Consider the following 71310-nt stretch of genomic DNA (forward strand, 5'->3'; position numbering starts at 1 on the left):
GTATCACAATGCTGATAAAGCAGAGAGCAGAGTGCAGCCCCGGGTACGCCCGAAACTTCCTGAGTCAAGGACTGGTCAGAGGAATGTCCATATAAGGAAGAGACGTGGAAGGACAAGACGTCGTCCTGCCCCGAAATCGCTTTACTTTCCTTCAATGAATTGGGTATGATCAACAACATGAGGAAACAATAAGTGGGTGACTATTTCTACCGCCGCTCCGGAGGACGCCGTGACACAATAGAAGACTAAAAGTGACAAAAAGTGACATCACGTGTCTTGTACTATAAGATCCACTTCCCTCCTGAATAGTACACTGCCTCTCCATGCTGCACAGACTTATTTTGGACGCAAAAAGCGTAAAAAGTTGTGATTCTTTAAGAAGTAAAAACAAAGTACAAGACGAGGAATCTGCAAGTTCTGTGCTCTGTGTGGGAGACCCATAAAATGGTCAATGAGGTCTCTCCCGCTTGGATGGGCCACCAGGTTCTCATAAGTTAGACCTGGACGACAGAGCTGTAATACCTCACACATCCTGTGGTCAGTTGTGGCGCTGTTTATGAAAGAAAGCAGAAATCAGGACTAAAGTAAAAACCAGAAAACTAAAATAAAGGGCGCAGGGGAGAATCTGCAGAGCATTCACCTCCAACTCACCAGGGTTTCATGGTAGCCCCAGGGGTGAGATTGGTTTATATTATATCATTGTGGGGCGACATGTTTGTCACCGGGTTACAAGTGCCCCATGTACCCTGTTATTACCCTCATTCCAAATTCAGGGCTGGCAATGTCCCCTTTGAAGTCTATGTAGAAGGGGCAGAAAAGCGATGCCCACATCTCCTACACCAATCTGTACAGAGATGGTGGGGCGCGTTAGCTCTGGTTTCTCTATCACACTCTGTCCTCTTCTACACGATTGTCTGGGGTTTAAAGGGGCAACATGTGAATAGCAGGGTCACCCATCACTATCATAGAGCCTACCCTAGACCACCAGGGATACAACTATTATTAATGTCATCACTACCCAGACCACCAGGGATACAACTATTAATGTCATCACTACCCTAGACCACCAGGTATACAACTATTATTAATGTCATCACTACTTAGATCACCAGTAGTACAACCATTAACACTATTACTATTCTGGCCCACCAGAGATACAACTATTAATGTCATCACTACCCTAGACCACCAGGGATACAACCATTATCCATCTCAATAAGCTAGACCACTAGGAATATAACCATAAGCTCTTTCATTAACCAAGTCCAAAAGGTATGTTATCACTAACCCCTTCACTGCCCTAGACCATCAGGGATGTTACTATTAAGACTCTAACTACAAAAGATATTACCATTTACCCCTTTCTTGCCCTACATTGTTTTTCGGCATTACCCCTTTGACTACTTTGTCAGGACTCTTCAATCTGCTTGTAGGACTAAATCATGACCCTAGACCACCAGGGAAACAATTATTTACCCCCTCACTACTCTAGACCACCAGGGATGCAATCTTTAACCCCTTCACCACCTTAGACCACCAGGGATACAATCATTAACCCTTTTCACTACTCTAGACCACCAGGGATACACTCATCAACCCCCTCACTACTCTAGACCACCAGGGATGCAATCTTTAACGCCTTCACTACCTTAGACCACCAGGGATGCAATCATTAACCCTCTTCACTACACTAGACCACCAGGGAAACAATCATTATCTCACTTCACTGCCCGAAACCATCAGGGATACAATCGTTAGCCCCATTAACTACCTTGGACCACCGGTGACACTATCATTAACCCTCTTCACTACCCTAGGCCACCAGGGATACAACCATTAAACTTTTTACTAATTTAGATCACCAGAAATGTAGGCACAGACTCCTTCAATACCCTAGACCACAAAGGAGGCTACTATTAACCCCTAACGACCCCAAACCACTATAGGGAATGACTTCAAATTTTAACCCGCTATTAAATTTACTTCGGGTGAAAACAATAGAAGAAACATAACATGGTCCTGATAAAGTGACATCTCTGCAAACTTCTGATTTCCCCAACTATAAAAAAGAGGAAACGAAAGAACAAATGTAACGATGCCCAGCAAGCGGCAACCGGAAACTGAGCATTGCCTGCACCAGCAGTTTTATTTTATTTTTAACCCCTTAAGGACAGGGCTAAATCCGTCCTCCAGGAAGCAGCGTCTCTTCTGACTACATTCCAAGGGCCGTGAGCTTTCACTTTTCTGCTGACCTGGAGACGACTTTTAATTTTTTTAAAAAAAATTTACGTTATTATCCATTGGAATATTATTTTAATAAAAAAAAATGGATAAATTATTTTGTAGCCCAAAAAAGCGAATAAAAACTACAACTCCAAGAGACAAAATAAAATCGTTGCGGATCTTAGTCTCTGACGACGAACATCAAAAATAATCGCTTTGTCTTAAAGACCCAAAAGAGTCCGGTCCTTAAGGGGTTAAGGTCATGTGACGAGGAGGATTTGACTCTGGGATTTGAAGTCTCCGGAAAGTCTCGCATTGATATCGCTATAAAGCCTTTCATTCAGTCGCAACCTATATCACAAAGCAAATACAGATGTTATCAGTAAGAGCATCAGAGGACACGGCAGGAGCGCTTCATCTCCAGATTTCCCATCTGTCCGGCTTCCTTTCGCCCCTTCCCAGCCCTGGACTCTAAGAAAAGTCATCAGTTCATTGGGCACCCCTGCAAAACCACAGCTCACCCCATTCTGGGCCCTTTAAAGGGGCCCCTTCACTACCTCCCCCAAGTCCAGCCCTTTGCATCCTTTAGTAGTTGCCCCATCACTGATTCCAACGCAGTTGGAATTTTTTCTCTAGCCCCCACCGTTCCTGAGCAATCTTTGCAGTTAGTTTCATCACCCAGTATGTTCAGCAGGCTCTCTACTGTCTGGTGGGCGGATCCCAGACTATCTGTGCCACTCTAGCTCCACCCATTTAACTGTAGAGAACCTTACAAGCATATCGGGTGCTGAAACTTACATCAATGATTGCTCAGGATTGGAGGGGACTACAGAAAAAATTCCAACTGTGCCAGAATCAGTGGAGGGGCGCGTATTGAAAGAAGCAAAGAGTTGGGATTGGTGGAGGTGGTGAAAGGTTCTCTTTAAGAGGGCACATCTGACAATGTAACTGATGTTATCTCCTGTGATATCACTACCCACTCTGATCCCTTGGGGAGGAACATCAGGCAATGTCACTGACCATTGTAAGGTGAACACCTCTATGACATCATCACCCAGGTGACATCACAGCATGCACTGGTGTCCTACATGGTGACTATGGTGTCAGCACTGGTGACACCCCCAGAGCACTAATTTTGGCCTCCCTGATATCCATTCTACATCATCACACACTATAATACCTTAAAGGGTGACTCCATTATGGCCTACTAGCTTTTGGGTGCAATAGTAATAGAGTCAACATTTTCTTGTACCCTCCATGTGTGACATCATCGACTTTCATAGGGGCTCATTCACCGCCCATTATGACATCATCACTCTGTTACACCACCACATTCACTGATGCCCCACCTGTCCTCTCCATGATGTCACAAGCAGTTCTGATGACATCACGCCCACAACATCATTATACACCCTACAATAGCATTGCAGTGAAGGATTTAGGACACATATAGCACATATACTTTTGTGAGCACCCTTTTGAGGGGGCGCTAATTTTATTTTTACCCCCATTTACATGTAGGTTTATTTTTGGAGGCCTCACATTCATCCACTAAGTATCTGCAGAGAAGAAGGATGTGAATGGGACGAGGATGTGGATTATTTCACAAGATGGTTATACTACAGGAGGTCTCAGAATATACCGCCACCAGGTGCACACCACATTGACACGGTGGGTTACATACATGTCATCCTGTCACCACATCACGCTTCTGCCCTAAGCAATAGGTAGTAATGATGTGACTATTTGTGTATTGTGTCGTACACAGTGACCAAAACAGAAGTCACAAGGTGTGAATACCCATGAAGGGCCCCAAAATCCCCATCTAGGGGCCTCCACCACCCCAGGGCTAGCCACAGCGGGGACTACAAACAAGCGTCTGCTACACTTTCATGGACAGTGTATAGTATGGAGTGTATGGTGGTATTATTTAGGGAATAAAGCAACCTGACATGGACACAATATGGCGGTATTATATGGGGATATTATTGGGGTACAATGTGGTGATATCGATTGGGCACTATTACTTGAGCAGTTTGTTGTGCTATTGCATGGGCACTATAGAGCGTTATTATTTGTCCAATGTAAGGTATTATTATCTCTGAGCGCTCTTTCGTGGCATTACGTGTGCACCATACAAGATAGTGGGATAATCTGGGTATTATATGGTAATATTATTTGGGACTATATGGTCGTCAGTATTATCTCTGAGCACTGTTTAGTGTTATAATAGTGTATATGGTAACTTTGTTGACCTGTTATTTTGGAACTATATTGGGATATTTTTGTGCACTATATTGGAGTATTAATTGAACACTATATTGAGATATATTTATTCCCCATATTGGATTAAAATATTTTGGAATAATATATTCTATATATTTATGCAGTATATTCGAGTGGAGTATTTGGGCATTATATTGGAATATTATTTATGCACTATATTGAAGGATTGTTTGTGCACTATATTGGAGTATTATTTGTGCACTATATTGGAGTATTATTTGTAAAATATATTGTGGAATTATTTGTGCACTATATTGGAGTATTATTTGTAAAATATATTGTGGAATTATTTGTGCACTATATTGAAGAATTATTTGGGCACTATATTATGGTAATATTTCTATAGTACATTCTGGTATTATTTATGCACATTATTGGAGTATTATTTGTAAAATATATTGGGATATTCATTGTGCACTATATTGGAGTATTATTTGTAAAATATAGTGGGATATTATTTGAGCACTATATTGAAGAATTATTTGGGCACTATATTGTGATATTATTTGTGCACTATATTGGAGTATTATTTGTAAAATATATTGGGATATTCATTGTGCTCTATATTGGAGTATTATTTGTAAATTATATTGTGATATTATTTGTGCACTATATTGAAGAATTATTTGGGCACTATATTACGGTAATATTTCTATAGTACATGGTGGTATTATTTATGCACTATATTGGAGTATTATTTGTAAAATATATTGTGATATTATTTGTGCACTATATTGAAGAGTTATTTGGGCACTATAATGTGATATTATTTATGCACTATATTGGAGTATTATTTGTAAAATATACTGTTATATTATTTGTGCACTATATTGGAGTATTATTTGTAAAAATATATTGGGATATTCATTGTGCACTATATTGGAGTATTATTTGTAAAATATATTGTGATATTATTTGTGCACTATATTGGAGTATTATTTGTAAAATGTATTGTGGAATTATTTGTGCACTATATTGGAGTATTATTTGTAAAATATATTGTGATATTATTTGTGCACTATGTTGGAGTATTATGTAAAATATATTGTGGAATTATTTGTGCACTATGTTGAAGAAATATTTGGGCACTATATTGCGGTAATATTTCTATAGTACATTGTGGTATTATTTATGCACTATATGGCAGGTTTTTTTTTAGTAAACACTATTCTGCCATGTGTAATCTTTCCATCCTCCTTTTTCCTGTAGTCTGTTTATTCACCTCTTTTCGTCACGCGGCCACTATGGGGCTTGTTATCCCGCTTCCCCCTCTGCCTGGCTTCCTGTTGCACCTTTTCCATTGTCCTTTGATCTGTGTTATGATGATGATGATGATGATGAACTCTTCGCCAGTGATGGAGACTGTGGCCGCTCAGCTCTGCTATGTGTAACGCTCGCTGGAGCATGAAATACGGTACATTTTGCAGATCACTAAGCAGCAGCAAGAACGAAGTTAATGAAATGAGTCTATAGATCACCAATGTGGGAATTATATCTGCCTGGTCCCGACCTCATACTGGAAATTGCCCAGGAATCCAGTAATTCCCAGTAATATTCAGAAGAAGCCATCAATGATTCATAGACCATGGTGATAAAGTATATTGTATTCTGCTGTGTCGGGCCTCGTGGTGTCCAAAGCCACAGGGCCGCGCCATGTACAAGAGGGTGTGTGGCGGTATATGGAGGCCTCATGGTCGTGGTATATGTGTGCCATGGTGCGTCCAATCCCCAAAATCTAGTGAAAAATGTAGGACTCTGTATAAAATAAGAAGTGCACGGAGGGAGAACTGGTATAGCTCAAATCTACGCCCGCGCCGAGCTAATGTCTCAATTTCGTACTGGGGGCCAAGTGCTTCAAGTTACACCACTATGGGACAAGACTGACCCCGGGCCCCGTAGTGATAGTACATCTGCACATCTGCAAGATCTCCAGCATGCGCTGTCTCTTACAAAAACAAACCAATGCACCCGGCCACAGGGGGGCGCAATGCTGGCTGTACCTCCTTTCATATAGCCCATGTGGGCCGGCCGCACCCTGTCTATACACGTCTCTGCAGATGTCCATGTACATTCATTACTGAATGGTCCTTTTATATCTTATATCCCAGCGCCCAGATACATCCCATGTGACCGCCGCATATATTTTTATCCCTGGAATGGCTGCAATGCCAAAAAATAAAATGGGGTCATGCGAGGTGCAGAGACATTCGCTGCTCTCCAAGGTCTCCGTGACATGTATTTACTATGGCAGCTGGATCTGCAGCGCCTGAGCCCCCGGGGCGGCAAATGCGAGGTGGCGAAAGAGAACAATGGGAAATTAAAAGGGCCATTATTACGGGGTGACCTGGGCGCGCAGGACACATGACGGGCGTTCTCCAGCGGTAATCACGTCTACGTTATGTCTAATGTGGATTTTATTACTATATTGATTCTTGTGGTTCTACGCAGCGGCCAGCCCATCCTGTCCTCCCGTATACGCAGCGGGAATTATTGGATACTGACGTGAAGTCAACCACTGGCAGATCGATGGGTTGTTATTATTATATCCTACCAACCAGCTGCAAAGCTACAACTCCCAGCATGCTCTGGTGACATTTCCAATCTCCACCAAAACTTATAAGTCGCAGATAGCAGGAAACGGATCAGAGAGTCGCAAGCGGCCCCGAGCGCTTACCGCAAGGCAGAATGGACTTTGCAGCACAAGGTGTTGGAAAACACTTGCAGGCTAAGGACCAGGCCAAAAGAATAATACACCAGGAGATTACGGGAATAGCCAGAACAAGAGTAGAGGAATATCAAAGTCCAGAAGGTCATAGATAAAGCCAAGTCAGTAAGAGATGGGCTAACCAGGAGAGCAAGAAGAAAAACAGTAGCCCAGGAGATCTGTAGATAAACAGGGACTAGGAGAGAACCAAGAGCCTGTATACAAAGGCAATCACAGGCAACAAGCAATGTCAGTGTCAGGTGACAATACCTATAACAGGCAGAGACAGACTTTAGCTCCATGTATAAGAACACGTGCGGGGCTCACAGAAGCAAATCAATGCCTGGGGCATGCACATAGACTAATCGAAAACCAGGAGAGTACAGGAACAGACGAAATTAAAACAGGGAAAACCAATGATCAAGGCCGTGGCTGAGTCCAGGAAGTGTCAGATACAGTCAAATCAAGAAGAGGGTTAGCCAGGAGAGCAGCAGGATTCACACCTGTACTCATTGCCCGTTTGGGGATTTTGTCCCCCATTCCACTTAAAAAATGTGGAGCAAAACTTTTCTCCCTGCACGTTTCGGACGGAAATCGGAAAACCAAGCGTAGGACTAAGTTCAGAGAACACAGAGACTGGAAAACTAATGTAATCACAGGCAACAAGCAATGTCAGTGTCAGGTGACAATACCTATAACAGGCAGAGACAGACTTTAGCTCCATGTATAAGAACACGTGCGGGGCTCACAGAAGCAAATCAATGCCTGGGGTATGCACATAGACCAGGAGAGTACAGGAACAGATGAAATTAAAACAGGGAAAACCAATGGTCAAGGCCGTGGCTGAGTCCAGGAAGTGTCAGATACAGTTAAATCAAGAAGCCAGGAGAGCAGCAGGACTCACAGGATTCACACCTGTACTCATTGCCCGTTTGGGGATTTTGTCCCCCATTCCACTTAAAAAATGTGGAGCAAAACTTTTCTCCCTGCATGTTTCGGACGGAAATCGGAAAACCAAGCGTAGGACTAAGTTCAGAGAACACAGAGACTGGAAAACTAATGTAATCACAGGCAACAAGCAATGTCAGTGTCAGGTGACAATAACCCACCTCAGCCCTAGATTGGAAGCTGAAGTACATCACTGGTTAACTCTACATCTAGACCCTTTGATTGGCTGAGCACACCCAGCCAAAGTTTGACTGTCAGTCATGGCAACCTTAAAGCAACAACCATTTGGTAGAATGACAACCCCTGGGTGGAGAAGTAGGAGAACAGATGTACGGTGCTGTACACAATAAAGGGGGCCCCTAGATTCTGCTAAGAGGTCGGGGCTCAGGAAGTCAGATGATGACTGACCAATACTTATGCCCATTCCACTAATACCTATTTGCCTACACAGTGAGGAGACTTTCCTCGGCTGTGACTAATCCTCTGTTTATGGAGACGCAGCAATTCTTGAACTTTCCAAGCCAGGTGCTGCCCCGATCTTCCACAACGCGGGGTTAATATTAGAACAATGTATTCTGCTCGGGGTTTCCGCTTTTGTTAAAAGGCTCCAATTCCTTTATCAATTTCCCAAATGGTTTTATTTTCACTGTTTCCCCTCATCTGTTTCCTGAGCCTCGTGCACATGATACTGGTATGTGCCCCTGACCGCAGAGGAAAGACAACGCAACACGGGGAATTGGCTTTGCTCGACACACATGGAAATACTCGAAACAGATTACACCAAGAAAGATTCAGGATAGAGTTCAAAGTACAAAGAGGGTCTCTCACCTTGGAGGACCCAACGTGTCCGTGCATTACATAGGCTTCAATGAGACCTGTGCAATACCTCAGCTGTCCTGTGGTGGTGCTGTAGGAAAATGGAACAGGTTCTAATCCATTGTAGATAACGGCTGATCGCAGCAACAGGATACACTGTGACAATGTATCTCTAATAAGAATTGTTGTTGGAAGAGGAGATCCCCTTTAATAATTCTAGGGGTTATCTGGGGAGTAATAAAGCTTTACTGGTATGAGGGGTTGTCCAGGTAGTGTAATCTGAGGTACGTCCTCTAGGGATTTATTCCACCTGGACCTGGGTGTTTGGCCTGGTTTCGACCCCGGGTCATGTGATTGGAATCAGCTACCCACCCCCAAATCACTCCGCCTCCTTTCTCGTCTCCCATTGTCACATGTACTTTCGTGTGTTATGAGTTAGTTAGGAAGGGCTAGTAGTGGTGGGATAGCTGGCAAAACAGGGAGGGGGCGTGAGTGAAAAAGGGAGGGGGAACAAGTGAGAGAGGTAGAGGAGAGAAGTACAAGGCGTCATGGTAGTTGTAGGAAAACAGAACAGGAAGCTACACCGAGTAAACAAATGCAGAGGATACCAGGAGCTCTCAGAAAACCCCGAAATCACTCAAGGTATTTGGGTGCACTTATTAACCCATTAATAGATAGACCTTTATTGAAAAATAAATTTTTTCCCCAGGAAACCCCTTTAAACTTTATAACTAATATACACCTAGGTGTGTGGAGGGCAGCAAGGGAGGCCGGAGCTCTGGTTCCTCTTCTCCCCCGCAGCCGCTCCGACTTTCAACGTTGTTACCGACTCCCTTGTAGTCAGGCCACGGGCCCGTTGAGTAGGGTGGAATGGGTCACTTGTCCGGAGTAGAAAGAGTGTCAGCCGGGGAGACAGAGGAATCGGAGTTCTGGCCTCCCTTGGGGGACAAGGCCCATATTAATAGGAATCCTTAGCACTACTAAGCTTTATTACTCCCTTTAATATGAAGCGGCTGTGACCCTTATTCTTCCTTGGATACTGCGTTGCGTTGCTATTTTTGTCTCCTCCAGCCCAAGATCCAATCACATTGGGCGCCGCAGGGAGACGTCACCGACATGACAGCAGACAACAGATACGACCCTGACTACGGGGCATTACTTTAGCATATCTGAGGAGCTGGAGGACGGCTCCTCCAGATTTGCTGCCCCCGAGACATGTGGCCTACTTTCTGACATTTCCTACTGAATATATAAGGCAGGATTTCTAGTCTGATCATGTCTGTCAGACAGGTAGTCACTGGCGGGAACATACTGTAGCTGGAGAGTCACTGCAATTGGGAAATGTACCAGCAATGCCTCTATTATAGGAAATGTAGGTACTCCCAGGTAATGGAGGCGTTACCTAATAATCGGTGACTATGACTAGTAATCCCTCCCCGGCTGCTGCCCTTGTGACCCAGCACATTAATACCTCTGTGTATCAGGGCAGGGCGGTGTTTAGGGCCACCAGGGGTGTGGGCAGGGGCAGGGTGACCTTCACGTCCCTAAATTATACAATGTATTTATAGACAAGGCCATTCTTAGGTTAGATGGCGCCCTGTGTGATATGTCCTATTAACACTCTCACCTCCATGGTGTATAGGGAGCAGTCTGTGTAACGGGGGGGTACAGGGAGCAGTCTGTGTAACAGAGGAGTATAGGGAGCAGTCTGTGTAACAGGGGGTATAGGGAGCAGTCTGTGTAACAAGGGGTATAGGGAGCAGTCTGTGTAACGGGGTATAGGGAGCAGTCTGTGTAACAGGGGGGTATAGGGAGCAGTCTGTGTAACAGAGGAGTATAGGGAGCAGTCTGTGTAACAGGGGGTATAGGGAGCAGTCTGTGTAACAAGGGGTATAGGGAGCAGTCTGTGTAACGGGGTATAGAGAGCAGTCTGTGTAACAAGGGGTATAGGGAGCAGTCTGTGTAACGGGGTATAGGGAGCAGTCTGTGTAACAGAGGGGGTATAGGGAGCAGTCTGTGTAACAGGGGGTATAGGGAGCAGTCTGTGTAACAGGGGGTATAGGGAGCAGTCTGTGTAACAGAGGAGTATAGGGAGCAGTCTGTGTAACAGGGGGTATAGGGAGCAGTCTGTGTAACAGAGGGGGTATAGGGAGCAGTCTGTGTAACAGGGGGTATAGGGAGCAGTCTGTGTAACAGGGGGTATAGGGAGCAGTCTGTGTAATAGAGGGGGTATAGGAAGCAGTCTGTGTAACAGAGGGGGTATAGGGAGCAGTCTGTGTAACAGAGGGGGTATAGGGAGCAGTCTTTGTAACAGGTATAGGGAGCAGTCTGTGTAACAGGAGGTATAGGGAGCAGTCTGTGTAACAGGGGGCATAGAGAGCAGTCTGTGTAACAGAGGGGGTATAGGGAGCAGTCTGTGTAACAGAGGAGTATAGGGAGCAGTCTGTGTAATGGGGGATACAGGGAGCAGTCTGTGTAACAGAGGAGTATAGGGAGCAGTCTGTGTAATAGAGGGGGTATAGGGAGCAGTCTGTGTAATAGAGGGGGTATAGGGAGCAGTCTGTGTAATAGAGGGGGTATAGGGAGCAGTCTGTGTAACAGAGGAGTATAGGGAGCAGTCTGTGTAATAGAGGGGGGTTTAGGGAGCAGTCTGTGTAACAGAGGGGATATAGGGAGCAGTCTGTGTAACAGAGGGGATATAAGGAGCAGTCTGTGTAATAGAGGGGATATAGGGAGCAGTCTGTGTAATAGAGGGGGGTATAGGGAGCAGTCTGTGTAATAGAGGGGGTATAGGGAGCAGTCTGTGTAATAGAGGGGATATAGGGAGCAGTCTGTGTAACAGAGGAGTATAGGGAGCAGTCTGTGTAACAGAGGAGTATAGGGAGCAGTCTGTGTAACGGGGTATAGGGAGCAGTCTGTGTAACAGAGGGGGTATAGGGAGCAGTCTGTGTAACCCAGGGGGTAGAGGGAGCAGTCTGTGTAACAGAGGAGTATAGGGAGCAGTCTGTGTAATAGAGGGGATATAGGGCGCAGTCTGTGTAATAGAGGGGGTATAGGGAGCAGTCTGTGTAATAGAGGGGGTATAGGGAGCAGTCTGTGTAATAGAGGGGGTATAGGGAGCATTCTGTGTAGTAGAGGGGGGTATAGGGAGCATTCTGTGTAAGAGAGGGGGGTATAGAGAGCAGTCTGTGTAACAAGGGGTATAGGGAGCAGTCTGTATAACAGAGGGAGTATACGGAGCAGTCTGTGTAACAGGGGGTATAGGGAGCAGTCTGTGTAATAGAGGGGGGTATAGAGAGCAGTCTGTGTTATAGAGGGGGGTTTAGGGAGCAGTCTGTGTAATAGAGGGGGTATAGGGAGCAGTATGTGTAACAGAGGGGGTATAGGGAGCAGTCTGTGTAACAGGGGGTATAGGGAGCAGTCTGTGTAACAGAGGGGGTATAGGGAGCAGTCTGTGTAACAGGGGGTATAGGGAGCAGTCTGTGTAATAGATGGGGCTATAGAGAGCAGTCTGTGTAACAGGGGGTATAGGGAGCAGTCTGTGTAACAGAGGGGGCATACAGAGCAGTCTTTGTATCAGAGGGGGTATAGGGAGCAGTCTGTGTAACAGATGGGGCATACAGAGCAGTCTGTGTAACAGAGGGGTATAGGGAGCAGTCTGTGTAACAGAGGGGGTATAGGGAGCAGTCTTTGTAACAGGTATAGGGAGCAGTCTGTGTAACAGGAGGTATAGGGAGCAGTCTGTGTAACAGGGGGCATAGAGAGCAGTCTGTGTAACAGAGGGGGTATAGGGAGCAGTCTGTGTAACAGAGGAGTATAGGGAGCAGTCTGTGTAATGGGGGATACAGGGAGCAGTCTGTGTAATAGAGGGGGTATAGGGAGCAGTCTGTGTAATAGAGGGGGTATAGGGAGCAGTCTGTGTAATAGAGGGGGGTTTAGGGAGCAGTCTGTGTAACAGAGGGGATATAGGGAGCAGTCTGTGTAACAGAGGGGATATAAGGAGCAGTCTGTGTAATAGAGGGGGTATAGGGAGCAGTCTGTGTAACAGAGGGGATATAGGGAGCAGTCTGTGTAATAGAGGGGGGTATAGGGAGCAGTCTGTGTAATAGAGGGGGTATAGGGAGCAGTCTGTGTAATAGAGGGGATATAGGGAGCAGTCTGTGTAACAGAGGAGTATAGGGAGCAGTCTGTGTAACAGAGGAGTATAGGGAGCAGTCTGTGTAACGGGGTATAGGGAGCAGTCTGTGTAACAAAGGGGGTATCGGGAGCAGTCTGTGTAACCCAGGGGGTAGAGGGAGCAGTCTGTGTAACAGAGGAGTATAGGGAGCAGTCTGTGTAATAGAGGGGATATAGGGCGCAGTCTGTGTAATAGAGGGGGTATAGGGAGCAGTCTGTGTAATAGAGGGGGTATAGGGAGCAGTCTGTGTAATAGAGGGGGTATAGGGAGCATTCTGTGTAATAGAGGGGGGTATAGGGAGCATTCTGTGTAAGAGAGGGGGGTATAGAGAGCAGTCTGTGTAACAAGGGGTATAGGGAGCAGTCTGTATAACAGAGGGAGTATACGGAGCAGTCTGTGTAACAGGGGGTATAGGGAGCAGTCTGTGTAATAGAGGGGGGTATAGAGAGCAGTCTGTGTTATAGAGGGGGGTTTAGGGAGCAGTCTGTGTAATAGAGGGGGTATAGGGAGCAGTATGTGTAACAGAGGGGGTATAGGGAGCAGTCTGTGTAACAGGGGGTATAGGGAGCAGTCTGTGTAACAGAGGGGGTATAGGGAGCAGTCTGTGTAACAGGGGGTATAGGGAGCAGTCTGTGTAATAGATGGGGCTATAGAGAGCAGTCTGTGTAACAGGGGGTATAGGGAGCAGTCTGTGTAACAGAGGGGGCATACAGAGCAGTCTTTGTATCAGAGGGGGTATAGGGAGCAGTCTGTGTAACAGATGGGGCATACAGAGCAGTCTGTGTAACAGAGGCGGTATAGAGAGCAGTCTGTGTAACAGGGGGTATAGGGAGCAGTCTGTGTAACAGAGGGGTATAGGGAGAAGTCTGTGTAACAGAGGGCATAGGGAGCAGTCTGTGTAACAGAGGGGTATAGGGAGAAGTCTGTGTAACAGAGGGTATAGGGAGCAGTCTGTGTAACAGGGGGTATAGGGAGCAGTCTGTGTAACAGAGGGGATATAAGGAGAAGTCTGTGTAACTGGCGGTATAGGGAGCAGTCTGTGTAACAGAGGGGATATAAGGAGAAGTCTGTGTAACTGGCGGTATAGGGAGCAGTCTGTGTAACAGAGGGTATAGGGAGCAGTCTGTGTAACAGGGGGTATAGGGAGCAGTCTGTGTAACAGAGGGTATAGGGAGCAGTCTGTGTAACAGGGGGTATAGGGAGCAGTCTGTGTAACAGGGGGTATAGGGAGCAGTCTGTGTAACAGGGGGTATAGGGAGCAGTCTGTGTAACAGAGGGGTATAGGGAGAAGTCTGTGTAACAGAGGGTATAGGGAGCAGTCTGTGTAACAGAGGGTATAGGGAGCAGTCTGTGTAACAGAGGGGTATAGGGAGAAGTCTGTGTAACAGAGGGTATAGGGAGAAGTCTGTGTAACAGAGGGTATAGGGAGCAGTCTGTGTAACAGGGGGTATAGGGAGAAGTCTGTGTAACAGCGGGTATAGGGAGCAGTCTGTGTAACAAAAGGGGTGTAGGGAGTAGTCTATGTTAATGAAGGGACTATGGGTAACTGATAGAAGGGCAGAAGTCTGTGAGTGAGATGGGGCAGGGAGCAGTCTGCGAAACCTTTTTTTACATTTTTTTGAAAATGTTCCAGAAAATGTTCCTAGTAATCTCAGCGCCAGACTACTGACAGCAGTACAGCGGCCTCGCATTCTATTCCTCACTCAGAGCAGAAGAATAAGGCAATAAAGTCTGTTGTATCTGCTGTTTGCGCAATATCTCCTGCTGTAAGTGGTAGTGCCAGGCTGGCAGGAACCTCGACTCCCATATGTAGCAGAGCTGACCTGGCGGTAGCACTCACATGGCAACTACACCCACATGATGATGTAGCAGAGCTGAGCAGGCTGTAGTGCTCAGGTATCAGACTACTCCTATATGATGTAGCAGAGCTGACCAGGCTGTAGTGCTCAGGTATCAGACTACTCCTATATGATGTAGCAGAGCTGAGCAGGCTGTAGTGCTCAGGTATCAGACTACTCCTATATGATGTAGCAGAGCTGAGCAGGCTGTAGTGCTCAGGTATCAGACTACTCCTATATGATGATGTAGCAGAGCTGAGCAGGCTGTAGTGCTCAGGTATCAGACTACTCCTATATGATGTAGCAGAGCTGACCAGGTTGTAGTGCTCAGGTATCAGACTACTCCTATATGATGTAGCAGAGCTGAGCAGGCTGTAGTGCTCAGGTATCAGACTACTCCTATATGATGTAGCAGAGCTGAGCAGGCTGTAGTGCTCAGGTATCAGACTACTCCTATATGATGTAGCAGAGCTGAGCAGGCTGTAGTGCTCAGGTATCAGACTACTCCTATATGATGTAGCAGAGCTGAGCAGGCTGTAGTGCTCAGGTATCAGACTACTCCTATATGATGTAGCAGAGCTGACCAGGCTGTAGTGCTCAGGTATCAGACTACTCCTATATGATGTAGCAGAGCTGAGCAGGCTGTAGTGCTCAGGTATCAGACTACTCCTATATGATGTAGCAGAGCTGAGCAGGCTGTAGTGCTCAGGTATCAGACTACTCCTATATGATGTAGCAGAGCTGAGCAGGCTGTAGTGCTCAGGTATCAGACTACTCCTATATGATGTAGCAGAGCTGACCAGGCTGTAGTGCTCAGGTATCAGACTACTCCTATATGATGTAGCAGAGCTGAGCAGGCTGTAGTGCTCAGGTATCAGACTACTCCTATATGATGTAGCAGAGCTGACCAGGCTGTAGTGCTCAGGTATCAGACTACTCCTATATGATGTAGCAGAGCTGACCAGGCTGTAGTGCTCACGTATCAGACTACTCCTATATGATGTAGCAGAGCTGACCAGGCTGTAGTGCTCAGGTATCAGACTACTCCTATATGTAGCAGAGCTGAGCAGGCTGTAGTGCTCAGGTATCAGACTACTCCTATATGTAGCAGAGCTGACCAGGCTGTAGTGCTCAGGTATCAGACCACTCCTATATGATGTAGCAGAGCTGACCAGGCTGTAGTGCTCAGGTATCAGACTACTCCTATATGTAGCAGAGCTGACCAGGCTGTAGTGCTCAGGTATCAGACCACTCCTATATGATGTAGCAGAGCTGAGCAGGCTGTAGTGCTCAGGTATCAGACTACTCCTATATGATGTAGCAGAGCTGAGCAGGCTGTAGTGCTCAGGTATCAGACTACTCCTATATGATGTAGCAGAGCTGACTAGGCTGTAGTGCTCAGGTATCAGACTACTCCCATATGTAGCAGAGCTGACTAGGCTGTAGTGCTCAGGTATCAGACTACTCCTATATGATGTAGCAGAGCTGACTAGGCTGTAGTGCTCAGGTATCAGACTACTCCTATATGATGATGTAGCAGAGCTAAGCAGGCTGTAGTGCTCAGGTATCAGACTACTCCTATATGATGTAGCAGAGCTGACCAGGCTGTAGTGCTCAGGTATCAGACTACTCCTATATGATGTAGCAGAGCTGAGCAGGCTGTAGTGCTCAGGTATCAGACTACTCCTATATGATGTAGCAGAGCTGACCAGGCTGTAGTGCTCAGGTATCAGACTACTCCTATATGATGATGTAGCAGAGCTGACCAGGCTGTAGTGCTCAGGTATCAGACTACTCCTATATGATGTAGCAGAGCTGAGCAGGCTGTAGTGCTCAGGTATCAGACTACTCCTATATGATGTAGCAGAGCTGACCAGGCTGTAGTGCTCAGGTATCAGACTACTCCTATATGATGTAGCAGAGCTGACCAGGCTGTAGTGCTCAGGTATCAGACTACTCCTATATGTAGCAGAGCTGTCCAGGCTGTAGTGCTCAGGTATCAGACCACTCCTATATGATGTAGCAGAGCTGACCAGGCTGTAGTGCTCAGGTATCAGACTACTCCTATATGATGTAGCAGAGCTGACCAGGCTGTAGTGCTCAGGTATCAGACTACTCCTATATGATGTAGCAGAGCTGAGCAGGCTGTAGTGCTCAGGTATCAGACTACTCCTATATGATGATGTAGCAGAGCTGACCAGGCTGTAGTGCTCAGGTATCAGACTACTCCTATATGATGTAGCAGAGCTGACCAGGCTGTAGTGCTCAGGTATCAGACCACTCCTATATGATGTAGCAGAGCTGACTAGGCTGTAGTGCTCAGGTATCAGACTACTCCTATATGATGATGTAGCAGAGCTGACCAGGCTGTAGTGCTCAGGTATCAGACTACTCCTATATGATGTAGCAGAGCTGACCAGGCTGTAGTGCTCAGGTATCAGACCACTCCTATATGATGTAGCAGAGCTGACTAGGCTGTAGTGCTCAGGTATCAGACTACTCCTATATGATGATGTAGCAGAGCTGAGCAGGCTGTAGTGCTCAGGTATCAGACTACTCCTATATGATGTAGCAGAGCTGACTAGGCTGTAGTGCTCAGGTATCAGACTACTCCTATATGATGTAGCAGAGCTGTCCAGGCTGTAGTGCTCAGGTATCAGACTACTCCTATATGATGTAGCAGAGCTGAGCAGGCTGTAGTGCTCAGGTATCAGACTACTCCTATATGATGATGTAGCAGAGCTGACCAGGCTGTAGTGCTCAGGTATCAGACTACTCCCACATGATGATGTAGCAGAGCTGACCAGGCGGTAGCGATCAGGTAGCGGACGGTTTGAACCAGGAGCCGCCTCATTTCCGCCTTCTGTGGGCGGTATTGTAACACAGACACGCCCACTCACAATTTACGCACACTACGTAACGCTTCACCTGCACACTACGCTGTTTGAGTAGGAAGTCTCCGCACCACTTACGCAAAATGCGTAACGTCTCCGACACAGGTGAACGGATAATCCGGCACAGACAAGCTCGGTTTTCGGTCCCTCGGTAACAGGACAGCTCGGTTCCCGTCGCTCACCCCCTCCCAAACCCGGAGCAGCTCGGTTTACGGCAGCAGCAAAAAATCACCGCAGATACAATTACGCTATTTGCGTACCTGGCCGCTGGCAGGTTACGTAGAATCCGTAAATCACCGCCCCCTTGGCTGGTAGACCCCGCCCCCTGCCTGGGCTGGCCGATACGAATGTAAACCTGGCCCCAGGAAGATGGCGGCTGCGGCGGGGAGTCGGAGCTCGTCGTCCGGATTAAGCGCAGCCCCGGGCGGCGGAGCAACTCCCGGCAGTCCGGAGACGGGGCAGCTGCACGCCGGGGACACGGAGAGCGGGGCTGGGGAGTCGCGGGCGGCCGACTGGAGGCGGAAGCAACTGCGGAAAGTGCGGAGTGTGGATGTGGAGAAGCTGAGGGCAGAGCCGGAGCCCGGAGGAGCGGGGGGCCCCGGGGAGAGCGAGCCCGGGACAGCCCTGCCTGGAGGAGGCTGCAGCGACGCCGAAGAGCTGGTGGTCGGGAGCCCCGGTGCCGGGTACGTGGGGGCGGGGACTACAATGCCCAGCATGTCTGACCGGAGCTGTCACCGGGGTCTGCCGTCTAATGCACTGAGCCGTGCACGTGCAAGCTGGGCTCAGTGCGGTTTCCCTGCGTTATTTACTGTGCAGCCGAGTATTGTTCCTAATGCAAGAGTCTCTAGTAGTGACTGAGGCTGCACATCCGTCCTGTAACAAACCCTCAGCTGTGTGTGTCCTCCTGTGATCTGCACTGATACACTGCAACGAATCGGGGGGGGACACAAGGCTGGATGTTGTGGTAACAAACCCTCAGCTGTGTGAGCAGGACTGTTGTATCCAGTGTGAACTGTTGACTGTAATGTGATCTGCGCTGATACATTGTAACAGATCAGGACATGCAAGAGGATTGTGTCATGGATGCCATTGTAGCAAATGCTCAGCTGTGGTGGCTTGTGTGAGCTGTGCTGTAGTCACATGTGGCGTGTCGGCTCTGCTGTGTCGCTATGTGGAGGCTGATTGTCTTCCTGGTACCGTCTGACCGGGGAGAAGTCGCCATCTAGCTCAGCGGGATATAGTGTGTACTGATGTAGCAGAGCTCGGTGGCATTGGGCGATGTAGCAGAGCTCGGTGGCATTGGGCGATGTAGCAGAGCTGGCTGGCAGTGGGCGATGTAGCAGAGCTCGGTGGCATTGGGCGATGTAGCAGAGCTGGCTGGCATTGGGCGATGTAGCAGAGCTGGCTGGCAGTGGGCGATGTAGCGGAGCTGGCTGGCAGTGGGCGATGTAGCGGAGCTGGCTGGCAGTGGGCGATGTAGCGGAGCTGGCTGGCAGTGGGCGATGTAGCGGAGCTGGCTGGCAGTGGGCGATGTAGCGGAGCTGGCTGGCAGTGGGCGATGTAGCGGAGCTGGCTGGCATTGGGCGATGTAGCGGAGCTGGCTGGCAGTGGGCGATGTAGCGGAGCTGGCTGGCATTGGGCGATGTAGCGGAGCTGGCTGGCATTGGGCGATGTAGCAGAGTTCAGCAGGTTTCTGGTTCATATACATAAAGCAGAATCCTCATCTGACTACATGATAAGACCTCTGCCTGCTGTCAGTGAACAGCGCCATCCAACGGCTGCTGCACTACTGGTGGTTTGCTACAATGTGTCAGTCTGGGGTCTTGGTGCCTAGAGCTATAGTCATGTGACCTAATGGTAGTCAGTGTAGTCGTAGTCCCCACTCTGCTACATCTCGCTCCTGTCACTTGTTGCAGTGTCAGGGCTCAGCAACCTTTGGCACTACAACTCCCAGCATGTTCCATCCACTTCTATGAGAATTGCAGAGACACCTGAGCAAGTGGGCATGCTGGGAGTTGTAGTAACAAACCCTCAGCTGTGTGAGCAGGGTAAGGATGCCTTTGCTGGCACAGACTCTGCTCCGTTGTTAGTTTATTGCAGCCCCTCAGGGTGGTCTGTGGGTGACAGCTGCGGTGTCTGATCCTGGCGCTGTCAATCACCGGGGGGTGCACCTGGGCAGCTGCAGAGTATAGCAATGTGGGGTGAGGGGGGGGATTGTGTGCAGCCCCTGCTCCAGTGCCTGCACCGCTCCTGCACGCTGCGCCCCCACATTGTGCATTCATTAATTATGCAAATGCCTGTTGGTCCCCCGGCCGAGGACGACAGATGCCACCACCGCCGGGCACAGATGTACGCTGGCATCTGACTAACCGCTGCTCAATAGATGCCGCCTGTTTAAGGCCTGAATTAATTCCTTTGTTTCGCCACCCACGGGGGGCGTGCGAGCCGCAGGTTGTGGCATTGGGCTGGTAGGGAAGGGGTTAATGGCGATAAAACTTTTTATAATCGGCTGGGTCAGAGCCGTCTCTTCCTGTCAGCTGCCCGGGCGCGCACAATGCTGCTGTGTCTGCGGCGCCCCCCCCCCGGGGACCTTACCTGGGTGTAGTGTACGTGCAGGTAAGGGCCGATTGTGGGGACCCTAGAGTACCGCCATACCCTACACACGTTTGTTACAGTGTGTCAGTCTAGAGTCCAGGTGATACATTGTTTATACACCGCAGCCCCTATATACTCAGTACAGGCTGATGGATGTCTATAGAGAGGAGGATCCTATCTTGCCCCCTGTTGGTATAATACGGGCGTAGCGGGTCAGAACTGTCGCGTGGTGTAATAACGTGTGCGGTTTGTGGTACTACAAGCCCCAGCGTACCACCCAACTGACTGCCAGGGCATGCTGGGAAATGTAGTGTCACTACAGCGGCAGATTCACCATCTGTATGGTATAGTGCATGGTATATGTATATATCCAGGGCCCCCCCCCAGCACAGGGCGCCGTATCTGTAGTATCTGTGAGTTAGGACGCCATGTGGCTGCTGACAGCTTTAGATCTGCTCTGCTGACTGTGCCTTTAAATGCTCTTGGTATAGCTGGGGGGGGGGGGGGGGTGATCCTTAAAACATATGTCACAGGGTCAGGGGATGGGGCTGAAACTGATACAAACACAGGAAATCATCGTCCCATTGTAAGAAACTGAGCATCGGAGCCCCCCCTTAATCCTCTGCCATAAATCCCGACAGGAATAACATCTGAGCCACTAATAGGATGAGCCAGGATCGGAGAAATCAGGGAGCCTCGTGTTACCCCCCCCGTGGGGCCACTATTTATAGCGGGGGCTATGTTTAGTATACGTGTGTATACCCCCTACCCTGGGCGTGCAGGCCGGTAGGCCCCCGGGTATCTGCGGGCCCTGCGTCGCCGCTTCTTGTAGTGCCTTGTGTTTTCTCTCTAGAAATGTTCCAGGATCCGCTCCGGTCTCCATTGTTACGTGGCAAAAACCTGCGGCCGAGACGCGTCATGAACAGTCTGTGGAGCGTATCCTCCGCACGTAGGGCGACTTCTGGGCTAGTCCGTCACACTATTGCACACCTTGACCCCCGTTTTGTATTTTCTTGCACTTGGTCTGAGGATTTGTCCGCTTATACATAGTATATTGAGACCGATCACGTTGGTAGGGTCGGGTTCGGACCTGCAGTAACTCCTCCTGTCCTCGTGGGGCAGTGTAGACAGGGGTGCATGCAGTTTCTTTAACATTAGACCTGTAAATTTAAGAAACCGCTCTGCAAAAGACATCCAAACTGCACTGTGTGCATGCACTCAAAGAACTGTTGCCGGCCCGGGACAGGACTGATCTCTGTGCAAGTTCACACGATGCAGATTACTTGGAGAAATCTGCATTATCACCCCCTTTTGCAGTGGTGTTGCCCCCTTTTTGTACCCACAAATTTGTACAGAAGGGCAATTCTGCAGGGTTACCCCAGGGGCAGTGACTCTTTCCATTAACCCCTTGCCTGCTGCATTCCAATAGCGGGGGATGTCTGCATGCTGGGACCCCCTGCCGCATAAAGTAACTTTGGAAACTTGTTTTGCCCACGTTTTATTTCTTCTCTAGTCACAGCCAAAGGGAAAAAAGCAAACGGTTCCGTGCTCTGCAGGCAGTCATGTGACCGGCACCCACAATGCACTGCTCTCATAACAGGAAGTGGCAGAATTGTGGATTTCAGCTCTTTTCCTGCCCCGAAAATCCTCTAAGTGCAATGTAACGCAGTAAACCGTGCGCAGAAACCTTCAGTGTGTGATGTGGATTTATACTAAAAGGTTCTCTAGTAGATGCGGAGTTGCCCTTTAAGTGCGGGGATGCGGCACTGAAGCGGTTACACGTTTTTGGGCCCTGGTGTGATGCGCCCCTCCCATATAAATCATGTTTCTCATTGTCAGGGGGCTGCACTGTGTGCACTAAATGTTGCCGCCCTGCAGTGTGCGTTGGTTTATGGAAACCATTCAGGATTCCGGGAAAGCTGGGTTTATTGCAGCATTAGCGAGCAGCCCGGCCTCTTCTGGGAAGGAGCTGAGCTGGAGGCTGCTGTTTGTTCATCCCGCAGCTCTGTGGCCACCATTGTGACTTCCCGGCTCCTGGTGTGCACGGCGCAGGCTTGTTACTGTACATCTTGTGCTTGCGTTTCCTGTGTGGTTTTTGCTGCAGGCTCTCTTGTCATAAGACGGCTCAGATGGGCTACAAGGCCCAAGTCCTGGCCCCGCGGGCATAGCTGTGTGCAGCGGGGAGTAGCGGGTGCATGCCTGGAATATTTGGTTTGTGTCCCAGTTTCAGCATCGGGACCCGAAACTGACCTCGGGGTTATGTAAAGTTGATGAGTCCGTCAGTGCTGAGAAGCTCGTCAGGTGCCGGCTGTATCCAGGGGGAGGTCGTGGGTTCTACGAAAGTATATACAGTGAAATGGCCTCACCGGGCCCGCAACCCCTCTGATAAAATAACATGGGCCTGGCGGATGTGGCAAAGCTGCAACAATTGTATCCGATCTAGACAATGCTCTGTGAGCTCAACAGCCCGGACTCCACACTGATACATTGTATCCGATCTAGACAATGCTCTGTGAGCTCAACAGCCTGGATTACACACTGATACATTGTATCCGATCTAGACAATGCTCTGTGAGCTCAACAGCCTGGACTACACACTGATACATTGTATTCTGTCTAGACAATGCTCTGAGAGCTCAACATCCTGGACTACACACTGATACATTGTAACAAACTAGCAGAGAGCATTGCCTAGACTGGATACAAATTTGTTAGTTTGCTACAATGTATCAGTCCAGGCTGTTGAGCTCACAGAGCATTGTCTAGATTGTCTCCACTCTCCAATGTCAGTCACTGGCAGGCTCCTCGAAGACCGACCTGCCGCGATGTACGGTACGAGCGTACCTCGCCATATGGCATCCGCCTGCGGAGATGAAAACCCGCCACCTTCTGGTTTGCGTTCTTGGCCATCATAAGATGTCTTCAAGTGCCCAATACACGAACCAGAGAGTCAAAGCGGAAACCTTAATGTGACATCTAAGCTGGACGCAGTGATGGAGAGGACATGGAGGGGGGCGCTAGAGCGCTCCTCTAATAATGATGCATGATGGGAGCGGAGGAGGCTCTGTGTGAACACGTCTCTTGTAAATATGGGTAGAAGGAGCATGGACAAGATGCTGGGAGAGTCTCAGACCTTCTCTACCTGTCTTACGTTCCTACAACAGATCAAAGAACACAGCGGTGATAATGGGCTGGTCGCGGAGGGTCTCCCAGGACCCTCACTGATCAGCGGAAATCATTAGCAATACCTGGTAAGAAGTGTTGAGTTTCCCTGCAGCACTCCCGCAGGAGAAATGATGTATTACACAGTGTCCGCTCCCATCAGTAGTTTGTCTATGCTATACAGGCCTGGCTCTCGAGAGGTGAGGGCCCCCCATATAATAACTGTCTCATAGGGTGTATGAACTCTACATGGACTGGCCAATTAAAGGGGATGTTAGACATGGTCGGGTCAGAGCTAGCGGAGCCGATATCCATCCGCTGTATTAGAGCTTACAGATCGGGGTGAACGACTCTACAATCTATAGCGCCAACATATTCTGCAGCGCGGGGATTAAGACCTCAGTAAGCTCCTCGCCTCGCCTGTATATACCGAGATAAGACTCTTAAGTGTTTTCTCTCCACGCATGGATAAGACCATGCTTCAGTCTCAGTCATACGTGAAGTAACAGGATTTCCATGCGGGTTTGGCGACGGTTAAGCCGGGCGATGACGGTGACGTCGGTGAGACACGTGACCGCTTCAAAGTTGTCGTTTGCTCAGGACATGTGACTTCCCGAGTCTTCAGCTTCTTGTTCTGTCAACAAACGTAGGGGGTTTCCTTCTCTTGGAACGAAGGGGCATGTGACTGCGACACAAACATGTGTATGAACAGAATCCTAAAAAGGAACAGTGTAACAAACATGGGATACATTGTATCAAGGCTGGACACAAGGGGCAGGGAGCGAGTAAAGGGCCAAAAAAATAAGTGAATTGTGCAAAGTCTAAGAAAACGAACCTGCAGAGGCCGACGGGATGGGACGGCGGGTATATAGCGGGTAGAGGTGCGCATATAGCGGGTAGAGGTGCGCATATAGCGGGTAGAGGTGCGTATAGCGGGTAGAGGTGCGTATAGCGGGTAGAGGTGTATATAGCAGAGGTGTATATAGCGGGTAGAGCTGTATACATGGGCACTGTGACAGCCAGTATCTAAATATTAACCACGTTCCTCATGTGAAGTCATGCATGTCCTAGCGAGGGCGCCCCCTGCTAATAACTCCGCTCATTTATGGGAATTGTCCATAGTTTTATTTCGGTAATCTCCTGTGCGCCCTTTGACACCCCCCCCCCACCCCCCCAATGTCTCGGCTCCTCTATTTACCGGTGCACAATGTGGAATTTCACCGAGACCTGCAAACGCATTTTTTTCTTTCTTGCTGGAAATCATAGAGGCCGAGCGGGCGGTGGAGGAACAGTGTCACATATCACACGTCACCAGGAGCCGAAATACAGCACCCACACCATACCCCTCTGTGAGTGCCAGATTGTGGGGTCTGTGGGGGCTACGAGTGCAGGTTTGGCCCAGTCTCGGCTATGGGGGCAGTTGTCACGTTGTCCTTTGATACCCATCAGTGTGCAAAGGGTTAAAGACGCAAAGTTCTGCTACCCCTTACTCCGGTCATGTCTTGTGCATTAACCCCCTCCTGACTGGATCCCGTCAGACTATTGACTTCTGGTTTACCTTTCAGGACTGTAGGAAAGCTGTGTGACTGCTTATGGATGTTCTAATCGTATCGGATTCTGGGAGAGTTGGGTCACCGCCTCGTGTGTATATAATATATATGTTGCTGCATCTGTATTTCTGTTATATACTGCGCCTGTAATATGTTATATATCTGCCCCCTGCCATGTTGGTACAGTCCGTACTGTCACATGTTCGGTGGTGTCCTGTTCATGTATTTGGTGCCCCCCGTCCCAGGATTGAGGATGTTCTTTGTTTCCTGTTACTTTGTATCCATTCATTGTATCTATTTCTGGAAAAACAACGTGACAACCAATAGAGCCGCCATTATTGCGCCCTCAGCCGTTGTCAGTGGCCGCAGATCTGCCTGACCGTCCACCTGAGAAGGCCGACAATCTGTTGTGTATGGGGGTGGGGGCTCCTGAAGTAAGGTCTGCGACATAAACGTGTATGCTGAGCCGAGTGTGCGTGTCTGGGATAGAAATAACTATTGTAAAGCCGAACAGTCTTGTGTATGGAGATCATAGGTCAGTCCCCGCGCTCGAGGAATCCCAGGGCGCCATCACCAGGGCAGTACCACGGACATGCATCCTCTGCGAGATGTAAGGGTTCATGTGGAGTAGTAGTCATAGGAGGAAGAATAATAGTGCGAGTAGTAGTCAGAGGAGAAGTAGTCATGGGACTGGGGGAGTAGTAATACTGCTGCAGTTCATGCACTTGGGAAATCCTGCCGCAGACCGCTTTAGTCATGTGACTACTGTCCTTATGGTCACATGGCCCAAATTCTGTCCATCTGTAGCCTCTTATAAGAGGGAACCCCAAAGAGATCTACGGAGTATACAGAGAGGTGAGCACGGAAGATGCGGCAGCTACCGGTAAAGTGGCGGTCGCCGGGACGTGTCTCAGTAAGGTACGGCTCTAAACGTAGCGTGTATGTAGGGCAGAGGGGGTGTGGGTAGGGTATAGGGTCGCAGAGGGTGAGAGTATGGGACTCGGAGGGTATGGGTTGCGGAGGGTGCAGATGTGGGCATGCTGTGGCTCGAGTCGCGGAGGGTGCGGATGTGGGTATGGTGTGGGTCTAGTCGCGGAGGGTGCGGATGTGGGCCTGGTGTGGGTCGAGTCGCGGAGGGTGCGGATGTGGGCCTGGTGTGGGTCGAGTCGCGGAGGGTGCGAATGTGGGCCTGGTGTGGGTCGAGTCGCGGAGGGTGCGAATGTGGGCCTGGTGGGGGTCGAGTCGCGGAGGGTGCGGATGTGGGCCTGGTGTGGGTCGAGTCGCGGAGGGTGCGGATGTGGGCCTGGTGTGGGTCGAGTCGCGGAGGGTGCGGATGTGGGCCGAGTCGCGGAGGGTGCGGATGTGGGCACGGTGTGGGCCGAGTCGCGGAGGGTGCGGATGTGGGCACGGTGTGGGCCGAGTCGCGGAGGGTGCGGATGTGGGCACGGTGTGGGCCGAGTCGCGGAGGGTGCGGATGTGGGCACGGTGTGGGCCGAGTCGCGGAGGGTGCGGATGTGGGCACGGTGTGGGCCGAGTCGCGGAGGGTGCGGATGTGGGCACGGTGTGGGCCGAGTCGCGGAGGGTGCGGGTGTGGGCACGGTGTGGGCCGAGTCGCGGAGGGTGCGGGTGTGGGCACGGTGTGGGCCGAGTCGCGGAGGGTGCGGGTGTGGGCACGGTGTGGGCCGAGTCGCGGAGGGTGCGGGTGTGGGCACGGTGTGGGCCGAGTCGCGGAGGGTGCGGGTGTGGGCACGGTGTGGGCCGAGTCGCGGAGGGTGCGGGTGTGGGCACGGTGTGGGCCGAGTCGCGGAGGGTGCGGGTGTGGGCACGGTGTGGGCCGAGTCGCGGAGGGTGCGGGTGTGGGCACGGTGTGGGCCGAGTCGCGGAGGGTGCGGGTGTGGGCACGGTGTGGGCCGAGTCGCGGAGGGTGCGGGTGTGGGCACGGTGTGGGCCGAGTCGCGGAGGGTGCGGGTGTGGGCACGGTGTGGGCCGTGTCGCGGAGGGTGCGGGCCGAGTCGCGGAGGGTGCGGGTGTGGGCACGGTGTGGGCCGAGTCGCGGAGGGTGCGGGCACGGTGTGGGTCGAGTCGCGGAGGGTGCGGGTGTGGGCCGAGTCGCGGAGGGTGCGGGTGTGGGCCGAGTCGCGGAGGGTGCGGGTGTGGGCACGGTGTGGGTCGAGTCGCGGAGGGTGCGGGTGTGGGCCGAGTCGCGGAGGGTGCGGGTGTGAGCACGGTGTGGACCGAGTCGCGGAGGGTGCGGATGTGGGTACGGATTGTTCTCCATGCTTTATTCTGCCTTTACTTATTGGGATGGCTGTGAGCGCGGTTTATTGAGCAGCCTCCATTCTGGTTCCCATGGCTAATGTCAGCCCAGTTTGGGTCCAGCACCCACAAGTCTTTTGACCTAGTTACCCCTTATCCTGGTGCGTTACAATATGGCTGCCCCATCCTGACACGTGGAGTCCTATACCAGCGCCATCATGGGCTCCCTCCAGGCAATGGACCAGGAAGCTGAGTTATGGGGGTCCTTGGGGTGCAGAGTAGGGGGAACCCTCCAGAGCCGCCATCTTATTGGGGGATGAATCTCTTTATATTCGTCTGCCTCAGCTCCGGCCCTGTGACCAGGATAAGGAGCATTGCGTCGGCCATCAGTGTATCTAATCTCGCACGTATCCCCCGCAGTGCCCCTCTGTATATCAGGAGATATTACATTGTCACGCTCGCGTGCACTCTTCCTATTTTCGGGGCGATCGCGTCTTCTGCTCCGTCTCATTTTATTAGTCTGTCCCTGCCGTGAACCCAGTTTTTTTTTTTTTCTTCTTCCTCCTCTTCACCTGGCGGCGGCGCAGGCTCAGATCGCCGGCGCTCTACGTTCCCATCCGAGGAGGTTAATTTGTTTTTTATTATTTATTTGGCAGAATGGGGTTTTTGTGGCGCGGCCCGTAAGGGGCGGGGGGCGCTATTGTAAGTGTCTTCTGCTGCAAAGGTCACAAATGAAAATCTCTGAAAAGAGAAGAGGAAACTGGAGATTAGCGCAGTGTCTTAGACATGAAAGAGCACAGGCAGGTCAGGGGGTGGGAGACGGGGGCGAGCGCGGCCGGGCTGGGGGGAGGCTGATTAAAAAAGCCGTGCATGAGTAAAGCGCCACAGAAAGGATCAAACGCCGCGGCCCTGACCACCTGTAATTAGGGCTCCTTTGTCCGGCCTCGGGGCCACTTCAGACGAGGGTGGGTTTTTGTTTTCCCCTCTTTTTGAGCCAATTTAAGCCTGAGACCCTGGGTTAACCCCTGTGCTGCCGGCAGAGGCCTAGCTCCAGGAGTTTGGATTCCTGTACATGCGCCATTTTACACTAAGCCGAATCGGTACGTACATAGGGGGTAGTTCCTGAGACCCTCATACATCAGCGGGGTGTGGACAGGTCACTGAATAGCATAGCGCCGCACATGATATAGTGGCCGTATCTGGTATTACACTTCAGACCACTTCATGTGAATGGAACTGAGCTGCAGCGTGACCAATGACGGAGACGTCATAGGAAGAGGCTGATCAGCGTGGGTGCCAGTTGTCAGGTCTTAGAAAAAGGTTTTTCTGATCAGACGCCCCCTTATTTTACTTTATCGGACACTTAGTGACGCCTGCACGTTTTCTGCCATGTCTGGTCGTGTCCTCCTAGAACTTCTCCTGGCTCATGAATATATTGGCTGATCTGCAGAGTAGCCATACCTGCAATGATGAAGCTTTACTAGCCCTTGGGCTGGGCTAATCTGGAGGTGACCCCCTACAGGCACAGCGGGGTATCACACTTGGCTGTCCTGTATCTGATGCGTCTTATGTGTTGGGGGTCCCAGGGCTTTGGCGTTGGGGCCAATTTTGGATGAAGTCGTGGGGGGATGTCAAAATAAAGCAACTTAATTATGGCGTCGTAGTCGGGCTGTGAAAGAAGAGAGGAGTCAGTGGGGCTGATGTAATAGACACCCATAGAGGTAGAATCACATGATGCGCCCCGATATAATCTCCGTGCACCAGGTCTACTGAGATCAGGGGGGACTGTTGGCAGCTTTGCAGGGTCACCACCACTCATCTCACGACCTTTCATCTCTCACTCCAATTTTTACATCCTTCAATAGCCCCCACCATTCCTGAGCACCCAGGTAATCTGGGACCCGTCCACCTAACAAGGAGTCTAGTTAGCACATCGGGTGCTAAAACCAATTGCTCAGGAGTGGTGGGGGTTTGAGAAGGAATTCCTACTGTGCCGGAATCAGTGGTGTGGGGCGTATTGATGGATATAAAGAGGCGGTAGTTGTGAGTGGCTCCTTTAAGACTGCAGGATGGTTTTGCCTTTAACGTTGGGGATTGCATTCCTGCAGTTTTGGGCAGTTTGCACCCACGTCAGGTGATGCATATACATTGTGACGTACCCTACTGCTGCGCTCTTGGTGTCCTGTATCCCCCCGGCCACTGCTTTGTCCCAGACACAACCTGGTCTTCACAAAACGCGTTGTTAGCCTATGGAGGAGCCGGCAGCGTCCCCACCTGCGAGAGCCAAACAAAAGGCCTTTGTGCCCAGAGAAAGTGAATTGTCACATGAGAGGTCGGAGCGCCCCGGGGAGGGGGCTGGGGCTGGAAGTGTCCCCGTCTTATCAGAGATCTCCCAAAAAATTATAGAAATGTTGCCCATGGGATAATGTAAGGGGGCTGCAAAAAACAAAGCATGGCTGGTGTGTCCGGGGGCTTGTGGAGAAGGATCGGGCATGTTAGGAGATAAGGGGGGTCCTGGAGGGAATAGAGGGGTCTCTGCACCCCTGAAATCAATATGGACGGGAGGAGTAGTGTCAGGGACTATTCGCACATGTGGTGCGGTCTGATCTGTCATGTGTCACATGGTATCGGTGGGCCGCAGGCTGCCCCTGGTCGTGTCCCCCTCCTCCCAGCTCTGGGCCACTTCCTCTGGTTGTCGCTGACAGGAACTGCGCAGCTGTTGTCGCTCTGTGTGTTTTCTCGGTGCAGGAAGTCTGAACAAGAAAGAAAACAAAGTCGCCTTAAAAAAGAAAAAGGAAGCGGCGCAGCGACTATTTCACTTTTAGTAACGTTAACCCCTCGCGCTCCAGCTTCTTCCAGAGTGACCGGTCACATGATTAAAGCCTCGTCACCCGGGATAGAACTAATACAGGGCGACACCGTGTCACCCCCCCCAAATCCAGGGCCGTGCTGAGCTGCTGGATTATGTCCATACAGTGCGGGGCGCAGGGTACTGACCATAAGGGCCGGGTGGGGGCCACAGGCATATTAACTATTTCTCTGCAAATTTTATTTTATGCAACTGAATTCCAGCACAAGAGTCTGTGTAGCCCTCCGTCTCACATGGTCTGACAACCCCCTGGGGGGGCTAATGCTATAATGGGGTCCACATGAGTTGTCGGCTAGAATTTGCGGGGGTCAGCAACATTGGGGTTTCCTTTAACCCTCTTGCTGCCGCCTCCTCCTCGCCAGTGCCCAGACCAGTGTCTCCAGTTAGTCAGCAGCGGCCCCCAGAGCTGCGCTCTTATCCAGTTTCCCGTCCCAGTTCATTGAAAGGGATTTTCTCTGCGGGTTTCTCTCCAGGAAGGATTGTGTTCAGGGGCTGCCTGCCATATGCCGGGTCTTATCAGCGCCCTCCCGCTGCCTAATCTGCCCCCCACCTCCTCCAAGGACGGAGCAGGCACATACTTGGTTTGGTCAATAGATTTACTGTTGTGCAGATAGCACACCCTACAGCGTGGGCGTCCTGTGCAGGGTGGGGGTTATGTTACAGTGTCACTGCTCAGGGCTCGGCCTAGAACTAGGAAACAGCTGAATAGATATTGTGTCCTCCTGGGAAAGTTCTTCCTGGGACAGCGCTGCACCTGTGCACAGGTCGTGTCTGGTATTGCAGCTCTGATCACCAACAATCATGATGCGGAGTCCTTGTGTGGAGCGCTGTAGTGATCTCCATCATTCCCATACATTATTATTGCACATATGTGAGCTGCTGGCATCATGGCATCCTTTGCTATTCAGGGGCCTAGAAAAGCTGGGTGATATTGTGAATAACTGGTGGGATATGAGTACTCCTTGGCCAGTGTGAGCTCCAGTTAGGACAGTAGTGAACTTTCGGTTTGTGGTCAAGGTAGATCTTTGCCCTCCTGGTATTTTGCACAGTCTGCGTTGCAGGGGGTTGCTTGGTGCGGTCTGAGGCATTGTGATGGGTCACTGGGTGCAGTCTGCAACATTGCAATGGGGCGTGCAGCTTGCCATCTGCAGTTCTCTTGCAGCGGGTGGCCGGGGTGCAGCCTTGCAGCGGGTCGCCGGGGTGCAGCCTTGCAGCGGGTCACTTGGTGTAGGTTTGCATCATTGCAGCGGGTCATCGGGGTGCAGCCTTGCAGCGGGTGGCCGGGGTGCAGCCTTGCAGCGGGTGGCCGGGGTGCAGCCTTGCAGCGGGTGGCCGGGGTGCAGCCTTGCAGCGGGTGGCCGGGGTGCAGCCTTGCAGCGGGTGGCCGGGGTGCAGCCTTGCAGCGGGTGGCCGGGGTGCAGCCTTGCAGCGGGTGGCCGGGGTGCAGCCTTGCAGCGGGTGGCCGGGGTGCAGCCTTGCAGCGGGTGGCCGGGGTGCAGCCTTGCAGCGGGTGGCCGGGGTGCAGCCTTGCAGCGGGTGGCCGGGGTGCAGCCTTGCAGCGGGTGGCCGGGGTGCAGCCTTGCAGCGGGTGGCCGGGGTGCAGCCTTGCAGCGGGTGGCCGGGGTGCAGCCTTGCAGCGGGTGGCCGGGGTGCAGCCTTGCAGCGGGTGGCCTGGCGTAGGTTTGCATCATTGCAATGGCTTGTCTCTCATGTTCTGTGTTATCTGGTGCCCGGCCCGTCTGGATCGGATTATTTTGGTCCTCCTAATGCATGTCCTGTGGGCCGAGTTTGGGTGTTGCGCTCCGAGAGCTTGGTAATGGTTTTCAGGAAGGTTTTGCCAAGTCACTTCTTCCCCCGCAGGATGAGACGCATCAGCCGCGGCTGTTTATTTGTCAGGAATTATTGATTTAGTCGGCGCTCGGTCTCCTCCGCTTCCCAGCATCTACAATGCCCCGCAGCACTTCTGCTCTAAAAAGCAAACAAGCAAATATTCCAGAGTGCTGCATACGTGCCGCGCTCCAGCCAGTCGGAAATAATCTGCCAGTAATTGTAATGTGAGCGTGGAGGAGCCGTGCGGACGGGCTGAGGGTATGTGTGTGTGTGTGTGGCACGGGACATCCCGGACTGGCACCGCTCTGACACCGCATCTCCGCTTTTATGTCTTCCTGCAGCCGCGACATGGAGAGTAAAGAGACGCTCAGGGGGCTACAGAAAATGGACGACCGCCCAGAGGAGCGCATGATCAGGGAAAAACTCAAGGCGACCTGTATGCCGGCCTGGAAGCACGAATGGCTGGAGAGGAGGAGCAGGCGAGGGCCTGTGGTAAGTGCATGCTCACCTCCCCCTGAGGTCAGCACGGCTGGCACGTTGCAGGGACATGGGGGGGCTGCTAAATATAATGTCCACCAGTAGCTCTGACACTGGGTTGCTTGCAGAATGTGAAAGTGGTGTTGGGGCAAAGTGATGCAATGCAGAGAGGATGTAGTGCGGGGTATACCGCGGGGTATAATGCTGCTAGTAGTGGTGCACAGGTGCAAAAATGTGACTAAGGGTGAATACAGGTTTAGAGTAGGTTCAGATACGGCAGTCGTGCCGCAGGACGTGACAGTACATGTACACAGCACACTTCCAAATCTGCAGCATGCTCCTTCTACTCAGTCAGTTGCCCATTGATTTCAACCCCCGCATTGTACACAGGTTAAAGGAGCATTCTGCTATCCGTTGCCTTCTACCCAAAGGATGGGGGATTCGATTACTAGGAATCCTACTGATAACAATAACTGGGGTGCCCACCGCTCCATTGATCTCTAGGGCCCCCCAGGATATAGCCACGTGCTGTATTTTGGCTATCTTTGGTGGCCCCGTTGAATGGAGCCGTGCGCTGCCTGAATTACAAAGCGCCCTGTTACGGTGATCAGCGGATTCCTAGTAATCGGTTGCCCCCGATGCTTTCCATAGGTGGCCACTTTGTGTTACCGAAATTCCTCTTTGTGCATCGCATTCACTTACCTTGGCAGAATTCACATGTCGCACAAGCAGATTTTGTTCTGGATTGGAGAATTCCTCAATGTGCAATTTCACGAGGATTCACGATGGTTTATAAAGGTGCAATCTAGTGTGAATGTCACTGCACTTGTGCTGCACCAGGCACTGCTGTACATTAGGACTCTGCACCATGTCTTCGGTGCTCGGTCTGCCTTGTCGGTTCCTTCACATTTTTCTTTGCTCTTTAGGTTGTGAAGCCGATCCCGGTGAAGGCCGACGGCTCCGAAGCTTCCAGATCGGACTCCTCCGTGGAGGGGACGGTGAACGGGTCTGCGCACACTGTGAAGGGGCGCCGCAGTCCTTCTCCCAGCAGCTCCTCCAGTTCTTCAAAGTCAAAGCCAGAGTCTCCAGGAGTGCGGAGGAGGGGAGTGTCCCCGGTCCCGGTAAGTACCTGCACACCCGGTGCCAGACAGACAACTGAAGCACGGATTGTCTCATTAAATCGCTTTGCAGCATCTCATAGCCGCTGCTGCAGAACATCTTGTTGCCAGAAGACTGGTTATTAGTGATGACCTCTTAATATAAATGATCCATCTCCCTGCATGAAACAGGGTGATCACGTTATGTAACGTTCATTCATGCCATATTGTTTTCTGCATCTCCCAGTTTCAGAGCGGCCGGGTGACACCGCCCCGGAGGGCGCCTTCTCCCGATGGGTTCTCGCCCTACAGTCCTGAGGAGACCAGCCGTCGCGTCAACAAGGTCATGCGAGCGCGGCTGTACCTACTGCAGCAGATAGGACCCAATTCATTTCTGATCGGAGGCGACAGCCCGGATAATAAGTACCGAGTGTTCATTGGGCCGCAGGTTGGTGGAAGAATTTATCATTTATGGAAAGTTCTAAAACTGATGCAGGGATTTTGAGCAAGCGTATAGAAGTACCACGTGCTCGCTCTGGCAGGTTGGCCCGCTCCGCTCGCTCTGGCGGATCACCTGCCCTAGTTTATTAGCGCAGGTTACCCCAGTGCACTATTCTTGACTTGACTGTTATGTCGGGCTGCGTTACAAATACCTGCGGGGTGTGACGGTTTGGGAGGGGGTTGCTCAGGGTTCTTTTTACCCTGGGAAAGTCGCTTGTTTCACGCTTCATATTCTGATACAATTATCGGCTTCATCAATTCCTGGGAAAGTGAGTATGTGTAAACAAAGCCGTGAGTGACGGCCCCGCGGGGCGGCTGCAGGTACAGGCTCCTCACGTTCTCGCCTCACACAAGGGCTTTTCTGCTGCCAAAAACCTCTATCCCCGGGACAAGTGAGGTCGTGTTGAGCAGATCCGCTCCTGTTTACAGGCCCCATCTCCTGTTCTGGCACGTTGGTGAACGTTCACACGACGGCAGCGGAGAACTGATACACAAGTGTTCTCCTTGTCATGGCTTGCACTGTGGTACCGAACGCCTTGGAAGATCTGGCGCCATCTTCGATGCTTTTTGCATTGCAGTAGATTTTTGCATGGGGTGTGACCAGCTTTGGTCTTGGTTTTAGGGGGGCCTTTTTGTGGCGGGCGTATGGAGAGCGAGGGCCCAGTATTAGAGGAAATGAAGGGAGGAAGTCTTGGAATTTGTAATTTAAAAAAAAAAAAAAAAAATTAATTTCAAAAATGTTTTGTCGTATTACTTGTCATCTAGTCACGGCAGGATGCTTGGGGTCCTAACAAGCTATGAACGGACTCTCTTCCCAGAGGAGTTGCCCCGTCTCTCTGCCCCGTTCTATTTTGGGCCGACGCATAATCCCGTCTTTTGCTTTCTTGCAGACCTGCAGCTGCGGCAGAGGCACGTTCTGCATCCATCTCCTCTTCGTCATGCTTCGCGTCTTTCAGCTGGAGCCCTCGGATACGATGCTGTGGAGGAAAACCTTGAAGAACTTTGAAGTATGCAAATACCCCCCGCTCATTGTGTCAAGGAAATGATTGTATAGTAACAGCGGTGATCGCCCCTCCCCCCCACGGGAATAGGAAGGAGATTTGGAAGCGCGGTGTATAATTACTTGCAGGCTGTGGAAACGCGAGAGCGTCATGTTGAGCAAGAGCTCGCGATCGGGGGGGTAGGAGGGGGTACAGCAACAAAGGGACGATACAGCCAGGACGTTATAGACAAGGCTCTGCGGCCCGGGATCTGCCTATTCTAGAGAAATAGAACATGGAAGTCGCAGGGTGCTGTGCGTGGGCATTCTTATATGGCATGCCGTAGGGTTCAGATCAGTTCAGGACCAACCTCTACGCCCCTGAGCTATTTAGGTACTGATATCCCTGATCCCCAATCTTTCCTGCAGACGGAGTTTCTTTTAAGGTAGCCCCTCTTAAAGCCCATGTCCATCTTCATTTAGAAATTGCCTTAGGCCTACTCCTTTGCAAACAATGTATCTACAAACACGTCCTGTGTAGTCTGATCCATCAATCTTGTAGGTCTCCTCATACACAGTAAATTTCGGGGGGCTGTATGAACAATCCCCATGAACATTAGGGGATCGGAGGCATCCATCGTGCCGGACGCTAGTGCGCGTCACACTAAAGTCTGTTGTGGGCCGGGTGTTCGGGAGTATTCCTGCCGGGTCTGACTACATCGGATCTGTTTGTAGTCTGTTACCATGCAGACACATAATCTAGTTGAGTTTTATTTCACTTTCATTACCACGTTACTTCACTTTGAGGGACTGAGCGGTGACGGCGGCCATGTTATGACTCTCCCGCCTCCGCTACGTCTCCTCATTTGCGCCGTCATGTCCGTCTTCTCATCTTTCAGCCTCTTCCCATCTGCTCTCTGGTTATCCTCGCTGTCCTTAGTTCAACACTTCATGGTGACTTTTTTTATTTTATTTTTTTTTTGTTTTTTTTTCACGTTTGTCTCTTTTTTGTTAGGTTGAAAGTTTGTTCCAGAAATATCACAGTAGACGTAGCTCAAGGATCAAAGCTCCATCTCGTAACACCATCCAGAAGTTTGTATCACGCATGTCCAACTCTCATACATTATCCTCATCCACCACCTCCACCTCTAGTTCAGATACCAGGTTTGTACCCACGCAACACCGCCGCACTACGGGACGTAGCCGCTTGTTTTAGAGGGGATGTCCAATTTTTTTTTTCCTTCAATATTCTTCTCGCCCTGACTTTTTGGAAGCCTTGAAGGGGATGAGAGGTGGTCACCAAAACTAAGTCACGGGCCTTCTGCCATTTTGCAAGTTCCCACTGGTGCGAATGACAGCGTTGTTAGGATGGGGGCCATATGTGACGGCCACGTGCTTGCAAAAATTAAAATAGGACCCCTCTGCTTATCTTCGCTTCCAAAAATGAATATGCCTTAAAGGGATCCTATCATTGGATATCTCTTTTGTCTGACTACAACGTAGGAACAGCGTTAAGAAAGGCTATTCTTCTCCTACCTTTAGATGTCTTCTCTGCACCGCCGTTCGGTAGAAATCCCGGTTTTCTTCGGTATGCAAATGAGTTCTCTCGCAGCACTGGGGGCGGACCTCAGCACTCAAACAGCACTGGGGGCGTCCCCAATGCTGCGAGAGAACTCTCCAGCGCCGCCTCCATCTTCTTCAGGAACGCCCTCTCCTTGTGTCTTCTTTCGGCGCTGGGTTCAAACTTCTAGGCCTCGGGTAGCCAACTGCGCATGCCTGGGCCACAAGAAATTGGCCGCTTACACCAGCTTACTGTAAGCGGCCATTTTCTTGTGGCCAGGACATGCACAGTCCACTCAGCCCGAGGCCTAGAAGATTGAATCCCAGTTCCGGAAGAAGACGCAGGGAGAGGCCGTTCCTGAAGAAGATGGAGGCGGCGCTGGAGAGTTCTCTCTCAGTATTGAGGATGCCTCCAGTGCTGTTTGAGTGCTGGGGCCCGCCCCCAGTGCTGCGAGAGAACTCATTTGCATACAGACGAAAACCGGGATTTCTACCGAACGGCAACGCAGAGAAGACATCTAAAGGTAGGAGAAGAAGAATAGACTTTCTTAAGACTATTCCTACGTGTTAGGGAGAAAAAAAGGGGATCCAATGATAGGATGCCTTTAACTATTTCTTCTCGCTTTATATCTACAGCTCCTTTGCTGACTTGTGTGTCTAGAAGGCAACAGACGACAAACCCTGTGTAGTCCTGTTCAGTATGTAGAAGATGAGGGCCTATAGGAGTGTCGTTGGCCTATAGGAGTGTCGTTGGCCTATAGGAGTGTCGTTGGCCTTATAGGAGTGTCGTTGGCCTTATAGAGTGTCGTTGGCCTTATAGAGTGTCGTTGGCCTTATAGAGTGTCGTTGGCCTTATAGGAGTGTCGTTGGCCTTATAGGAGTGTCGTTGGCCTATAGGAGTGTCGTTGGCCTATAGGAGTGTCGTTGGCCTATAGGAGTGTCGTTGGCCTATAGGAGTGTCGTTGGCCTATAGGAGTGTCGTTGGCCTATAGGAGTGTCGTTGGCCTATAGGAGTGTCGTTGGCCTATAGGAGTGTCGTTGGCCTATAGGAGTGTCGTTGGCCTATAGGAGTGTCGTTGGCCTATAGGAGTGTCGTTGGCCTATAGGAGTGTCGTTGGCCTATAGGAGTGTCGTTGGCCTATAGGAGTGTCGTTGGCCTTATAGAGTGTCGTTGGCCTATAGGAGTGTCGTTGGCCTTATAGAGTGTCGTTGGCCTATAGGAGTGTCGTTGGCCTATAGGAGTGTCGTTGGCCTTATAGAGTGTCGTTGGCCTATAGGAGTGTCGTTGGCCTATAGGAGTGTCGTTGGCCTATAGGAGTGTCGTTGGCCTTATAGAGTGTCGTTGGCCTTATAGAGTGTCGTTGGCCTATAGGAGTGTCGTTGGCCTTATAGAGTGTCGTTGGCCTTATAGAGTGTCGTTGGCCTATAGGAGTGTCGTTGGCCTATAGGAGTGTCGTTGGCCTATAGGAGTGTCGTTGGCCTTATAGAGTGTCGTTGGCCTTATAGAGTGTCGTTGGCCTATAGGAGTGTCGTTGGCCTTATAGAGTGTCGTTGGCCTATAGGAGTGTCGTTGGCCTATAGGAGTGTCGTTGGCCTATAGGAGTGTCGTTGGCCTATAGGAGTGTCGTTGGCCTTATAGAGTGTCGTTGGCCTATAGGAGTGTCGTTGGCCTATAGGAGTGTCGTTGGCCTATAGGAGTGTCGTTGGCCTATAGGAGTGTCGTTGGCCTATAGGAGTGTCGTTGGCCTATAGGAGTGTCGTTGGCCTATAGGAGTGTCGTTGGCCTATAGGAGTGTCGTTGGCCTATAGGAGTGTCGTTGGCCTTATAGAGTGTCGTTGGCCTTATAGAGTGTCGTTGGCCTATAGGAGTGTCGTTGGCCTATAGGAGTGTCGTTGGCCTTATAGAGTGTCGTTGGCCTTATAGAGTGTCGTTGGCCTATAGGAGTGTCGTTGGCCTATAGGAGTGTCGTTGGCCTTATAGAGTGTCGTTGGCCTTATAGAGTGTCGTTGGCCTATAGGAGTGTCGTTGGCCTATAGGAGTGTCGTTGGCCTATAGGAGTGTCGTTGGCCTATAGGAGTGTCGTTGGCCTATAGGAGTGTCGTTGGCCTATAGGAGTGTCGTTGGCCTATAGGAGTGTCGTTGGCCTATAGGAGTGTCGTTGGCCTATAGGAGTGTCGTTGGCCTATAGGAGTGTCGTTGGCCTATAATTGCCCTCTTACGACGGCACAAGGTTTGCCTGTAGTCTGTTACCATGTAGACTCACAGCTCTGTATAGGAACTGTAGGGCAATAAATAAAACAATGTAAAGGTGGACAGAACTTTACAAATAAAACATGCACCCCTCGTTTTAAGGGGCCAGGGCTGTTTTTGGTTATTTCTGTGCTTGTATCTGATTGGTCCGTTCCGTCACTCAGCGTCGCTTGTCTGTTTCCCCCCCCCCCCCCGACAGCATAAAAGATGAAGATGAACAGATGTGTCCGATCTGCTTGCTGGGCATGCTGGACGAGGAGAGCCTGACTGTATGTGAAGAAGGCTGCAGAAACAAGCTACACCATCACTGCATGTCAATCTGTACGTCACCCGCTCCTGTGCATGACACCGTAACACCATGTGCACCCCCTAGTGGCAGGGCCGGGAGTGGCACTGTGTGTTTATGGGATTGAGCACTTGCTTTGTCATAAGAACACTCGCTTCCTGGCCGCTAAACCTTAAAGGGAATCTCAACCTTTAATAACAGGTCCTGAATTCTCTGCTGATGTTACTTCCTTCTATCTTTATAGTGGTTTATTTCCTGCTACAGAGCTCCAAACCCCCTGCATTTAATATAGAAGAAGCTCCTTTAGCCACCACTAGGGAGAGCTCCGGAGCTTACTGCATACTGTTATAGAGATCAATGTATAGACAGTCTGCAGTAAGCTCTGGAGCTCCCCCTAGTGTTGAATGTAGGTAGACTGAAAGGTATTGTATAATTATAAGACTCTGCCGGAGATTTGGAGCAAAAATGAAGCTGTGACTGCTATAAAGATAGATTTGGGAATCGGCCCAGAATTTTGGATCTATTTCTGTATGACGTAATGGCGATAGGGAGGAGCACTCACCTTATAGATATGTTATCTTCTATAATGGCATTGATATAGGGAATAGTATATAGCAGGGCTAGATGAACATGTTCAGTATTTACATATGTTGGGATCACCCCCGGTAGGGAAAGAGGGTGTCCTATGTCCCCATTTGGCCCCGCTGAGTCCCTTTGTGACTTGATATCGTAACAGTGCCACCGTACACTATAATGCCACCTTAGTGCACAGCACATGCCGCAATGGGGCAATATAATATGGAGTCACCAATGGTGGGTGTTATAGCATCCCCCACAATGTGTAATGCCTTCTTACTGGTTTCTGTACACTATAATACCCCATTAGTGGCCTCCCACCACCACCTAGATGTCTCCTCTGGACCTGGACTTCTTATATACATCCAGTCCTGTATGTTCAGTTGCTTTAAGGGTGCGATAACAAGCTTTGTGGCTTTCTGGCTAATATAGCACCAACGTATTCTGCAGCCCTGTACAACGATTCATTGTGAGCCTCCGTGGGCAGATGGACAGTAGGAAGCCGGATACTGTCAGCATGACTGTCCGTACTAGGACTGTGTGCTGATGACGCCACCTAGTGGTCACATCTATATCCATCACCGCCCCGGAATATGGGAAGAATATGCAAATCTGACTTCCATGGTGTAATTAGGAAGCCAGTGCCTCAAGTATGCACACCAATAGAGGGCGCTCACTGAGAATGTGCAAGTCTGTCTTCCATGATGTAGTTAGGAAGACAGGTCCTTAGTCAAGCAAACCAATAGAGGGCGCTCCCTTTAACTTCATGCCCTCCTTCTCAGAGGCCTTTGTTTGCAATGATGTTGGGATTATACCAGGTAGTCCCTCAGCCAAGGCCAGATGTTTCGGTGTTATTGCATCTCGTCAGCTTGGCGCAGAGAGGACTGACCTGGCAGAGGTGAGAGGCTTAGACAGGGTCAAGGGGATATCATCACTCCATAGGGAGAGACCACCATATAGGTGTGTGGCGTCTTATTAAGCCTAATTGGTGACATGCGCCTCACTGCCTATGGTTGGTCCGTATGACTCGGCATTGGGTTTGAGGTCAGTCCTAATTTTGCATTATCTGCAATGGCTCCCTTGTTGGTTCCATTAGTGACCAGTGAGTGGCGCTCTGGAGGCTTCTACCTTCTGATCATGCTCTGTAGCCTCTGTTACTATTCCTACATGGTGCCTCTATTTATGCCCTCCTTGTCTATTTTAGGGGCAGAGGAATGCCGGAGGAATCGGGAGCCCCTCATCTGCCCTCTGTGCCGCTCCAAGTGGAGATCTCAGGACTTCTACAGGTTGGTTGTGGTGTCTGGGCTCCGTTGGGGTTGCCACCGCTGGGTTGTTGCCTCCGTGGGTGATATTTCGTCCCTTCTATTTGCAGTCATGACTTGCCGACGCCTGTGGATTCTCCTCCTATCCTTCGCGCTGCACAGCAGCCGCCGCCGCCATCAGCTGGATCCCAAAGAAGGTCCCAGGATCCCAATCTGAACCTGACTCACTACGGGGTCCAGCAGATTCCTTCCTCTTATAAAAACATGGCTGAGCCATGGATTCAGGTACTACAATCCTCCTGATCGGTGTGAAGATGACATCAAACACCTCTTCATACTTCCTCGTTATTGTCAACACATAATGACAACACATAATGGGAGACTTTCAGTTTTGCTTTCTCTTTCATGCACTGAACGTCATACTATATCAGGGTGCTGTTTTTTTCCTTCTAGGTTTTTGGGATGGAGCTGGTCGGCTGCTTGTTCTCCCGCAACTGGAATATCCGAGAAATGGCGCTGAGGCGCCTGTCACATGACGTCAGCGGGGCCCTGCTGTTGGCTAATGGTGAAAGCACTGGAACGTCCAGCACTGGCAGTACCCCGGGCAGCACCGCACCCCACGCTGCCAGCGGCTCATCTCAGTCCAGTATCTCAGGGGACGTGGTGGTGGAGGCGTGCTGCAGCGTGCTGTCCATGGTGTGCGGAGATCCCGTCTACAAAGTCTACGTCGCTGCTTTAGTACGTTTCGCTCCTCCGTTTTTTCTTTGTATTTACTCCGCGTCACGTCCGACACATCCTAACCCACAGCTTCCTATCTGTAGAAAACCTTACGAGCCATGTTGGTGTACACTCCCTGCCACACGACCGCCGAGCGCAAGAAGCTGCAACGACTGCTCAACCCGGTGGTGGAAACCATTCTGGTCAAGTGCGCCGATGCCAACAGGTGAGGTGTGACGGCCGGGGTGAGCGCGGTACAGGAGATACAGGGGACTCTGTGGACTTACCTTGTGTTTTGTTTTTTTTTGGGTCTCGGCAGCCGCACAAGTCAGCTGTCCGTGTCTACACTGCTGGAACTATGCAAAGGACAAGCCGGCGAGCTGGCGGTGGGAAGAGAAATCCTCAAATCTGGTCAGTGGTCTGATGCTTACGTTTTTTTCTTGTTGCAAATTTTGTAAAAAAAAAAAAATTATGTGAATTTAAAATTTTAGCCAAAATTCCATGATCAATGTTGATGTAAAAGCCAAGGGTCTTGTGTCTAAACCTCTGGTCCTGCACGGTTCCAGGTTCCATGGGTATCGGAGGGGTAGAATATGTCCTGAACTGTATCCTGGCCACCCAGCCCGAGTCCAACAACTGGCAAGCACTACTGGGCCGCTTGTGTCTCATCGACCGCCTGCTGCTGGAATTCCCTGCTGAGTTTTACCCCCACATCATCAGCGGAGACATCGTACAGGCCGACGCCGCGGTGGAGAGGTAACTGGGGGGAAGGCTGGTGTCATTATCAACCTGTATCTGTAATGGGGGGAGGTCACAGCTGGGTCCATGGGGGGGGGGGAACTAGTGATTTGTGGGGATCCATAGCCAAGTTTGGAATTGGGTCAGATGGACCACTAATGGGACACCCAGTTAAATCCCAAAATTCATTACAGGCCCTCCCCTTAGGAATAAGACCCTCCCCCTTAGGCTCCTGCTCCGGAGGATTCTCCACACCAGGATCCTGTTGTCAGTGCTCTGTGGAGATTTCAAGGGCGCGGCCATTTTTCGGTGCGGTATCGGTGACTCCTTCCTTTCTCTTCCAGGTATAGGAATCTGCTGTCCTTGCTGAATTTCGCCTTGCAGTCCATTGACAATTCACACTCGATGGTGGGGAAACTGTCCCGCAGAGTATTCCTGAGCGCGGCGAGGATGGTGGCGCGAGTCCCCCACGTGTACGTCAAGCTGCTGGACATGTTGAGCGCCACAAGCTCCACCCATTACAGCCGCATGCGCAGACGGTTAATGGCCATCGCTGAGGAAATGGACATAGTGGAGGTCATTCAGCAGGGCCTGGAGGACTCGCAAGTTTTCGAAAGCCGCAGGGAAGGTTTTGTGCAGCCGTCTGCCCCTGCAAACTCTCCCGTGACCTCACAGAGCAGCTCCCCGGAACATACTATGCAGCTATCAGGGAAGGTTGGGAAGGACCTGGGCGTCTCCAAAGCGGACTTGAACGAGACTTTGGAAGCCATGTCGTTGGGACTTGCGGTGTCCTCAGCACCAACCGAACAACCAAAGCCTGCCATCCAGACGAAACGCAGACCGCTCAGCCAATGCTTGAACTCTCCTTCCTCCTCCCAGCCCCATTCCTTATTCCAGACGTTGCCTTCACCTTCCTCCGCTCCGTCTGGGACAGCTGGTCCTGTCCCGGATGTCGCCAAACCCAAACCTCAAGGATTTGCCCCCTGTAAACTTTCCTCCGCTTCCCCCCAAACTCAGAGGAAATTTTCTCTCCAGATCCAGAAGCAGCATTCAGGGGGGAAAGAACCCGAAAAACTCTCTCCCGTCTTCACCCAAGCCCGACCCTTACCGTCTCCTCAAATACACAGGCCAAAACCCTCCCGGCCCACGCCAGGGGACATGGCGAGACCCGGGGAATCTCCGAAAGGCAATATGACTCTCGAGCTTAATGTCTCCCACTGTGATAATGGGGGTAGCAGTACCAGCGCGCTCATACCCAGTGACGACTCCGTGTTCACGCCCGTAGAGGAGAAGAGCCGCCTGGACGCCAACACCGAGCTCAACTCCAGCATGGAGGACTTACTGGAGGCGTCTCTGCCGGCGTGCGACAGCACCGTCACCTTCAAATCGGAGGTCGCTGTGCTGTCACCGGAGCGAGCGGAGATCGATAACACGTACAAGGAGGACGTCAGTCATAATCAGAAGTGTAAGGAGAAGATGGAGGCGGAGGAGGAAGAGGCGCTGGCCATTGTCCTGGCCATGTCCGCTTCTCAGGATGCTCTGCCCGTCATTCCCCAGCTACAGGTGGAGAACGGCGAGGACATCATCATCCTCCAGCAGGATGTAAGTGTGCACAGGGGCATAGCACTGACCTATTTACCCCGTAACCTGGGCATGGGGGGGAAAAGCCAGACCCCATGTGTGTTGGGAGAGTTAGGACACCCCATACACTTAGTTATTGGCCGGTCCTGCTGCAATCGGTGGGTGTCTGATTTATATGGGCGTCGTAATGGTGGCGACTACAAGTAACAACACGATGATGTCACCAGCAGCAGCTTCACACAATGTAACTGGGCTGCATTCACTGCCATAAGCGGACGGACCAAAATGCAATGCTAAGCAATGCTTCATGCGGCCTGCAGAGTATTGCACATACCCTGTTTTCCCGAAAATAAGACAGTGTGTTATATTCATTTTTGCTCCAAAAGATGCGCTACGTCTTATTTTCAGGGGATGGCTTATTTATTTTCAATGAAGAAGAATTTATTGCTGAACCAAAAAAATAGTGCATGCAGGAATGTTCATTATCCCCATAGTGGCCCCTGCACACAGTATTATCCCCCATAGTGGTCCCTGCACACAGTATTATCCCCCATAGTGGCCCCTGTACACAGTATTATACCCCATAGTGGCCCCTGCACACAGTATTATCCCCCATAGTGGCCCCTGCACACAGTATTATCCCCCATAGTGGCCCCTGCACACAGTATTATGTCCCATAGTGGCCCCTGCACACAGTATTATCCCCCATAGTGGCCCCTGCACTCAGTATTATCCCCCATAGTGGCCCCTGCACACAGTAGTATGTCCCATAGTGGCCCCTGCACACAGTAGTATGTCCCATAGTGGCCCCTGCACACAGTATTATCCCCCATAGTGGCCCCTGCACACAGTATTATGCCCCATAGTGGCCCCTGCACACAGTATTATCCCCCATAGTGGCCCCTGCACACAGTATTATTCCCCTATAGTGGCCCCTGCACACAGTATTATGTCCCATAGTGGCCCCTGCACACAGTATTATCCCCCATAGTGGCCCCTGCACTCAGTATTATCCCCCATAGTGGCCCCTGCACACAGTAGTATGTCCCATAGTGGCCCCTGCACACAGTAGTATGTCCCATAGTGGCCCCTGCACACAGTATTATCCCCCATAGTGGCCCCTGCACACAGTATTATGCCCCATAGTGGCCCCTGCACACAGTATTATCCCCCATAGTGGCCCCTGCACACAGTATTATTCCCCTATAGTGGCCCCTGCACACAGTATTATGTCCCATAGTGGCCCCTGCACACAGTATTATGTCCCATAGTGGCCCCTGCACACAGTATTATCCCCCATAGTGGCCCCTGCACTCAGTATTATCCCCCATAGTGGTCCCTGCACACAGTATTATGTCCCATAGTGGCCCCTGCACACAGTAGTATGTCCCATAGTGGCCCCTGCACACAGTATTATCCCCCATAGTGGCCCCTGCACACAGTATTATCCCCCATAGTGGCCCCTGCACACAGTATTATCCCCCATAGTGGCCCCTGCACACAGTATTATCCCCCATAGTGGCCCCTGCACACAGTATTATGTCCCATAGTGGCCCCTGCACACAGTATTATGCCCCATAGTGGCCCCTGCACACAGTATTATACTCCATAGTGGCCCCTGCACACAGTATTATTGCACCATATTGGCCCCTGCACACAGTATTATACTCCATAGTGGCCCCTGCACACAGTATTATACTCCATAGTGGCCCCTGCACACAGTATTATTGCACCATATTGGCCCCTGCACACAGTATTATACTCCATAGTGGCCCCTGCACACAGTATTATGTCCCATAGTGACCCCTGCACACAGTATTATCCCCCATAGTGGCCCCTGCACACAGTATTATACCCCATAGTGGCCCCTGCACACAGTATTATGTCCCATAGTGGCCCCTGCACACAGTATTATCCCCCATAGTGGTCCCTGCACACAGTATTATGTCCCACTTTGGACACCTATGGACAATTATTATACACTGGGGTCTTTTCAGACCCTAGAGTATAATAATCGGATACTCAGGCGGGATAGAAACATAAAAAACACTGTCACTTACCTCTCCCTGGCTCCGCTGCATTCCTTGGTGTCAGCCATCTTCAATGATGTCCAGGACGTCACATGACCCAGGGCGCAGGCCATGGTCATGTGACGTCACGGACATCACACAACTAGGCCCGAAGCCTGCCTGGGGCCCAGAGAGGTAAGTAACACTATTTATGTTCTCTTACCTCTCCTGGGCCTCTGATCATGTATAATAGTGTTTATGGGGCCCGCTGCGTCACTTACTGCTCCCCAGCCCCTGCCAGGACTGGTAAGTAAATAGGGCCCATTATTGTCTGGAGTAACTCCAGACGATATCAGCCTATTAAAAAAACTACACAGCGGTAGCGGCTGTCACCGGGCCCCCTAATGTCCTGGGCCCAGTGGCCCCCGCTACCCCGGTACTCAGGCACCTGCAAACGAAAACTTTACTATGGCTTACTTTGGGGGAGTGCCTTATATTAGGCAATTCAACAAAACCCCTGCTATGACTTACTTTCAGGGGATGACTTATTTTGGGGAAACACTGTATGTGAGAGCACATGGCAAGTGCAATGTAGAGCCGTAGGGATTGACTGGCGGAGGTTTTCTCTGTAGAAAGGAGTCTATGGTCACCTCTAAAGCTCCCATAGGTTTGCCCTCTTGCTTTACGGTTTACGCGGCAGATTTGGCATTCAGATCTCTAAGAAAGCTGGGTGACTGCATTGGAAGATGTAGTGGCGGCCATATTGTAATACAGGGACTACAGGTTTATACAGGCGTCCTCTCCACTTACTGCGCTGAATCTCCCATCGTGTCAGACAGGATTAGAAATGTCTAACATTGTGATGTTCTGCTGACAGACGCCGGAGACCCTGCCCGGTCATACCAAAGCAAAGAACCACTATCGGGAGGAGGCGGAGTGGCTGAAGGGCCAGCAGATCGGCCTGGGAGCCTTCTCCTCCTGCTACCAGGCCCAGGATGTCGGGACTGGCACCTTAATGGCTGTAAAACAGGTGAGACGATGTGTATGGCGCTGTACCCACAGATACATGGAGGGTGGTGTCTGGGGGAATAGCTATGGTACTGTGCTTGGTACATGGTGATAGCATGTAGATATATGGCGGGTTGTGGGATATGATATGGCCCTGTGCCCTGCAGATACATGGCGGGTTGTGGGGTATGATATGGCCCTGTGCCCTGCAGATACATGGCGGGTCGTGGGGTGTGATATGGCCCTGTGCCCTGCAGATACATGGCGGGTTGTGGGATATGATATGGCACTGTGCCCTGCAGATACATGGCGGGTTGTGGGGTATGATATGGCCCTGTGCCCTGCAGATACATGGCGGGTCGTGGGGTGTGATATGGCACTGTGCCCTGCAGATACATGGCAGGTGGTGTCTGGGGGAATAGTTATGGTACTGTGCTTGGTAACTACATGGTGCATCATGGGGTATGATATGGCACTGTGCCCTTCAGATACGGGTTGTGGGGTATGATATGGCACTGTGCCCTGCAGATACGGGTTGTGGGGTATGATATGGCACTGTGCCCTGCAGATACGGGTTGTGGGGTATGATATGGCACTGTGCCCTGCAGATACGGGTTGTGGGGTATGATATGGCACTGTGCTCTGCAGATAGATGGCGGGTCATGGTGTATGATATGGCACTGTGCCCTGCAGATACGGGTTGTGGGGTATGATATGGCACTGTGCCCTGCAGATAGATGTTGTGGGGTATGATATGGCACTGTGCCCTGCAGATACGGGTTGTGGGGTATGATATGGCACTGTGCCCTGCAGATAGATGGCGGGTCATGGTGTATGATATGGCACTGTGCCCTGCAGATACATAGGGGGTTGTGGGGTATGATATGGCCCTGTGCCCTGCAGATAGATGGCGGGTCATGGTGTATGATATGGCACTGTGCCCTGCAGATACATAGGGGGTTGTGGGGTATGATATGGCCCTGTGCTCTGCAGATACGGGTTGTGGGGTATGATATGGCACTGTGCCCTGCAGATACATGGCGGGTCATGTCCTGGGGTGTGGTATGGGGCTATGCTTGGTAGATACATGGAGGGTCCTGGGGTGTGGCACAGTTCTGGTGGGTCCTGTCATGGCGTCTCCCCTTATAGTCTCCTCTCTCGCCCAGGTCACCTACGTCAGGAATACGTCCACAGAGCAGGGGGAGGTGGTGGAGGCGCTGCGCGAGGAGATCCGCATGATGAGCCACCTCTGTCACCCCAATATCATCAGGATGTTGGGGGCCACCTGTGAGAAGAACAACTATAACCTCTTTGTGGAGTGGATGGCAGGTAAGCCCGGACAGCGCCCCCCGCAGGGTAGCCAGCAGTAGACCTGGAGCCACCTCCTGATCCTCTTCTTGTCTTACAGGCGGATCCGTCGCTCACCTGCTGAGTAAATATGGCGCCTTTAAGGAATCCGTCATCATCAACTACACGGAGCAGCTGCTGCGGGGCCTGGCGTATCTGCACGAGAACCAGATCATCCACCGAGACATTAAAGGTACGGTGCGGGAGTGATTGGGGTGATGGTCTCTGCCTGACGTGGACCAGTCTCCTGTATAATGGGCCATTTCTTCTTTGTCCTTTGCAGGCGCCAATCTACTGATCGACAGCACTGGACAGCGACTGCGGATCGCTGACTTTGGAGCAGCCGCCAGACTGGCATCAAAGGGCACGGGGGCCGGAGAATTCCAGGGCCAGCTGCTGGGGACCATTGCGTTTATGGCACCGGAGGTATGGGAGCGCTGTCAGCGACTACATTGTAGTATCCTCATGTTCTGTGCCAGTCTCGTGATGTAATACCACTGTTTGTCCAGGTGCTGAGGGGGCAGCAGTACGGCAGGAGCTGTGACGTCTGGAGCGTCGGCTGCAGCATAATAGAGATGTCCTGCGCCAAACCGCCGTGGAACGCAGAGAAACACTCCAACCACCTCGCCCTCATCTTCAAGGTAAATATCGTATGGGGTGTAGGGTTGGGTTCCCAGATTCATGGCGTCTGTCAGAAACAGCACCACACCTGTTCGCATGTGGTATTGCAGATTTGCTCCATTTGAATGGGTCACATGATCAGTGATCGCGGAGGAGATCACGTGACGTGATCAGTGATTGCTGAGGAGTGCTGGTCACGTGACGTGATCAGTGATTGCTGAGGAGTGCTTGGTCACGTGACGTGGTCACGTGACGTGATCAGTGATTGCTGAGGAGTGCTGGTCACGTGACGTGATCGCTGAGGAGTTCTGGTCACGTGACATGATCAGGGGTCGCTGAGGAGTGCTGGTCACGTGACATGATCAGTGATTGCTGAGGAGTTCTGGTCACGTGACGTGATCGGTGAGGAGTTCTGGTGACGTGATCAGTGATCGCTGAGGAGTTCTGGTCACGTGATGTGATCAGTGATTGCTGAGGAGTGCTGGTCACGTGACGTGATCGCTGAGGAGTTCTGGTCACGTGACATGATCAGGGGTCGCTGAGGAGTGCTGGTCACGTGACATGATCAGTGATTGCTGAGGAGTTCTGGTCACGTGACGTGATCGGTGAGGAGTTCTGGTGACGTGATCAGTGATCGCTGAGGAGTTCTGGTCACGTGATGTGATCAGTGATTGCTGAGGAGTGCTGGTCACGTGACCTGATCAGTGATCGCTGAGGAGTTCTGGTCATGTGACGTGATCGCTGGTCATGTGACCTAATCAGTGATCGCTGGGGATCATTGCTCATATCTGACCAGGCAGGACATCTCACATTAAGCCGATGTCACAGTTTTTGTATCTTTCATTTTGTGTTCAGATCGCAAGTGCAACGACGGCCCCGACCATCCCGGCTCACCTGTCGCCCGGCCTGCGGGACGTGACCCTGCGGTGTCTGGAGCTGCAGCCTCAGGACCGGCCGCCCTCCAGAGAGCTACTGAAACACCCGGTCTTCAGGACAAAGTGGTAGAAAATCTGCGAGACCGACGTCTGACCACATGCTACTGATACAGAGGGGGAGGAGCTCCGAGACCCCGCGCCTCGCCTGCGCCACCTACTGTACCTGTGTGTTATGTCGCCGCGCCTCAGGAGCTGCAGGCCCATGTTCAGGGGGTGGTCTGTTGGGGGAGGTTCAGTTCCAAAAATGAGATTCTCCTTCCCCGTTCCCTTCTCTATTTATTTTTGTATGAGAATTGCAAAAATTCCCCGGAGCGTTGGCGACGCGGCGAGATCACAGCGTACGTGGTCACGTGTAAATATTGTCTACACTGTACAACCCCGACAACCCGCCCACTGTCTTACGTTTTTATATCATAAGGTGATGACATTTCACAAGTTTGTGAAGTTTGTTTTTAAATATTTTTTTTTATTTTATTTGTTCTCTGTTGCAAATTTGTTTCCCTTGCGGAGAGAGACCTGGAAATGATGGCGCCCTCTAGTGGCTCCAGTCTAAACTGGGTACTGCTTATCTGCGTTACCCCCATACTTTACACTGCAGTTCCTCTTAGGTTAGCTCCGCCCCACCCTTGATCACCAGCAGCCATCTGCTGGCCCCCTAGAGGAGAAATGTAGTATTACATTACGGCCATTCAGGCTGCTCTTCCGACCCTGCTTTACCCTGCAGCTCGTCTCGTTACGATTGGCTGCTGTGTATAAGGTGACCACTAGGGCGTACATGGGACCACATGTAGAGAGGTCACGGGCAGCAGAGGACCCCGATGGGGGTGGTTGTAGGAGACGGAGCTCCGCTTTAGGCTGCCTCAGGTTCCAGGTTAACTCCTCCTGTCTTGTGTTGGTTAGGATGGGGTTAACCTCTTCAAGTCTGTGTTCAGTGTCTGGAACTTTCCGCTGATTCCTTCCTTCTAGCTCGGATCAATATCAAACCAAATCAGAACATTTTGTGACTTGATTTTTTTTTACCGTCTGTTGCTTTTTTTTTCTGTTTTAATTCGCCAACTTGCTGCTGGTTTCCTTCTGGTGACGGCTGAGGACGATTAGAAAAACATGGCTGATGTCTTACCAAAACAGCGCTACGTCTATCCAGTGGTTGTGCCTGGTATTGCAGAGTGGTCTCATTCATTTCAATAGAGCTGAGCTGCGATACCAGACACAACCCCTGGGGGCGCTGTTCTAAAATTTATTTGTATTCCTAAATTCTTGGAGTGCAATGGACCGTTGGGGGCGGTATTGTACGCGCTGTGTGTTACAGCATGGCAGCTGTAGTGCAGTTACACGGAGGAGTCAGCGGGGGCGCTGTATAGGAAGGCAGACACCTTTATATTCAGAGGTAATGGAGTGTTCCCTACTTACCGAGCACAGCGCCACACTCTGTATAGTGGTTGTGCTTGGCATTGCAGCTCAGCCCCATTCATTTGATAGGACTGAGCTGCAACACGGTCATGTGACTGACTGGAACATGGTCCCTTTAATGTCAGCAGGTCCCTTAATTTCAGTGGTAATAACCTATATAGACTGATGGGGGCGTTAGTGGGTTTCAGTACTCTAGGAGGTTCTGCAGCAGCTTGTCTCTGTTTGCTATTCCATATAGATTGGGTGTTAGCTCACACCTATACAATCCCTACTATTGCTCCTCCTGTCACTGCACCTCTCCAACCACAAGCGACCCCCTGTGGTCAGATTGAGCATTGCATGTATTGGTTCTGACATGATGCCATGTTGGATCACTCAGTTTCCGCCTCCTACAGAAGGGAAGCCGCAGCGGCCTGGGCGCCGTTCACTCTGATCGATCCGATGATTTTTAACTCCTTGGAAGCCAGGTCAGGTTGTTGCACAACGAAAAAGAAATCCAGTTATTCCGCCACTCAGGATCCGCTCTCGATAAGCTACTGTGACGTTTCAGGCGCTGAAACGGCGTAAATGTGAATTTTTTCACCACATCGGACATTCCTTTTCGTGCGACGGACAAGCGAATTCCAAAGAGTTAAAGTGACTGTTCCTCAATGTGAAGTCTCGTAGCTCTGACTGTCTCGGATATATTATATATATATATTACGGTCTTGCACTCATTGATGGTTGTGTCGCAGCCGCTCCCTCCCCCCTACCCCAGCAGGCTGAATCAGTATTACCCTGTAGATCTCGGCTCCTTGCAGGCTTGCGCTTTGTTTCCTCCGCTTGCTGTCGCCGCCCTTGTGGTTGCGATGTTTTTATGCAGATTTTTTTTTATTATTTTTGGTGTAATCTTATTTCCTTTGGATCAAAGCTGGACTGATAATCGCTGCGTCCCCCCCCCCCCCCCCCGTGTCCCTAATGTTATTGGTACTTCCCGATCTGTACATATACGCCGCTCCTGCTCTGTGATTTCAGTCTCTACTACCTCAGGTTCCTATAGATTTCTCTTCTACCAAAGTTTTTGACTTTTTTTTTTTTTTTTGTTTTTCACGATGAGACTATTTGCTGTATGATTCCTAAGACTTCCAGGGCTCAAGGGCTAAAACTTCTCTTAGCACCTTAACTGTGCAAGCAAAATATGTCGCCGAAATCTCTGGGTTAAATTTTTTTTAAAAAAATTGGCTTCAATGTTTTTATTTTTTTTTCTCTTTATTTTAAATATATCGAAATATTTTAATTATTAAAGGTTTTTAACCCTTGAAGCGATTTTATAGCATCATTTGTATGGATTCCGGTGTTCTTGTCTTTATAGTAAATAAACGTTTTGAAGAAATCGCAAAGTTGTTTTTATCTGCGGCCCCCCCCGGGTGGAGGTCACATGGGGTGAGCTTGGGGGTCACGTACTGAGGTAGCAGAGCCTAAAGGGTGATTGATTAAAATAACTACATGTAGTCAGAAACTGAGGGGGAGGGGTCAAATAAATGTACATTTTTATACTTTTCCTGCACGGCCTCCTCCGACCCTGCATTGTCGGCCTCCTCCGACCCTGCATTGTCGGCCTCCTCCGACCCTGCATTGTCGGCCTCCTCCGACCCTGCATTGTCGGCCTCCTCCGACCCTGCATTGTCGGCCTCCTCCGACCCTGCATTGTCGGCCTCCTCCGACCCTGCATTGTCGGCCTCCTCCGACCCTGCATTGTCGGCCTCCTCCGACCCTGCATTGTCGGCCTCCTCCGACCCTGCATTGTCGGCCTCCTCCGACCCTGCATTGTCGGCCTCCTCCGACCCTGCATTGTCGGCCTCCTCCGACCCTGCATTGTCGGCCTCCTCCGACCCTGCATTGTCGGCCATCGCCACCACATTGACAGAACTCGCTCCCGTATACACTTGAGAGCAGTGACTGGCTGTATACAAATGGAGCAACAGCAAGCAGCAATACTTGTATGCCGTAGACCCCTCAGCCGTTCACGATGTGTATGGAGATTCTACAAATGCTTTTCTGTCTCGTCCTTTATTGCTGCAACGCAAAGGTTTAAAGCTGTGGAAGATTCTCATCCACTCCAGCAGGGGCCGCAACACAACCCCCGATCCCAGGGGCATTTGTGCAACAGATTCTACAGGAGAACACGGCGGCCATGAGTTGTGGCACGAAAGGGCCCAAACAAACCTGGAGCCGGCTCGGAATTCAATTCTAAGTGAATAAGAGACATTTGGGTGGAAGACGGAATATTCTCTATTGAGGCGCTGAACAGCGGGGGCAGGGACAAACTCTACTACTCTTATTTTAGAATTTCTGTAACATTCACCACTAGAGGGCAGCACTAATGATGTCACATGTTACTAATCTACCACTAGAGGGCAGCACTAATGATGTCACATGTTACTAATCTACCACTAGAGGGCAGCACTAATGATGTCACATGTTACTAATCTACCACTAGAGGGCAGCACTAATGATGTCACATGTTACTAATCTACCACTAGAGAGCAGTACTAATGATGTCACATACTACTAATCTTCCAATAGAGGGCAGCACTAATGATGTCACGTTACTAATCTACCACTAGAGGGTAGCACTAATGATGTCACGTTACTAATCTACTACTTGAGAGCAGTACTAATGATGTCACATGCTACTAAACTAATCTACCACTAGAAGGCAGCACTAATGATGTCACATTTACTAATCTACTTGAGAGCAGCACTAATGTCACGTTACCAATCTACCACTGGAGGGCAGCACTAATGATGTCACATGCTACTAAGCTAATCTACCACTAGGTGTCAGCCATCCTTCTGTCTCAGGGCTCTGGTGTAGAATCTTAATGGCATACAGTTATGCTACCCTACCACTAGAGGACGTTCATCTATCATCCATGAAGCCGCTGACACCTGGGTAGTATTTTATAAAGAAGGGATGGCTGTCATGTGATTAAATACAGTCACCACTAGAGGGCTCATAACTCATCCCTGTGCTGCGCATTTCTATGCAATTCTACAAAACTACCACTAGATGGCCACCTATAAATGATCACATCCACATTTACCTCAAGTTATTGCACAGAACAACCACTAAATGGCAGCTTTCTACCACTTGTGAAGCGTTTAGTTACGGTTGAGCCTATAATGGAGTGGATTACATCAGGTGGATCCAGTAGGTGGCGCTATCTGGGCTCCACCCACCAGCATTGATGGAGTAGAGACCAACTCTGCCTCCCCTATATACAACCCCAACCCCCTGGTTTGCCGACTATACAGAAGGTGATGCCTCATACTAATAGTCACAGGAGGCGCCACCTACTGGCCGACAGCGGAGCAGGCAGCGCCTGATTTCTCACACCTAACATTTAGCTACCTGGATAAAAATGAAACTAGTTTGCAGATCGTACGATTTTGGTCCAATATAATTGGCTGCAGCTCCCACTAACAACTAACTAACAATACCTAGAAGGAAGAAAAATGGGAAGCACCTAAAAATATCAGGATGGATGACCAAAAAATTACATAACCTGCTAAAAAGGAAAAAGGAAGCATACAAAAAGTGGAAGATGGGAACTATACCTAAGGAAGAGTACACAGCAGTCTGCAGACTCTGCAAGACAAGCATCAAAGGAGCTAAGGCTGAACACGAATTGAAGCTTGCAAAAGAGGCAAAGAGTAAGGTAAAAGGATTTTGGGGATATGTTAAAAGCAAAAGAAAAGTGAAGGAGACCATTGGAGTCCTGAAGAATGACAAAGGAGAAACAGTTAACATGGTGGAACAGCAGGTGGAGCTACTAAATTCATATTTTGTATCCGTCTTCTCCCAAGAAACTAATGGAAATATCGACATTAATGGTGATGGAGATGAGGGGAAGGAGGACTCCAAGCTGACTATAAGTGAACGTCTGGTAAGAGAGCACTTAGCCAAGTTACAGGAAACCAAGTCCCCAGGACCAGATGATTTACACCCTAGAGTCCTGAAAGAGATAGCAGAGGAAATAACAGAACCCCTTGCTATAATCTTCAGTAAGTCATGGGAAACAGGAGTGGTCCCTTTAGATTGGAAAAGGGCAAATGTTGTCCCCATCTACAAAAAGGAGAAAAGGGACGATCCAGGAAATTACAGGCCGGTAAGTCTGACCTCGATAGCAGGAAAAATCTTTGAGCAAATTGTCAAGGAACATTTACTTCGGTACCTGGATGGGAAGGCATTAATTAACCAGAGCCAGCACGGCTTTATGACCAATAAATCTTGTCAGACTAACCTCATTTCCTTCTACAACAAAATCACTGAATGGTTGGACCAAGGGAATGCCGTGGACATAGTATATCTTGACTTCAGTAAGGCATTTGATAAAGTATCACATAACCTTCTTATTGAAAAGATGATTAAGTATGGCTTTGACAAAAAATCAGTTAGGTGGATTCACAACTGGCTTAATGATCGGGCACAACGAGTAATACTAAATGGCTACACATCCAACTGGAAGAAAGTCAAAAGCGGGGTGCCGCAGGGCTCTGTTCTGGGCCCAGTACTTTTTAATATCTTTATAAATGATCTGGACGATGGAATTATTGGGGAACTCATAAAATTTGCAGATGATACGAAGATAGGAGGAATAGCCAACACTAGAGAGGAGAGAGAGTGTATTCAAAAGGACTTAGACACACTGGAACAATGGGCTGAGGCCAACAAAATGGTATTTAATAGAGATGAGCGAACACTAAAATGTTCGAGGTTCGAAATTCGATTCGAACAGCCGCTCAATGTTCGTGTGTTCGAACGGGTTTCGAACCCCATTATAGTCTATGGGGAACAGATACTCGTTAAGGGGGAAACCCAAATCCGTGTCTGGAGGGTCACCAAGTCCACTATGACACCCCAGGAAATGATGCCAACACCTCTGGAATGACACTGGGACAGCAGGGGAAGCATGTCTGGGGGCATCTAACACACCAAAGACCCTCTATTACCCCAACATCACAGCCTAACAACTACACACTTTACACACTCAATACCACCTCTCTGACAGTAGGAAAACACCTTGAAACATGTGTATTTGGCACTTGCAGTGAGGAGAGCTTGTCACCAGCAGTGAATTTGGCCCTTGTAGTAAGTTGAGGTTGGCACCAACATTTGTTTTGAAAATCAGGGTGGATTGAGCCTCTAACCAGCAGAGTTTGGGCAAATTCATGGTGGAGGGAGCCTCTAAACACCCCAGTTTGGGCAAATTCATGGTGGAGGGAGCCTCTAAACACCCCAGTTTGGACCAATTCATGGTGGAGGGAGCCTCTAAAAACCCCAGTTTGGACCAATTCATGGTGGAGGGAGCCTCTAACCAGCCCAGTTTGGGCAAATTCATGGTGGAGGGAGCCTCTAAAAAACCCAGTTTGGGCAAATTCATGGTGGAGGGAGCCTCTAAAAAACCCAGTTTGGACCAATTCATGGTGGAGGGAGCCTCTAACCAGCCCAGTTTGGACCAATTAATGGTGGAGGGAGCCTCTAACCAGCCCAGTTTGGACCAATTAATGGTGGAGGGAGCCTCTAACCACCCCAGTTTGGACCAATTCATGGTGGAGGGAGCCTCTAAACAGCCAAGTTTGGACCAATTCATGGTGGAGGGAGCCTCTAACCAGCCCAGTTTGGACCAATTCATGGTGGAGGGAGCCTCTAACCAGCCCAGTTTGGGCAAATTCATGGTGGAGGGAGCCTCTAACCAGCCCAGTTTGGACCAATTAATGGTGGAGGGAGCCGCTAAACAGCCCAGTTTGGGCAAATTCATGGTGGAGGGAGCCTCTAAACACCCCAGTTTGGGCAAATTCATGGTGGAGGGAGCCTCTAAAAACCCCAGTTTGGACCAATTCATGGTGGAGGGAGCCTCTAACCAGCCCAGTTTGGGCAAATTCATGGTGGAGGGAGCCTCTAAAAAACCCAGTTTGGACCAATTCATGGTGGAGGGAGCCTCTAACCAGCCCAGTTTGGACCAATTAATGGTGGAGGGAGCCTCTAACCAGCCCAATTTGGACCAATTAATGGTGGAGGGAGCCTCTAACCACCCCAGTTTGGACCAATTCATGGTGGAGGGAGCCTCTAAACAGCCAAGTTTGGACCAATTCATGGTGGAGGGAGCCTCTAAAAACCCCAGTTTGGACCAATTCATGGTGGAGGGAGCCTCTAACCAGCCCAGTTTGGGCAAATTCATGGTGGAGGGAGCCTCTAACCAGCCCAGTTTGGACCAATTAATGGTGGAGGGAGCCGCTAAACAGCCCAGTTTGGGCAAATTCATGGTGGAGGGAGCCTCTAAACAGCCCAGTTTGGACCAATTCATGGTGGAGGGAGCCTCTAAAAAACCCAGTTTGGACCAATTCATGGTGGAGGGAGCCTCTAAACAGCCCAGTTTGGGCAAATTCATGGTGGAGGGAGCCTCTAAACAGCCCAGTTTGGGCAAATTCATGGTGGAGGGAGCCTCTAACCAGCCCAGTTTGGACCAATTAATGGTGGAGGGAGCCTCTAAACAGCCAAGTTTTGGGAAATTCATGGTGGAGGGAGCCTCTAACCAGCCCAGTTTGGACCAATTCATGGTGGAGGGAGCCTCTAACCAGCCCAGTTTGGACCAATTAATGGTGGAGGGAGCCTCTAAACAGCCAAGTTTTGGGAAATTCATGGTGGAGGGAGCCTCTAAACAGCCCAGTTTGGGCAAATTCATGGTGGAGGGAGCCTCTAAAAAACCCAGTTTGGACCAATTCATGGTGGAGGGAGCCTCTAACCAGCCCAGTTTGGACCAATTAATGGTGGAGGGAGCCTCTAAACAGCCAAGTTTGGACCAATTCATGGTGGAGGGAGCCTCTAAAAACCCCAGTTTGGACCAATTCATGGTGGAGGGAGCCTCTAACCAGCCCAGTTTGGGCAAATTCATGGTGGAGGGAGCCTCTAAACAGCCCAGTTTGGGCAAATTCATGGTGGAGGGAGCCTCTAACCAGCCCAGTTTGGACCAATTAATGGTGGAGGGAGCCTCTAACCAGCCCAGTTTGGACCAATTAATGGTGGAGGGAGCCTCTAACCACCCCAGTTTGGACCAATTCATGGTGGAGGGAGCCTCTAAACAGCCAAGTTTGGACCAATTCATGGTGGAGGGAGCCTCTAAAAACCCCAGTTTGGACCAATTCATGGTGGAGGGAGCCTCTAACCAGCCCAGTTTGGGCAAATTCATGGTGGAGGGAGCCTCTAAACAGCCCAGTTTGGGCAAATTCATGGTGGAGGGAGCCTCTAACCAGCCCAGTTTGGACCAATTAATGGTGGAGGGAGCCTCTAAACAGCCAAGTTTGGACCAATTCATGGTGGAGGGAGCCTCTAAAAACCCCAGTTTGGACCAATTCATGGTGGAGGGAGCCTCTAACCAGCCCAGTTTGGGCAAATTCATGGTGGAGGGAGCCTCTAACCAGCCCAGTTTGGACCAATTAATGGTGGAGGGAGCCTCTAACCAGCCCAGTTTGGACCAATTAATGGTGGAGGGAGCCTCTAACCACCCCAGTTTGGACCAATTCATGGTGGAGGGAGCCTCTAAACAGCCAAGTTTGGACCAATTCATGGTGGAGGGAGCCTCTAAAAACCCCAGTTTGGACCAATTCATGGTGGAGGGAGCCTCTAACCAGCCCAGTTTGGGCAAATTCATGGTGGAGGGAGCCTCTAACCAGCCCAGTTTGGACCAATTAATGGTGGAGGGAGCCTCTAACCAGCCCAGTTTGGACCAATTAATGGTGGAGGGAGCCTCTAACCACCCCAGTTTGGACCAATTCATGGTGGAGGGAGCCTCTAAACAGCCAAGTTTGGACCAATTCATGGTGGAGGGAGCCTCTAAAAACCCCAGTTTGGACCAATTCATGGTGGAGGGAGCCTCTAACCAGCCCAGTTTGGGCAAATTCATGGTGGAGGGAGCCTCTAACCAGCCCAGTTTGGACCAATTAATGGTGGAGGGAGCCGCTAAACAGCCCAGTTTGGACCAATTCATGGTGGAGGGAGCCTCTAACCAGCCCAGTTTGGGCAAATTCATGGTGGAGGGAGCCTCTAACCAGCCCAGTTTGGACCAATTAATGGTGGAGGGAGCCTCTAACCAGCCCAGTTTGGACCAATTAATGGTGGAGGGAGCCTCTAACCACCCCAGTTTGGACCAATTCATGGTGGAGGGAGCCTCTAAACAGCCAAGTTTGGACCAATTCATGGTGGAGGGAGCCTCTAAAAAACCCAGTTTGGACCAATTCATGGTGGAGGGAGCCTCTAACCAGCCCAGTTTGGGCAAATTCATGGTGGAGGGAGCCTCTAACCAGCCCAGTTTGGACCAATTAATGGTGGAGGGAGCCGCTAAACAGCCCAGTTTGGGCAAATTCATGGTGGAGGGAGCCTCTAAACAGCCCAGTTTGGACCAATTCATGGTGGAGGGAGCCTCTAAAAAACCCAGTTTGGACCAATTCATGGTGGAGGGAGCCTCTAAACAGCCCAGTTTGGGCAAATTCATGGTGGAGGGAGCCTCTAAACAGCCCAGTTTGGGCAAATTCATGGTGGAGGGAGCCTCTAACCAGCCCAGTTTGGACCAATTAATGGTGGAGGGAGCCTCTAACCAGCCCAGTTTGGACCAATTAATGGTGGAGGGAGCCTCTAACCACCCCAGTTTGGACCAATTCATGGTGGAGGGAGCCTCTAAACAGCCAAGTTTGGACCAATTCATGGTGGAGGGAGCCTCTAAAAACCCCAGTTTGGACCAATTCATGGTGGAGGGAGCCTCTAACCAGCCCAGTTTGGGCAAATTCATGGTGGAGGGAGCCTCTAAACAGCCCAGTTTGGGCAAATTCATGGTGGAGGGAGCCTCTAACCAGCCCAGTTTGGACCAATTAATGGTGGAGGGAGCCTCTAAACAGCCAAGTTTGGACCAATTCATGGTGGAGGGAGCCTCTAAAAACCCCAGTTTGGACCAATTCATGGTGGAGGGAGCCTCTAACCAGCCCAGTTTGGGCAAATTCATGGTGGAGGGAGCCTCTAAACAGCCAAGTTTGGACCAATTCATGGTGGAGGGAGCCTCTAAAAAACCCAGTTTGGACCAATTCATGGTGGAGGGAGCCTCTAACCAGCCCAGTTTGGACCAATTCATGGTGGAGGGAGCCTCTAAACAGCCAAGTTTGGACCAATTCATGGTGGAGGGAGCCTCTAAAAAACCCAGTTTGGACCAATTCATGGTGGAGGGAGCCTCTAACCAGCCCAGTTTGGACCAATTCATGGTGGAGGGAGCCTCTAAACAGCCCAGTTTGGGCAAATTCATGGTGGAGGGAGCCTCTAAAAACCCCCAGTTTGGACCAATTCATGGTGGAGGGAGCCTCTAAAAACCCCAGTTTGGACCAATTCATGGTGGAGGGAGCCTCTAAAAACCCCAGTTTGGACCAATTCATGGTGGAGGGAGCCGCTAAACAGCCCAGTTTGGACCAATTCATGGTGGAGGGAGCCTCTAACCAGCAGAGTTGGTGGAAATCAGGGTGGAGGGAGCCTCTAACCAGCAGAGTTGGGGGAAATCAGGGTGGAGGGAGCCTAGTATTAGCAGAATTGTGCAACGCTTATGGTGGATGAGTATGAGGATGCGGAGGAATTGGAGAGGTTGAGTACAGACATGGAGTTTCATGTTGGGGTGCTTTACACAGGTGGGCACAAAAATGACGGCTCTACCCAGTGGTGGTTCATTTTTATCAAAGTGAGCCGGTCGGCACTCTCAGCTGACAGACGGGTGCGCTTGTCAGTGATGATGCCACCGGCTGCACTGAACACCCTCTCAGATAGGACGCTGGCGGCAGGACAGGACAGCACCTCCAAGGCATATAGGGCAAGTTCAAGCCACAGGTCCAACTTCGACACCCAATACGTGTAGGGCGCAGAGGGGTCGGAGAGGACAGGGCTGTGGTCGGAAAGGTATTCCCGCAACATGCGCCTATACTTCTCACGCCTGGTGACACTAGGACCCTCCGTGGCGGCACTTTGGCGAGGGGGTGCCATCAAGGTGTCCCAGACCTTAGACAGTGTGCCCCTCGTTTGTGTGGACCGGTGAGAACTTGGTTGCCTACTGGAGGAACTGCCCTCCCTGCCGCCAACGTCACATGCTGGAAACATCTCCATCATATTCTGCACCAATTGCCTGTGGCAAGCATTGATGCGATTGGCCCTCCCCTCTACCGGAATAAAAGACGAGATGTTGTTTTTATACCGGGGGTCAAGGATAGCAAAGATCCAGTACTGGTTGTCCTCCATGATTTTGACAATACGCTTGTCGGTTGTAAAGCACCCCAACATGAACTCAGCCATGTCTGCCACAGTGTTAGTTGGCATGACTCCTCTGGCCCCACCGGAAAGTTCAATCTCCATTTCCTCCTCATCCTCCATGTCTACCCATCCGCGCTGCAACAATGGGACGATTCGAAGTTGCCCGGAAGCCTCCTGTATCACCATCACATCATCGGACAACTCTTCTTCCTCCTCCTCCTCCTCCTCCTCCTCCATTAAACGCAGTGAAGCGGACAGATGTGTGGACCTACTCTCCAGCTGTGACGGATCGGATGCTATCCCTAACTCCTCTGTGTGATCTGAGTTATCCCTGATGTCAATCAGGGATTCTCTCAGAACACACAAGAGCGGGATTGTAAGGCTCACCATCGCATCCTCAGAGCTCACCCTCCTTGTGGACTCCTCAAAGACCCGTAGGATGTCACAAAGGTCTCTCATCCATGGCCACTCATGGATGTGAAACTGAGGCAGCTGACTTTGTGGCACCCTAGGGTTTTGTAGCTGGTATTCCATCAAAGGTCTCTGCTGCTCAACCACTCTATTCAACATCTGAAACGTTGAGTTCCAGCGTGTGGGGACGTCGCACAAAAGCCGGTGTTGTGGCACATGCAGGCGTTGCTGGAGAGATTTTAAGCTAGCAGCGGCTACTGTCGACTTGCGAAAGTGGGCGCACATGCGCCGCACTTTCACCAGTAGCTCTGGAACATTGGGGTAGCTCTTTAGGAAACGTTGCACCACTAGGTTGAAGACGTGGGCCAGGCATGGAACATGTTGGAGTCCGGCAAGCTCCAGAGCTGCTACCAGGTTCCGGCCGTTATCACAAGCGACCATGCCTGGGCCCAGGTGCAGCGGCTCAAACCATATTGCCGTCTCATCGAGGAGGGCATCCCTCACCTCGGAGGCAGTGTGCTGTCTGTCCTCCAAGCTGATCAGCTTCAGCACAGCCTGCTGACGTCTACCAACGCCAGTGCTGCAACGTTTCCAACTCGTAGCTGGGGTCAATCTAACAGCGGAGGAGGAGGCGGTGGCGGAGGAGGAGGCGGTGGCGGAGGAGGAGGCGGTAGAGGAGGAGGAGGAGGGGGGTGTTCTTCTCGTGTCCCTGCCAGGAATGTTAGGCGGGGAGACGAGGTACACCGGGCCAGTTTGGGAAGCAGTCCCAGCCTCAACTACATTCACCCAGTGTGCCGTCAGTGAAATGTAGCGTCCCTGTCCGCATGCACTTGTCCACGCGTCGGTGGTCAAGTGGACCTTTGTGCAAAGCGCGGAACTAAGGGCCCGCCTGATGTTGAGTGACACGTGCTGGTGCAAGGCGGGGACGGCACACCGGGAGAAGTAGTGACGGCTAGGGACGGCATAGCGAGGTGCCGCAGTTGCCATCAGGTCCAGGAAGGCGGGAGTTTCAACAAGCCGGAACGCCAACATCTCCTGGGCCAGCAGTTTAGCGATGTTGGCGTTCAAGGCTTGCGCGTGTGGGTGGTTAGCAGTGTATTTCTGCCGCCGCTCCAATGTCTGAGAGATGGTGGGTTGTTGTAAAGAAACGCCTGATGGTGCCTTTGATGGTGCAGGAGAAGGAGATAAGACAGGAACAGGGGAGGATGAGGGAGAAGTCAACAAAGTGGCAGAGGCAGATGAAGTGGTGTCCTGGCTCGTCCTCTGGAGTGCATCGCCAGCACAGTCAGCAGTGGCAGTGGCAGAGGCAGAGGCAGTGGCAGAGGCAGTGGCAGTGGCGTGAACGGCAGGCGGCCTTTGTCCTGCCGTTGCTGCCTGCCACTGATTCCAGTGCTTGGATTCCAAATGACGGCGCATTGAAGTGGTGGACAGGTTGCTCTTCTCAGAGCCCCTAATCAATTTCGAGAGGCAAATTGTGCAGACAACACTATATCTGTCCTCGGCGCATTCCTTGAAAAAACTCCACACCTTCGAGAAACGTGCCCTCGAGGTGGGAGTTTTTCGGGGCTGGGTACGAACTGGAACATCTTGGGAGATTCCGGGTGTGGCCTGGCTTCGCCTAAGCTGCTGACCTCTGCCTCTGCCTCTAGCTACCCTTTTTGGTGCTGCACCTGCCTCAACATCCACACTACTTTCCCCGCTTGACATCCCCCCTGTCCAGGTCGGGTCAGTGTCCTCATCATCCACCACTTCCTCTTCCAACTCCTGTCTCATCTCCTCCTCCCGCACAATGCGCCGGTCAACTGGATGCCCTGACGGCAACTGCGTCACATCATCGTCGATGAGGGTGGGTTGCTGGTCATCCACCACCAAATCGAACGGAGATGGAGGAGACTCTAGTGTTTGAGCATCTGGACACAGATGCTCCTCTGTTAGGTTCGTGGAATCGTGACGTGGAGAGGCAGGTTGAGGGACAATGAAAGGAGCGGAGAACAGCTCTGGGGAGCAGGGACAGTTTGGGTTATTGTTCTGTAAAGCTTCGGAATTTTGGGAGGAAGGAAGACAAGACTGTTGGGTAATAGGAGGAGAGGAGGCAGAGTCTGACTGGCTGCTGGACAATGTGCTGTAAGCGTTCTCTGACAGCCATTGCAAGACCTGTTCCTGGTTCTCGGGCCTACTAAGGTTTGTACCCTGCAGTTTAGTTAATGTGGCAAGCAACCCTGGCACTGTGGAGTGGCGCAATGCTTGCTGCCCCACAGGAGTAGGCACGGGACGCCCTGTGGCTTCACTGCTACCTTGCTCCCCAGAACCATTCCCCCGACCTCGCCCACGGCCTCGTCCACGTCCCTTTCCGGGAGCCTTGCGCATTTTGAATTCCTAGTTAGAAATTGGCACTGTATACCAGTAGTAAAAATTGTGGGTGCACGTAACCCCAATATATTCTTTGAATTCCCAGTCAGACACTGGCACTATATGGCAGTAGCAAGAAATGAGGGTATTTGTATTCCCAATATATTCTTTGAATTCCCAGTCAGACACTGGCACTATATGGCAGTAGCAAGAAATGAGGGTATTTGTATTCCCAATATATTCTTTGAATTCCCAGTCAGACAATGGCACTGTATACCAGTAGTAAAAATTGTGGGTGTATATAGCCCCAATTCTATTGCTAGGGGACTTGCAGGGTATTTCTGGGGTGAAGGTGGGGGGGCACACCGTTGGAACGGGTATCGGGGTATATATCGGGTATACGGGAATACACTGACAGTGTATTCCATTCAGGATCCTGGGAAAGCTGGGTTGCGGCGATTGAGCCCGTCAGTGCCACGTTACACTGACAAGCTTCTCCCTGGAATTTAGCTCTTATAAGAGCTGTTGGTTGTCTTCTCCTTCCTATCCTAGCCTGTCCCTGCCTACCCAGAATCTAAGCCCTAGCTAGCTGGACGGAAACCTCCGTCCTCGGTGAATTGCAAGCTCAGAATGACACGAAGCTGGGCGGCGCTGTTCTTTTAAATTAGAGGTCACATGTTTTCGGCAGCCAATGGGTTTTGCCTACTTTTCTCAACGTCACCGGTGTCGTAGTTCCTGTCCCACCTCCCCTGCGCTGTTATTGGAGCAAAAAAGGCGCCAGGGAAGGTGGGAGGGGAATCGAGTAATGGCGCACTTTACCACGCGGTGTTCGATTCGATTCGAACATGCCGAACAGCCTAATATCCGATCGAACATGAGTTCGATAGAACACTGTTCGCTCATCTCTAGTATTTAACAGGGACAAATGCAAAGTTCTACATCTGGGTAACAGAAATGTAAAAAACATATATAGTATGGGAGGAATAGAACTAAGTGATAGCATAGGGGAAAAGGACTTGGGCATAATAGTAGATCACAAATTCAACATGAGCCAACAGTGCGGTGCTGCTGCAAAAAAGGCTAATAAAATTCTGGGATGTATTAAGACAAGCATTGAATCTAGATGAAGAGAGGTCATTATTCCGCTGTCCTCTTCCCTGGTCAGACCACACCTGGAATACTGTGTACAGTTCTGGGCGCCTCAATTCAAGAAAGACATCGATATATTGGAGCAAGTCCAGAGAAGAGCAACCAAAATGGTGGAAGGTCTGCAAACCATGTCCTATGAGGAGCGGCTAAAAGAACTGGGATTGTTTAGTTTGCAGAAGAGAAGGCTGAGGGGAGATTTAATAGCAGTCTACAAATATCTGAAAGGTAGTCACAGTGCAGAGGGATCTACCCTATTCTCATTAGCACAAGGAAATACAAGAAGCAATGGGATGAAACTAAAGGGAAAGAGATACAGATTAGACATTAGGAAAAACTTTCTGACAGTGAGGGGAGTGAGAGAGTGGAATAGGCTGCCACGGGAGGTGGTGGGCGCTCCATCAATGGAAATCTTCAAGCGGAATCTGGATAAACATATAGCTGGGATGATTTAGGAAAACCTGCACTCGCAGGGGGTTGGACCCGATGGCCCTTGAGGTCCCTTCCAACTCTACCATAAGAATAAGAATAAGGTGGCAGTACTACCTTTATCACCTATGACCGGAGAAGGATGCCGCTAGGGGGCAACGTACAGAAGCTGTGTGCCGTAATTAAACAAAGCAACCACTAGAGGGCTCTCGTCTATCGTCTGGATAACATGTCATTGAACAAACTTACCACTCGATGGCAGCCGTCTATCATTTGTAAAGTCACATGTAATAAGCGAGAACTAACACTAGATGTCACCCTTGTATTATTTTTGTCACATGTAATTTGATAACGCTACCACTAGATGTCACCCGTGTACTGCTAATAGAGCACATCCTTCCATTACCGCCAAATGTCGCCCTCGTACACTATTACACCTCCCATTTAATCGTTGGACTCCGCCCCCTCGCTCTGACACGCCCCGCTGTTCCTTTTAAAGTAAGTGACGTCACTAACCCCTCCTCCCAGTCCCATGGCCACACCTTCGTCTTCTCCCCGTGACGTCACCTCCCAGTTTGCCCGTCCCGCCAGCGGGTGTCATGCCCTCTCCGGGCTCCGTTTTGCGGGCGTTTCTCACCCGCTGGAGATCGTACAAGTATCGTTTTGTCCCCTGGGTGGCGCTCAACTTGGCTCGTAACCGCAGGTCTGGTATAACGCACCGTAGTGTGTACTGGTCACACGTGGGGGGGACTTCTTTTCGGGGTGACGTCACACTGGGGTGTATTTAGGGTCACCCGACTACACTGGCCCATGAGGTCGGGAATATAAGCCGGTGGTAAGAAGACTACAAGTCCCAGCATGTGCGGCCTCAGGTCACTGGGGTTAGCTTGTGATGACGTCAGAGGGAATCCCTATGACATCATCAGTGTATGTGGACAGGTTGGGGGTGGTTGTCTGACCTGGAGCCGATCCAGTGACCAAATCTACCAGTACTAAATGAAAGAGCGGCGCCGACGGGTAACGCCATTAACCCCTTCAGGACGGGGCTGGGGTTTAGTACACTCTTGCCTTTCTCTCCTGGGGCTCGTATTTTGCAGAATCGGTTTTGTTTCCCAACATTTTCGGAACCTGCTTCCTCTTTCGGGAGTCGTTCTGTCACCGGGCCAGATATCCGTGCAGCAGAATAGGCCGCATGTATAAAGTACGGCTCATCCTGCAAAAACAAAGCCAAAAAGTTATAACCACTGGAGTGGAAAGAGGCAGAATCCAAAAACCGCTCCTGTCCTGAAGGGGTTAAGGACCTGTGACCCGGTGGTTTATCAGGGCGTACGCGTTACTGTTTGCTGTGTCGGTAACCCGCTGTTTTGTCCTGGCAGGACGCTGCGCCATGTGCCTGTCAGCGGCAGTGACAAGATGGCGGCTGACACTGAGGTCTGCTCCTCGCTCATCGCTTTCTTTCGGGCGCTGTTCATATCCGATATAGACAGACAGAAAGAGCTGCTGGTTCTGCTCCCCTCCAGCACCCGCGCCAGGTACCCTGTGCCCAAGTCCAGGGATCAGCCACAGGCCACGCCTCCTTCCGATGACATCATGTACAAGTGTCTTGGATTCTGCCTTGATCGGCGGCCGAGCTCTCTGGACGCGGCAGGGACTGGCGTGTTTGTCACCAAAGGGTTTGTGCCTAAAGGAGCCTTAGTGTCCATGTACCCGGGTACATGTCCTGCCTACTGCGCCCACAGCGCCCCCTGTCTGTCAGAGCATTTCCCTCCAAATCACCAAAAATATACGACCAAGATGGCCCATAGAAAATAAGCCAGTCTGCTCGGGAGGGGGACTGCTGCTGTGGCCGCCATATTGTATCCTGAAACCATAGAACATTTGTTATAGACTCCCCAAAATGTTATATACACACACACAACATATACACTCAGCATTATATAGATAGATATATGGATATATATAGTAGATACAGTCCTCAACACGGAAATTGTAACACAAGAAGGAAACGTCTTGGTGTTCTGGAGATCCTGCGATGGTGGACGAGTTACTGATATACAAATGATAAAAAATGGAAGTAAAATATTCAAAAGGTTTAGCAAGTATGAGCGACATGTGACCTGGTGTTGTCCTGTTGATAAATGGCTACTGGAACACTTTGGAGAAATTGCCGTACTACTGGTCACATGACCAAATCAATGAAGACTAGAGAGGTCCGGCTACCGCCCATTATACCCCCCCACACACACACACTATAATCCCAAGAATAGGACCAATGTGATGTTCCCTTGAAAAGGCCTCTTCATAGTGTTGCTCACGTGGTCACCAGACCAATCTACAGCTATCATTGTTCGATACAAAAACAGGACTCATCACTGTAGAGGATAGACCTCCATTCCAGGACTCATCACTGAAGAGGATAGACCTCCATTCCAGGACTCATCACTGAAGAGGATAGACCTCCATTCCAGGACTCATCACTGAAGAGGATAGACCTCCATTCCAGGACTCATCACTATAGAGGATAGACCTCCATTCCAGGACTCCTCACTATAGAGGATAGTCCTCCATTCCAGGACTCCTCACTATAGAGGATAGTCCTCCATTCCAGGACTCCTCACTATAGAGGATAGACCTCCATTCCAGGACTCATCACTATAGAGGATAGACCTCCATTCCAGGACTCATCACTATAGAGGATAGACCTCCATTCCAGGACTCCTCACTATAGAGGATAGTCCTCCATTCCAGGACTCCTCACTATAGAGGATAGTCCTCCATTCCAGGACTCCTCACTATAGAGGATAGACCTCCATTCCAAGACTCATCACTGTAGAGGATAGACCTCCATTCCAGGACTCCATTACTGTAGAGGATAGACCTCCATTCCAAGACTCCTCACTATAGAGGATAGACCTCCAATCCAGGGCTCATCACTGAAGAGGATAGACCTCCATTCCAGGACTCATCACTGTAGAGGATAGACCTCCATTCCAGGACTCATCACTGAAGAGGATAGACCTCCATTCCAGGACTCATCACTGTAGAGGATAGACCTCCAATCCAGGGCTCATCACTGAAGAGGATAGACCTCCATTCCAGGACTCATCACTGTAGAGGATAGACCTCCATTCCAGGACTCATCACTGAAGAGGATAGACCTCCATTCCAGGACTCATCACTGTAGAGGATAGACCTCCATTGTAGCTCAATGTGGTGTTTACTCCTTCTGTTGGTTCGTGTCCACTCTGTTTGCCGTCCTAGACTTCAGATGTGATGTCCACCTCCATTGCAGTACACACTGGATTATTACACCCCATTTCCTCCTGTCATACGATCCGTCTATGCCGTAGTCACCTCTGCACGTTTCTTGCCATGATTACAGTCATTGTTCTCCCAACCACCAGGACACACAACATTGACCAGCGCTGATGTCTAGACATGTAGTGATCTGGCGCAGTGATAAACCAAGTGGCGATACCTGGCACAAACCTTACAACATTTGATCTGATTTTTGAGGTTTCATGGGGCTAAAAATAATGTTGCTTTCAATCTGACTTTTATGCCCCTCCCACATGACACAGATTGGAGATATGGAGAATTATATAACCCCACCGGCGACTCTCTCAGTATACAGAATCTACGGCGCAGTCCTTCTTGGTGTAGTAATTTCCATGTTGAGGAGTGTATATTACCCCCTGAACACCACAGTATACACCGGGGATTCATCTGCACATTATGGTCCCCTGATCCCTATGTACATGGAGCGGATTATTCTGCCTTGTGCCAGGTCTATGGGGAGTTGTTTACACTATGGCGGCATGTTATATATTCCAGTCCTTTGACTCCTACGTCCATTATGGATGGTTCAGTAGTGACTGACTCCGACCATGGAGGGAAATGCTCTATAGTGAATATATATATGTCCTTGTTGTGTATGTCAGGACACCCCCCCCCCCCCCCCCCCCCGACATTATATTCCAGTATTGATTTTGATAGTATTGACCTCAAGGGATTAAACTTGAGCACTAAACCCGTGTTTGGTCTCTCCTGTACCTCAGGCGCCGTCTACCACAATCACGAGCCCGTCTTTTTTCAGTCCATTGGAAATCCCTTTATTTTTCGGTGCATCGATGGAATCCTCATTGATGGGAATGACAAGGGGATCTCGAAGTCTGTGTACAGGTCAGTAGGGCTGAAGTTACAGACATGGGGTATTTCAGCTCTGAGGCCTGCAGAATAGTGAACGCAGCTTCTTTATTGTCATTGTCTGTCTCTGTATTACCTGGACTGTCCGCTGGTATATGAGGAGCTCACAGGGGGTTGTGTTTCAGGTCCTGCAGCAGAAGGGATCAGCTTGGACCCCTGAAGATGTGTGACTGCACCTGGCTGACCAGCTCCCCCTACAACCCCCTCGCTGTGGGGCAATACGTCAATAACTGCTCTAATGGTAATCTACCTGTGACTTGTATACGGTGTTGTACAGTATCCAGGACATTAGTCACATCTCAGGTCTCTGGTTTCTTCTCACTTCTGGGTCCAGTCGGGTTGTCTAATGTTGTGAGCCTCAGGCAGACAGGGTCGCCCCTTCCATAGGTGGGGTATTTGTGTTACACAGTTAACCGTGACCCATCTGTGTACCAGGGTCTGAGAATACTGTCCTTGGTCATAGCCCCCCCCCCCAAGACTGACCACTAAACACAATCTGCTGCAGTGGTCGACTCTTCTAGTAGCCGACCAGTTCTTCAGGAGGCCACCCAATGATCCTTCAGTTGTATGACATTCATGGTGACAGACGAAGTTCAAGGAACCGCTCTGGTGTCCCCCTATCGCTCGCTACCATCATCTTCCTCTGAGGTCTCCTCCCAAGTGGGCCAGGACTTACTGTAGAAGGTCTGACCTAGAAGCTGAACAGACCCCTAAATATAATATCTCCTCCAGTGGTGACCTCAGACTTTCCTTTCTAGGGACTATAAATTCTCCCAGGTAAGGCCTAGTGAGTATAGTAGTTTGTTATTGTCACTCACCTCACCCAGACCTCTGAGGAGACCCCAGACTATAATAATAATAATAGTAGCACTTTTGATGGCAAATTAGTTCTGACGAATATTTGTGAGTTTCGTCACCAAGTCACGGCACTTTTCAACCAAATGGATA

At 50.5% G+C, this 71310-nt stretch overlaps 2 protein-coding genes across 3 annotated transcripts in view; both read left to right on the forward strand.

The window, feature by feature from the left end:
- The first annotated feature begins 18234 nt into the window (after positions 1–18234).
- Positions 18235–52742, forward strand: MAP3K1 (mitogen-activated protein kinase kinase kinase 1). Of its 2 annotated transcripts, none has more exons than XM_075267368.1 (20): positions 18235–18569; positions 32490–32640; positions 33552–33746; positions 33970–34170; positions 35114–35230; positions 36218–36366; positions 39213–39334; positions 41080–41161; positions 41248–41422; positions 41591–41875; positions 41959–42080; positions 42174–42265; positions 42421–42610; positions 42937–44194; positions 47060–47212; positions 48357–48519; positions 48599–48730; positions 48821–48963; positions 49047–49178; positions 50014–52742. In XM_075267368.1, exons 1-20 carry the CDS (start codon positions 18256–18258, stop codon positions 50161–50163), a joined length of 4326 nt encoding a protein of 1441 aa, XP_075123469.1. In that variant the 5' UTR covers positions 18235–18255; the 3' UTR covers positions 50164–52742. The 2 variants fall into 2 exon arrangements, with proteins under 2 accessions (XP_075123469.1, XP_075123478.1); XM_075267377.1 differs by lacking the exon at positions 18235–18569 and adding an exon at positions 32026–32406.
- A 14000-nt stretch (positions 52743–66742) lies between these two features.
- The window catches only part of SETD9 (SET domain containing 9), a 6412-nt gene continuing 1844 nt past the window's right edge, over positions 66743–71310 (forward strand). The window contains exons 1-4 of the mRNA XM_075267430.1: positions 66743–66859; positions 67533–67867; positions 70215–70338; positions 70488–70603. Coding sequence (XP_075123531.1) covers positions 66756–66859; positions 67533–67867; positions 70215–70338; positions 70488–70603 — 679 coding nt within the window. The 5' untranslated portion in view covers positions 66743–66755. The remainder of the gene's footprint in view (positions 66860–67532; positions 67868–70214; positions 70339–70487; positions 70604–71310) is intronic.

The sequence above is a fragment of the Leptodactylus fuscus genome, chromosome 1 (assembly GCF_031893055.1).
Source record: "Leptodactylus fuscus isolate aLepFus1 chromosome 1, aLepFus1.hap2, whole genome shotgun sequence".
NCBI lineage: Eukaryota > Metazoa > Chordata > Amphibia > Anura > Leptodactylidae > Leptodactylus > Leptodactylus fuscus.

Bases quoted from the DNA above. Each gene is read 5' to 3' on its own strand.
- MAP3K1 (XM_075267368.1), top strand. From the start codon at position 18,256: ATGGCGGCTGCGGCGGGGAGTCGGAGCTCGTCGTCCGGATTAAGCGCA. The intron at 18,570-32,489 runs GTACGTGGGGGC...GTCTTCCTGCAG, and splicing joins GTCGGGAGCCCCGGTGCCGG to CCGCGACATGGAGAGTAAAG. The intron at 49,179-50,013 runs GTAAATATCGTA...TTTTGTGTTCAG, and splicing joins ACCTCGCCCTCATCTTCAAG to ATCGCAAGTGCAACGACGGC.